General features: G+C 29.8%; 1 protein-coding gene, 1 long non-coding RNA gene and 1 pseudogene across 3 annotated transcripts; 2 read left to right on the top strand and 1 right to left on the bottom strand.

Annotated features, from left to right (window-relative positions):
* The first annotated feature begins 24,632 nt into the window (after positions 1-24,632).
* LOC111279569 (UPF0481 protein At3g47200-like) lies at positions 24,633-26,801 on the top strand (annotated as a pseudogene). Its single transcript, XR_016334713.1, has 2 exons — positions 24,633-24,710; positions 25,353-26,801. The product of XR_016334713.1 is annotated as a UPF0481 protein At3g47200-like (transcript).
* Positions 26,802-49,169: 22,368 nt separating this feature from the next.
* LOC111279570 (UPF0481 protein At3g47200-like) lies at positions 49,170-51,310 on the top strand. Its single transcript, XM_022866515.2, has 2 exons — positions 49,170-49,233; positions 49,849-51,310. Exons 1-2 carry the CDS (start codon positions 49,213-49,215, stop codon positions 51,274-51,276), a joined length of 1,449 nt encoding a protein of 482 aa, XP_022722250.2. The 5' UTR covers positions 49,170-49,212; the 3' UTR covers positions 51,277-51,310.
* Positions 51,311-58,705: 7,395 nt separating this feature from the next.
* On the bottom strand, positions 58,706-62,173 carry LOC149511086 (uncharacterized). Its single transcript, XR_016334811.1, has 2 exons — positions 61,548-62,173; positions 58,706-60,128 (listed from the first exon to the last, which is right to left on the bottom strand). It is a non-coding gene; the product is annotated as an uncharacterized LOC149511086 (long non-coding RNA).
* Positions 62,174-72,089: the final 9,916 nt, after the last annotated feature.

Below are 72,089 nucleotides of genomic sequence, written 5' to 3'. Positions count from 1 at the left end.
CAATCATTTGCATTCATTTCATGCTAGATTTCATTCAAAAAAATGTACATTTCATTTGTGTATCAAAGCATCATACATAAGGCACAGCATAACATTTCTAATCATGAGTATGGTACTCAAGGTCCGAGGATAGCTCCATCTAGCGAAAACCTTGCTCATCCATACAACACAAAATCCAGAGCAAGGCAAATGGAGGAGGAAAGTTCTCATAGATTTGAAAAGCTAGAAAAAGCTCAGGAGAAGATTGAAAATGAACTTAGCAAAATTCTGGAGGCCCTCAATAACATGAATAAGGGGAAAGGGGTTGAAGGAAATACAAGCCAACAAGTTCCCCATTTACAAGAAGTAGCTGACCCTTTGTACCCTCCAGGTTTTGGCCCATCTCAAGCCCAGTCTGCCCAAGAGGTCCCGCCACAACATTTCGCCTATCCTGGAATGCCATCAGCTTTCAACCCAGGGCAGTATAATAGCTATATAAATCCTGTCTTCACTGAAAAGGCAGCAGAACCAATTCCTGATCTAGATGATTTAAAAGAGAAGGAGAAGGAAAAGATGAGAGTAAAGGCTGAGGAAAGTTCCAAGATTAGCATGTTAGAGCAGAGGCTACGGGCTGTAGAAGGATTTAGCTTTTATGGGTCAGTTGATGCTGCTGGGCTCTGCCTAGTTCCTGATGTGGTTATCCCTTATAAATTCAAAGTACCGAAATTTGAAAAATATGACGGTACAAAGTGCCCTAAAATCCACATCACCATGTATTGTAGGAAGATGGCAGCTCATGCACATGATGAAAAACTCTTGATGCATGTCTTTCAGGATAGTCTTACTGGTTCTGCTGCCAGGTGGTATGTTCAGTTGGATAGAACCCACATTCGCTCCTGGAGCGATATGGCTCATGACTTCATCAGCCAATATCGACACATCATCGATTTGGCCCCTGATCGTTTATCTTTGCAAAACTTGGAGAAAAAGTCAAATGAGTCTTTTAAAGAATACGCCCAGAGATGGAGGGATATTGCTTCACAGGTACAACCTCCACTGACAGAGAAAGAGACCACAGTGCTGTTTGTTAGCACTTTAAAACCTCCCTATTATGAAAAGATGATAGGGAATGCAACAAAGAATTTTGCTGACATGGTAATCTCTGGAGAAATTATTGAAAGTGCCATAAAAAATGGCAAGTTGAGAGGAGGAGAAACCAAGAAGACATCAGAAAAGAAAGAAGCTGAAGCTCAAGCTGTGAGCTCTGATAGACAACAATTCGGCGGTTATCAACCCTATCCATCTCAAGGTTACTCTCCATACTATCCCGCTGTGAATAATGCCTCATCCTACCCATACCAGCTAGCTCCCCAACCATCTTATTCATCCACTTATCGCCTTAACATTCAAGCTCCTGTAAGAACCCAAATCTGCCCTACTAACCCAGCCAGTGGCTCGCGAGAACAACGGACTACTCGAGAAAAACCTGTATTTGATCCAATCCCTATGACTTATACAGAGTTATATCGAGAGCTTTATAATAGCCATTTGATTGCCCCCAGCCATGTGGAACCACTTAAACCACCCTATCCAAAGTGGTATGATCCTACAGCCCGTTGTGACTATCATTATGGAATTACTGGCCATTCTACTGAAAATTGCACTGCTTTAAAGTATAAGGTGCAACGGTTGATCAATGATGGAATGGTAAGTTTTGATCAAGGAAAAGCAACAGCACATAATGTTAGTGTACTGAGCGAAAGTCAAGAACAGAAAGGATCCGGAGATTCACAATGAATTGAGGGGCAAGATGTCAATAGAGATAAGGCTGGTTGAAGGTTTCTTCTGTCATTTTGGGATTTCTTTTCAAAAATGTTAGATTTTTTTTTAATATGACTTCACTTGTTATCATTTTAATAAAGGCAAGTCAATGCATTTCATTACATTTTTCTCTTTCACTTTACCATTATTCCATGCCTTGTTACCTTCCATAACTTCACACTCCCATTCTTAAATTTCAGATGATGAATATTTAGACAATGATAACAATAATTCTGGAATTTAATTTTGAGAACTCATTCACAGAGGAGATGATTTGAGCGAAAATAAAGAGGGTAAGCCATCACCAGAGATGAAAGAGATATATCTTGAAGGTGTGCAATATTTTATACAAGTTCATGAGCTCTGTTCAATAGATGATGTTCAAGAAAGGTATTCACAATTGAGATGAAAGATGGCCATCTTTCTTTTACCATTTGAAAAACCATTTATTGTTACCCCCTTGAGCTTATCATTTTTTTTTTTAGAACCCCAACCAAGGATCACCCTCTACACTGGAGGGTAATTTTTGAAAAAAAAAAAAAAAAAAACCACAAAAGGTCTCAAAGATGAAAAGAGAAAGAAAAGCAAAAGAAAAAAATAAATGCCACACATGACTTGGGGCAAAGTAATGAGAATCCTTTGTGTGAGGAAAGAAAAAATAGTGAAACGATGTGGGGCAAAATGCCAAGCTGCATCAAATGATCCTTCAGTCTTGAACCTTTTTAATACATGTTTTGAGCCTATTATATCCATTTTTTTATGACCCTTCACCTTAGCCTACATTACAACCTTGGAAAGTCCATTTGGATCAAGTGTGAATACCCAACTTGAATGATCATATGTTGAGCGAAGGCATGCTCATGATGAAGCAATGGAATCATGCTACATTACCTTAAAAGTTTGATGTATGAAGGATGTCAATAATAGGTGAAGAATGAAAAAAAAAGATGATGAAAAAAAAAAAAAGAAAGAAAGAAGAAAAAATGAGAAAATGAAAAAATGAAAAAATGAAAAAAGAGATCCGAATTGAAAACCTGAAAGGGTGATTTTGGTACCCAAAAAAAAAAAAAAAAGATTCAGGTCAAATGGCTCACATGAATGAAAGATCAAAGACATCTGAAGATCCCTTAAAGACTGGGGTAGAGTTCGCCAAGCCCAAGATGACTTCAACAGTAAATGAATGAGCTTTTGAAAAAGAATCCTAGATTAATGTTGAAAATTGTCTAAATATTCATCATTTGGACATACCATTTACCTCAATGACATCCAATTTATTTCCTTTCCCATTTATTTTCTACCAAAATAGATCTCCATTGATTATCTTTACCATAATTCACTTTCTGTCCTCTTATTGTTACACCCTTAGAATGAATTGAGAAAATGCTTGATTGCATTGTATTTGTCAAAATTTGAAATGATAATGAATGAATGAACATGTACTTAAAAGAATCTTACATTCATTTGAAAAGAAATCTAAGATGATGAAGAAATGGTAGAAACCTAAAAGAGATGATGGGGCAAATCTGGAAAAGTGATGAATTGATCGATATGACTTGCAAGTTATGATTGAATGATGAAGACAATCAGTGGACAGAGTTTGTTTTTGAATGGTTAATGCTGAGACAGAGTAATGACCCAATGATGGTGGATGAAACTTGTTTTGAAAATTTGTTATTGCTGAGAAATTCATTGAATGATGGTCAAGTGATGATCGATTGATGAAGCTTATTCCAAAGTATTGAAAAACAGAACAAGGAAGAATCTGAGTGGAAGAGACAATTAAGAGCTACACTGGTTCGATCTTAGAAGAGCAGTGCAATTGGATCCTTGAGGAATCAAAGGGCTTGACACCCAAGAAAAAAAAGAGCTTGAGAAACTTGAGTACCATACATTGAACAGGAATTAATTGGCCAACATTTGCATAGCATGCATTGAAAATCATGCACATTGCATAGCATACACTACTTTCAGGAAAGTATAGTGTATAAATTCAAGAAGCAGGGGTGTTCCAACATCCCACATGGAAAAGACAGATATGAAAAAACTTTGCAAGTTTGAGAAGAAACTTGTCAGGTAAGTTCCTAATCCTTGAAATAGGATGTCTCTTGGTATCAGGGTTGATTTATAAGACCTTTGGGCATAATCTCCTGAAATCCCTTCAAACACAACTTTCAACTCCTTCGGACATGATTGTCTAGGAGTATTTACTTTCCAAAGTTCGTTGCCTCTGTTTAGAGGAGCAATTTACTTTCCAAAGTCGTGGTGCCTCTGTTTAGAGGAGCAATTTACTTTTCAAAGTTCGTTGCCTCTGTTTAGAGGAGCAATTTACTTTCCAAAGTCGTGGTGCCTCTGTTTAGAGGAGCAATTTATTTTTTCAAAGTTCGTTGCCTCTATTTAGAGGAGCAATTTACTTTTCAAAGTTCGTTGCCTCTGTTTAGAGGAGCAATTTACTTTTCCAAGTTCGTTGCCTCTGTTTAGAGGAGCAATTTATTTTTCCAAAGTCGTGGTGCCTCTGTTGAGAGGAGCAATTTACTTTTCAAAGTCGTGGTGCCTCTGTTGAGAGGAGCAATTTATTTTTCCAAAGTCGTGGTGCCTCTGTTTAGAGGAGCAATTTACTTTTCAAAGTCGTGGTGCCTCTGTTGAGAGGAGCAATTTATTTTTCCAAAGTCGTGGTGCCTCTGTTGAGAGGAGCAATTTACTTTCCAAAGTCCGTTGCCTCTGTTTAGAGGAGCAATTTACTTTCAAAAGTCGTTGAGTCTCTGTTTAGAGGAGCTTCGGCCAAAAAAAAAAAACAAAAAAAAAAAACAAAAAAACAAAAACAAAAAAATCAAAAAAATCAAAAAAATAAAAACAAAAATAAAAAAAAAATCAAAAATAAAAATGTTGTGTTGAGTCTTGATTGGGTGTCTACATCTTTGCGCAATTTCTGTTTCACAGAAAATGTGCAAAGAGGGGCAGCTGTAGACACCCAATTGGGTCCGGGCCCAGATCAATTGGGCCTGACCCAAATGGGTAAGGCCCATTTCAATCCTGTATATTTTTTTTTTCTTCTTTTGTATTTTATGTATTCTATTATTATTATTATTATTATTATTATGTATATCTTTATTTATTTATTTATTTTTATTCAGGTTAGATTTATATGTATTTTATTTATACAGTTATATATTATTATTTTTTTTTTGTGTAATATATTTTTGGGTTTATCTTGTTTTATTTGTCATTATTTTTTTTTAATCATCTGTTAATTCTATCTTCTTTTTCCCGAATTATCTGATATTATTTTTAATTTTTAATTTTTGATTTTCTTTTCTAATTATCTAGTTTTTTTTTTTATTTTGATTTTGGAGGGCTGAGATTGAAGGCTGAAGAATCCCATTGGAAGTGGGAATTCAATCAGAAGAGTCCAGTGGGATTCAAAGATTGAATTCCCGTCCAAGGAGGAATTGGGATTGATCAGAAACTCCTGATCAATCCCTATATAAAGCACCTCCTGGAACAGTTCAGAAAACACAAAAAACAGTGAGCAAAGCTACTGATTTGAGAGTAAAGGAGGCGTATAGGAGGCTAAAAAGGGTTTAGGAGTGTTCTGGGAGCTAAAAGAAATTTTTTGAAGATTTTTCGATTTTTTTTTTCTGGGAATTTCTGGAAATTCCAGATTCCGGTTGAATTTTCCGGCGAAACTTGAATTTTCCGGCTACAATTCCGGCCAAATTTGAAGTTTCCGGCGACCTGCCCAGTTTCCGACGAGGAATCCCAGAAACCGGCGAATATTCCCAGAAACCGGCCGACTTCCGGCCAAATTCCGGCTAAATTTCCAGATTCCGGCGACTTTCCCAGAATCCGGCACCGGTGTTCTTCATTTTCTAGAGAGAAGGGAGAGAAAAAGGGAAGAAGAGAGAGAGAGGGAGAAGCGTTCTGCCGAAAAAACGAAGGGGATTGCCTTTTATACCCTCCCAAAACGACGTCGTTTTGGCTTTAAGTTAATCAGAGGATCCGCGCGTTTTGCCGTAACCCGACCCGACCCGGGCGTCGACCCGCTTTCTGACCCGCGCGTGCCAGCCCACTCCGAGCCGAGCCGAGCCGAGCCAAGCCGACGAGCCGTTCCCCCGAGCCGTTTTCTCTTCCTTGAGCCGAGCCGAGCCGAGCCGCGATCCGAGCCGCTCCAGGTTTTTTTTTTTTTTTTTTTTTTTTGAATTTTTTTTATTTCTTTGTTTATTTGTTTATTTTATTTGTTTATTTTTTATTTATTAGATTATGTTTATGTAATATTCTTTTTATTTATTTTTTATTATTTTATTTTCTTTAAATAAAAATAAAAAAATTCTAAAAAAATATTTTTAGGGAAAAGTTGAAAGTATCAATTTTCCTTAGAAATAAATTTCCAAAATAAAATATTTTTAGGGAAAAGTTGAAAGTATCAATTTTCCTTAGAAATAAATTTCCAAAAAAGTATTTTTGGGGAAAAGTTGAAAGTATCAATTTTCCTCAGAAAAAAATTTCAAAAAAAAATATTTTTAGGGAAAAGTTGAAAGTATCAATTTTCCTTAAAAGAAAAATAAATTTCCAAAAAAATATTTTTAGGGAAAAGTTGAAAGTATCAATTTTCCTTAAAAGAAAAATAAATTTCCAAAAAAAAAGTATTTTTGGGGAAAAGTTGAAAGTATCAATTTTCCTTAGAAATAAATTTTCAAAAAAGGGGTTTTTGAGGAAAAGTTGAAAGTATCAATTTTCCTTGAAAATCGAAATTTCCAAAAAATATTTTTGGGGAAAAGTTGAAAGTATCAATTTTCCCTAAAAAAAATCATTCTTTCCTTCTTTTCTATCTTAATTTTGATTTTGTTTTTTCTCTAAATAATCCGACGACGGAGCCTCTGTAAGTGAAACAGTAGTTTTTCTTGCATACTCTTGAGGTGAGGGAATTTTCTCAATTTTCTGCTAAAAGTATTAGAGTCAATTGAGAAAAGTTTCCAATAATTAATTACTTGGTAAAATTTTAAGGCTTTTGGATAACACAAATTCAAGCTGGTACCATCTTTTGATGGGCGTTGTGAGGGTGCTATAACCTTCCTCACACGTAACCGAACTCCCGAACTCTGTTCTGGTTTGTAGACCTGAACCTATTCTTCTAGGGACCCTTAAACTTAGGTGTTCCCTAAAAGGACAGATTCCATAGGTGGCCAATCGCACCTAGATAAAAAAAGATTGGTGGCGACTCCCTAAAAGTCAATGTCTAGCGATAGATCCCCGGATCTAGACGTTACGACAAATATTTTTTGGAAATTTATTCTTAAGGAAAATTGATACTTTCAACTTTTCCCTAAAAATATTTTTTTTTTGAAATTTATTTCTGACGAAAATTGATACTTTCAACTTTTCCCCAAAAATATTTTTTGGAAATTTATTTCTAAGGAAAATTGATACTTTCAACTTTTCCCTAAAAATATTTTTTTTTGGAAATTTATTTTTCTTTTAAGGAAAATTGATACTTTCAACTTTTCCCTAAAAATATTTTTTGAAAATTTATTTCTAAGAAAAATTGATACTTTCAACTTTTCCCCAAAAATATTTTTTGGAAATTTATTTCTAAGGAAAATTGATACTTTCAACTTTTCCCTAAAAATATTTTTTTTTGAAATTTATTTCTGAGAAAAATTGATACTTTCAACTTTTCCCCAAAAATATTTTTTGGAAATTTATTTCTAAGGAAAATTGATACTTTCAACTTTTCCCTAAAAATATTTTTTTTTGGAATTTTTTATTTTTATTTAAAGAAAATAAAATAATAAAAAATAAATAAAAAGAATATTACATAAACCTAATCTAATAAATAAACAAATAAAATAAACAAATAAACAAAAAAATAAAAAAAATTCAAAGAAAGAAAAAAAAAAAAAACCTAGAGCGGCTCGCATCGCGGCTTGGTAGCTTGGCTCGGCTCGGCTCGGAGGGGGGCTGACACGCGCGGGTCAGAAAGCGGGTCGACGCCCGGGTCAGGTCGGGTTCGACAAAACGTGCGGATCCTCTGGGTTACTTAAGGCCAAAACGACGTCGTTTTAAAAGGGTATAAAAGGCACTTCCCTCTATTTTTCGGCAGAACCCTTCTCCTCTCTCTCTCTCTTCTTCCTTTTTCCTCTCCTTTCTCTCTAAAAACTGAAGAACACCAGTGGAATTTTCGTCGGATTCTGGAAAAAGTCGTCGGAATCTGGAAATTTCACCGGAAGTTGGCCGGAATATCACCGGTTTTTGGGATTCTTCGCCGAAAACTTGGTTGGTCGTCGAAAACTTCAAGGTTGGCCGGAATTTTTGCCGAAAAATTCAAACTTCGCCTGAATTTTGGCCGAAATCTGGAAATTTCCCAGAAATTTCCAGAAAAAATTTTCGCCAAAAATTTCTAAAAAATTTTCTCACTCCCAGAACACTCATAAACTTTTCTTAGCTTCCTATACGCCTCCTTTTCTCTCAAATCAGTAGCTTTGCTTACTGTTTCCTCTCTGTGTTTCAGTCTACCACAGGGGTCCTTTATATAGGGATTGATCAGGAGTTTCTGATCAATCCCAATTCCCCTTTGGACGGGAATTCAATCTTTGAATCCAGTCTGGACTCTTCTGATTGAATTCTCACTCCCAGTGGGATTCTTCAACTTTCAATCCTAGCCCTCCAAAATAAAAATCAAAATAAAAAAAAAAACTAGATAATTAGAAAAGATAAATCAAAAGATATTATAGGATAAAAATAATAATAAAAAAAATCAGATATATAATTAGATAAGTAAAAATACAAAAATAAATAAAATAAAAAAGATAAAAAAATATATATATACCTATTAGTAATAATACATAAATAATAAAATACACATAAATATTAAAAAATAAATAAATAAATATATACATATATTAATACATAATAATAATAATAAATAATACAATACATAAAATACAAAAGAAGAAAAAAAATACAAGATAAAATTGACTCGGGCTTACCTATTTGGGCCAGGCCCAATTGATCTGGGCTTGGACCCAATTGGGTGTCTACACCATTTATAGAAAAATTGATGAACTAACTGTTAGGGAAGCTTGGAGTGAAGAAATACCCGTTGAAAGCACCAAAAAATAGCTGTTGGAGTTCCTGCGCCTAGAACCGATCGATTCCTTGCTTTAGGGGATCGATTGGTTCACGTTGGAGAAGGCACGAATTTGTGCCTAAAAAGTTTTACCTGATCGATCTCTTACTTGAAGGGATTGATCTGTTCTTTAGGTGATCGATCCCCTATGTGGGGGGATCGATCCCTTTCTGGATTTTCAGACTTTGGGGACATTCTGTTTAAGCAACCGATCAATCCCTTTAAGAGGGGATCTATCCTTTTTCATAGGTGATCGATCCCTTATGTGGGGGATCAATCCCTTTTTTGGAAAATTGAGGGAAGTGATGATTTTGTATGAAAAAGTGATCGATCCCTTCTAGAGGGGATCGATCTTGTCTAGCTGGGTTGTAGTCTCCTGTTCTGCACTCTACTTATTAATTTGATCATATCTTGAATTACACAAATCTAAATTACAAAACTGTTTAAAGATTTAGAAACTAGACTTAAAGGGCTTTCTATCCATATAAAGTTCATCACCTAATTCATTGTGTACGAATTATAGTGAATTTTCAAATACACCTCTTTATGCAGTTTTCTGGACAACTGCAGTTTTTCTAGTAAAAATTTAAAATCTTTTCTTAGAAAATTTGGATTTTCATTTTGTTTGATCATTAGAAAGCAGACTCAAAGAGCATTCCAACCATATAAAATTCAAATATTAAAGCCTTGTGAATTTATACAGAAAAAATACAATAAGTTCAATGTTGGAAAACTTTGTTCATGTAAAACAATTTTCCTAAGTTAATCTATTTCCCAAAACCAATATTATCAAAATTTGTATTAAGTCCAAAATGAATAAGTTCACTTTAAAAACAATAATTGGACTTTCATTTAAGCTCAAATAAATAATTTTTAAAGGTAGATTTGGTTTGAGAAATATGACACTAAGAAAGGTTTGTGTAAACTTTGAAAATCATATTATTTATTTAGCACCAAAATATAAAACTTAAGAACATGTACTAAATAAATCTTTTTCAAAATCTTGATCAAGTTTATTTAGCTTTAATGTTTTGTCATTTCAAAATAAGGATCAATTCAAGGTTAATAATCTCCCTCTTTTTGATATGACAAAACTTAAAGATAAATTTACTTGATGAAAAACTTTCTTTGAAACATTTAGGATTTTGAAAAAACATTTTGGAAAATTCCCCCTTAAACAATGCATGGCAAAACTCCCCCTTAATTTGTGCATCCTAATCCAATGGCAAAACTCGCCTTCAATTTATGCATCCTAATCCAACACAACTTAACAAACATATGCTAGTCAAATATATGAAATAAGCACAATCAAACATATGCATGTCAAGCATAAGCAAATTTGTCTATATGATATTTCTCTCCCTTTTTGTCATAGCGGCATAAGCATATTAATAAGCAAATAAACACAAAGAGGCATCATTAACAAATATATTCATAAAATATTTCTCCTCCCTTTTGTTTATGCTCTTTATACCAAATGTTTAAGCTCATATATCAATTGTAATAAGCATACAAAAAGAAATATCTCTAAACTCTCTCCTCTTTTTTGTCATTTCAAAAGAAAGAGAGATCAATTCAAGGCATAAAATAAAATGCTTGATACCAATAATATCAAGAGTATTTTGAATGAATGTAATCAAGTGTAATATGCACAATGAAGTTCACATATATGTATTCAAACACAAAAGTATAAGTGTATCCAAATTTGGTATTTTAGCACAAGTCATCAAATTTACTACATGAAATTTATAAGCAAAGGATAATGAATGATATGCAATCTACGATAAATAATGTTATCATAAGATGTGCTTAGAACCTAAAACATCAATAGCAATTAAGCATAAATTCAAACACATGCATACAAGCTCATACCAATTGTTATGGATACCAATTGTTAAAGATATGTTTCATAGAGCATATCAATTATTATCACAAAACAAATCAAGCAAAATTGTATTCTAGAATTTCTCTTTCTTTTCAAAATAAAGATTAATAAATTTAAGGTACAAATAATTTTGCATGAAGGTACAAGCTACATCAAGGATAGGCACATAAATAGGCATCTTTGAAAGTTCAAAAAATCTTTAGCAATTTTGATACCAATTATTAGTAATTTTATTCAACAACTTTCGTAGAGCATACTTCATGCATATGAGAGATTCATTCAATACATGCATAATAGTAATCTTTCATAAGCTATCCTATCCAAACAAGAATCCAAAAACTCATATGGATTTAAGAAAGCATGAATACTAATGAGCAATAAGGTTCGATTATCATCATGTTATTACAAAGATTATATAAGCATGATTTTTCAAACATAATGAGCACATATGCTATATCAAAGAAATAATGAAAGCGTAATTATTCAAATATATTTCAAATTATTTCAATGCATAGCCATTAAACATATACAAGTATTCAATCATATATTTCAATCAAAATCATACAAGCATATGCAAAATACATAAGCAATATACCTAATTAAAAAAAAAATGCAAGCATTTAGGCATAATTTGGTACTTGCCATCTCAAAGATCTCAATCAATGAACATGTATATAAATTTCAGAATTTATAATAAATTACTATTATAAATTTCATAGTTCATAGTCCATGAGTCAATGAATCAATATATTTAACTCATATTCATGTTCAAAGATTCAAAAAATATTCATGCAATAAAAACTAGTAATCAAAGCATTCAAGAACTAGGCATGAATATCAATAAAGGTGAGTTAATCAATCCAAGCTTTAAAAAAAAAAAAAAAACTAGAACAATATCTACCAAGTGCCTTGGTGATTAATTTATGCAATGTGTTCATATCTTCAACCACAAAATCATATATTTGCACATATTAAAGCAAGCATGTATATGTATTCAAACTCATACATTACATCATAAAGTTGATACATTTACCTTCATTCATGTCAAGCTTTGTTGTTGTGCTCATTTGGCTTTGAATTCTTCAGTCCACTTCATTTGAGCAAAACTAAGCTTGATTGATAATGATGACATGCTTTGCTTGCTATACTTGAAATTTAAAAAATGTAGGCTCATTCATGCTCATTTCAAGTTCTCCTAGTATAGACTTAAAAAAATTTCTTGACAAAGGATTTTCATTAGAAGCACCAAGAAAATCAATTGATAAAAATTATACCAATTGTTAGAAAACAATTCCATATTCTAAGTCATTATAGGCAAGAGAAATTTTATTCACCAAGCATAAGTTACCAATTGCAAGGGAGATGTATACTTAAGCTAGAGGCCATATATCAATTTAAACAAGAATGGCACTAAAGCAAAAGTTCTCATGTAATGTGAAACAATCAATCCTTTTAGATCATTCATGAACACAAAATAGACATATTCAATATTCATATATATATTCAATAAGTCACCAAAGAATATGCCAAAATAAGTTTTAGGCCATGTAAAAACAAAAAACTCAAGGAAGACATATTTTAAAAAAATTCAAAAAACTTTTAGCACAAAAGCATAAATATGTCTACACAAATTATAGGCCAAAATCAATAATGACTTAAGCTAAAAATAAGCATCATAAGAAATTTATTTATTTAAGTCATGTTGCAACCATGTTAAGTCAAGAAAAATCACATTTATCACTTGACAAGAATAATAGATGAACCAATAACACATCATTTACAAGCAAGTAGTTCATCCTATTCAAAATTACAAATCAAGAGATATATCAATAGAGCACAAGATCCAAAATATTTCACCAAATTAATAAAATATTTAAGCACAAAAATAAGCATATTTCACAAATGTGTTTCACAAATTAAAAAAAAATAGACAATTTAAGCACTTTCAAATTACAAGTATTGAGGTCAAATTGAATCAATCATCATATGAGCACATATCTTGACCAAAAATATATATGAACAAAGAATCAATTTATATATATCACTTAAGCACAATATGTTCATCAATTCTCAAATCAAGAGTTATAACATTTTAGAATATAACAATTAAGTTTAAAAAAATATTTAACAAGATCCAAGCACTATAAACAAATTGAGCAATTTTTAAACATCATGGTCATTCATGCTAAAATCGTTCAAACAAATATATTTATGCAAAATAAATGCATGTTCAATTCAAGCTTACATTTTTTCAAGTAAAATTGGTATATTCAAGATATATCAATAAAGCATATACCAATATCCATTAAACATCCAAATTTCATTAAAAATAGGTAATCAAATTCAAATCTTCTTCAAATAAAAGTTTAGAGGTCTAAAGTGTGTCTAGAGTATTCAATTTTCAATCTCACATTGTAGTTCCTTGCTCTAGCACACCTATAAGAGACAATCTCATTTGATTTTTGGTACCCAAATTGCTTTGGGTCCTTGAGAATTAGTTACCAAGTCTCTTGTTCCTTTAGGAATCCATACTTGCCTAATTCTAAATGAGACTTTTCTTCTAATAGGACAAGTATGTATAGTATGACCATGAAAATTACAAAAATTGCATTTAATCATTTTACTACTTAAACTCTCATTTTTCATTCATCAAAACTTCAAATTTCTTTGTCAATTCTAAATTCTATTTTTCCAGCATTTCATTTCTCTTTTGACAAGCTTCAAAATTTATTTTCAATTTATCATTTTTCTTTTCCAAATCATTCTTTGAATTCATTAACAATTCATTTTCAACTTTTAATTTTAAAATCATTTTCTTATGTTTCAAATGCATATTTTCAAACTCAATTGCTAAATCGTTGTAAGCATCTTCTAACTCATCAAAAGTATAAGAATTTGAATCACAAGAGTTAGAGGTTACCTTTGATTCCTCAATGACCATGAGACATGATGGATGTTGGTTGAAAATTTATCTTTCATGTAGCTCATCCAACTTTCTCCATATCTCATTTGAGGTTGAGCATTTTGAGACCAAGCTGAAGTTGTAATCATCTAAAGCTCCATAGAGAATACACTTGACCTTTGCATCATCCATCATTTGCCTTATGTATTTTGCATCATTTAAAGGAGTTTCAAGCCCTTTTTTAATCACATTCCAAGCTTTAAAATTTTGGGTCATAATGAACACCTTCATCCTCTTTCTCCATTCACAAAATTCAAATTTATCCACCATAAGAGCTTTGAGGACTTTCTCACCATCTTGGAACCAAAATTGAGCAATAGGATCTTTTCTCAAGGTGGTTAAGCCTACAAAAAGAGACCAAAGCTCTTATACCGATTGTTAGCTCAAAGATTTGAAATAAACCAAGAGAAGGGTGAATTGGTTTTAATGAAGTTTTCAAAAACAATATTCAATAAGCATAAATTTTGCTAAATAATTAAACACAATAATTGAAAGTAAATAAGAGATAGAGATAGAGAATATAACACCACGATTTATAGAGGTTTGGTCCTTCCTTAAGCACCTACGTCCTCTCTCTTAGTCTCTCTTGCCAATGAGTTTAATCCACTATGAGTGTTGAAGATTACAACTAAGCTTTTCTAAGCTTTACAAACTCAACACAATATACTTTTAAGGGTTATCCTCCCCTTTAAACTTACAAACTCATAAAATAGAAAAATGAAGTGTTTTTCAAACTCTAAGAACCTCTCAAAGGTTAGGTGTTTGTTAATTTGAAGTACACAATGGTATAGACAAGAGAATGATGAATGAACAATAAAAATAATTTGGATACAATAAATACAAAGATATAGACTTTAAAGCTCTAAAAACTCTTAATTATTTGAGGGAATGAAAATATTGTTTGTTAGCTCTTGTTCTCTTGATTCCTCAGTCTTCTTGGTGTGTTGGATGTCTCCTTTATAGAAAAATTGATGAACTAGCCATTGGGGAAGCTTGGAGTGAAGAAATGCTTGTTGAAAGCACCAAAAAGTAGCTGTTGGAGTTCCTGCGCCCAGAACCAATCAATCCATTTTTAAGGGGATCGATTGGTTCAAGTTGGAGAAGGCACAAATTTGTACCTAAAAAGCTTTACCCGATCGATCCCTTGCTTGAGAGGATCGATCTGTTCTTTAGGTGATCGATCCCTTATGTGGGGGGATTGATCCCTTTTTTGAATTTTCAGACTTGGGGAGCATTCTATTTGAACAACCAATCTATCACTTTAAGAGGGGATAGATCCCTTATGTGGGGGGATTGATCCCTTTTTTGAATTTTCAGACTTGGGGAGCATTCTATTTGAACAACCAATCGATCACTTTAAGAGGGGATTGATCCCTTATGTGGAGGATTGATCCCTTTTCTGAAAAATTAAGGGAAGCGATGATTCTATATGAAAAAGTGATTGATCCTTTCTAGAGGGGATCAATCTTGTCTAGTTGGGTGGTAGTCTCCTGTTCTGCACTCTACTTACTAATTTAATTATATCTTAAGTTACACAAATCCAAATTACAAAATGTTTAAAGATTTAGAAACTAGACTTAAAGGGCTTTCTATCCATATAAAGTTCATCACCTAATTCACTGTGTACGAATTATAGTGAATTTTCAAATCTACCATTTATGCAATTTTTTGGACAACTGTAGTGTGTCTAGTAAAAATTCAAAATCTTTCTTTAGAAAATTTGGATTTTCATTTTGTTTGATCAATTAGAAAGTGGACTCAAAGAGCTTTTCAACCATATAAAATTCAAATATTAAAGCCTTGTGAATTTATACAAAAAAATACAATAAATTCAATATTGGAAAACTTTGTTCTTATAAAACAACTTTCCTAAGTTAATCTATTTCCCAAAACAAATATTATCAAAATTTGTATTAAGTCCAAAATGAATAAGTTCACTTTAAAAACAATAATTGGACTTTCATTTAAGCTCAAATAAATAATCTTTAAAGGTATATTTGGTTTGAGAAATATGACACTAAGAAAGGTTTGTTTAAACTTTGAAAATCATATTATTTATTTAGTACCAAAATATAAAACTTAAGAACATGTACTAAATAAATCTTTTTCAAAATCTTGATCAAGTTTATTTAGCTTTAATGTTTTGTCATTTCAAAATAGGAATTAATTCAAGGTTAACAAGCTTGATTTTACAAACCAAACACAAAAGTTTTTAGAGGTGTATTGCGATTAAAAAGCACTTTGGAAGCTAAAATTAATTTTTAAAATTTATTATTATATATATATTGGATTTTTTTTATAGTAATACGCAAACAGAATTTTGATTATTACTATATTATTAGTGATTTATTATTAAGTTATTAATAAATTACTTTTAAATTATCAATGATTTATCAGTAAATTATTATATTTTTACTATTATACTATCATTAATTTACTACTTAACTTTTAAGTATTTGCTATAAAATTATTAACGATTTACTACTATATTATCAAATTTTTTTATACTAAGGCAAGTATCAAAACTAAATTAAATAAATATATACAATATATTTTAAGTCAATATTTTTTAGATATTCTTTACATTTTTTGGTTCATGATATAATAGTATATATTAATATAAGTTTTATTGATGATTTTATTGAGTTATTAGTGTATGTACGTATTTTCATTCCTCTTAATTAAATACAACTGCATATAAAATATTGAAATTTGAAGTGTTTTATCAATGAAAGTAATAAACTTTATTTTATGTTTTAATCTATATATATATATATATAAAAAAGTTTTGGTAAAAAGTTTGTTATATATATGATAAAAGTAAGGAGAAAACATTTAGCAAATAAAATTTATAAAAATAAATAGACAATAATTTTAAAAAATATTAAATTCATAATAATTATATTCATATTTTCTTTCAAAAATATTTTTTAGTAAATGAAAATATAATATATTCCCCATTGTTACTTCATTCTTATTATCATATTAAAAAATTACTTTCTTGATATTTTAATGTCTACCAACTTCTTTATTTGAAAAAAATAAAAAATATTTTAAGAGTGATAATAACCCAAATAATATTTAACTCTATCTTATTTTTTTAAAATAAGTATGAACTATAATATTTCTTTTAAATAAAATGTCTGAGTTATTTCTTTCAACTTATATAATTGTAATTTGATAAGTCAATAAATTATTATAAATTCAATTATCTAAATTAACATTTTTTTTGAATAGCAATTTCAAAATCCTTAAAAAGAATATATATCATTGAATCTCTGCAAAACTTGGGTAAAAAGATTTTCTTTTAAATTATCATTAGTGTTTCCATAACTTTTGCACATAAATTTTTGCTATGTTGTATTTTCATTTTATTTTAAAGTTTATTATCATGTCATAAAAGTATAGCTAAAAATAATATAAATTAATCAATTCAATTTAAAATAATTCAAAACTCATATTAAGTATAAATAAAATTGTTATTTATTTTAAATTTTAATTTAATTAAAAATTAATATAATATACTTGATTATAAAAATGAACTAATTTGACTTGATTTTGAATTGATTTTAAAAAATCAATAACTTAATAGTTATTGAATATAATCAAAATTTGACTTGAAATAATAATCAATTCAAAATTCAAATTTTCTTTTTCAACTTTTGTAACAATTAAAAAAAATTTTATTTAAACTTTTTTCCTTCATCTTAAATGTCTCATTTTTATTGCCTTTGTGATTTAATTAACTAATTAATTTTTAAGAATATTTCTAAAATGAAATTGCAATTATAAGTGATTCATAATATTATTAGTATCTTATTATTTTTATTTGAATTTATAATGATTTGAATTCAATTTTTAAATAAAAATAAATATGCATTAATTATTGAGTGGTACATAAATAAATAATTAAGTATACTACTAATAAAAGTAAATGATAAATTACTACTTAACTTAATTGATCGTTTACTTTAAATTTAAAACTCTATTGAAAATTTAAAATAGTTAAAATTCAAAATGATTAAAATATTTAATACATAATTAAATAAAGATTTATCAAATAAATTTTATCAATTAATTTTCTCAAATTACTTTTAAATTTGATTAAATTATAATTTATAATAATATTTTTTTATTAAAATTAATAGTGATAATTAATTTAATAAATTTCAATACTTTTAAATAAATATTACTTAATATGATAACTTTAAATTTTTTAATACAATATTTAATAATCTTTAATTGATATAATAAAGAAAACAAAATATACAATCTTAAAAAAAATTGAAATTAATACATTTATCTATTTTTTATTAAAATATTATTTGTCGGAGAAGATAGATCTTCCGCTATTTACATGACTTAAAGACAATTTATATAATTGAGAAAAATCAAATCAGAAATTAGTCAAAAGTTGCCGGCTATGTGGGATCCACAGACACCAACGTGCAAGACGCCTGTCTGATTGGACACATAACGGGAATCAACGGTGAATGGAGATGATCGTACACGTGTTACAAATATGTAGATAGCTGGGGATGACGGACGGGGGAGGGAGGTAGGGGCCTTTGTTTGTTGTCGTTTTGTGTGACGTGTAAATTCTACGTAGTTGTGTATAGAAAAAGAAAATATGGTGGGGACTTGGGAATGGAAATGTGAACGTGAGATAACAATGAAAATATAAAAAGAAGTGAAAGGTTCGTTTTACTTTTTGGGCTTTTGATTTTCTTTGTCTGTTTTGAATTGTTGAGGATAACAAAGTTAAAGAAATATGGCCAAGGGGATTTTTGAATATTTTGATAATTTTAAGCACAGTGAAAGGAAAGAACTGCGTCGTCTGTGGTTTTTGCACGATCTTTTTATAAAGAAAAAGTGTAAACTTTGATATTTGGGCACTCTTCATTGCTGCTGGAAGGGTTCCTCCGATAAGAGTAAAAGCTTGTGAATGGTGACAATGACATGTTTTGATGAATATATAAAAAGTCAGTCTCATTGAAAGAATGTCGATATCACAGGTGTTTCAGAATTAGTAGACCACATTATCCAGTTCAATAATAATAATAATAATAGAGGTCTCAGGTCAGAAGAATCAATCAGTTCATACACCATATCTACTCTATTTCATTATATATGGAAACACAAGCTGCATCTCATTTTTTTTTTTTTTTTCAATTGCAAAAAGCGTGCTTTTGTTAGGAGAATCAATTTTTTTCCTTTTGATTTTTAAAATATAAATTCAAATTCAGCTCTTCCAGCAAAGATGACAAAAATTTGTCTACTCATTACTGAATTAAATATTTCAAATGCCAACTTTTTAATCTAACTATGATGCCCATTCATCTAACTGAATAGTAAAATCGATTATATGATAGTAAATTGAAAGTTAGGGATAAGTTTTATATATTATTATTGATAATATATAACAGATTTGCTTATTATATTTAAGATTCTATCATGAGAAATTGGTATATGATTAAAGAAATTTTGCTTTTGTTTGATATGTACATGTGCACAATAATCTATATAAGTTTATGTGAAGGAATTATTTTGTATGATGAAATACATATGTAAAGGCCATGTTCAATTGTAATGCCATGAAAATCTTTGTAATGTTAAAAAGATATAAAGAATATATCAATTCTTGTGAGTTGTGACTATATATATATATATATATAAAAGTAACTATTAAAATTTTCATGTCGGTTATAACAAATATAATGAATGTACAAAATTAATCAACAGTGTTAAATTCATTTTATACTTCCATGGGTTATCTCATTTTATGGTTTAATTACACATGATGTGAATTATATGGCAATGAATTGAAACAACCATAAGCCTAGAATTGACTATTGAGAACTAGTTATTTACATATTTGTAAGACCATAATTATTTAAAGCAAAATAAAATTCTCAAGAATTGCGCATTAATTTTTTTTTCTTTTTTGAAATTGTAGATCTTCATTGAAAGAATTGAGTACATGTGCTATTGTCATAAGTTCATATTTTATTCCATAATTGTTCTTGATTGATCTAGAGAAGAATGCATGATTCATAGTAATTAATTTATATATTGTTTCAATGCTTATATCTTATTGATTAAATACTTTTATTTATGTTATGCAAGAAATAAAACATATCATTTACTTCAATTTCATTGAAGAAGTTATATGATTTTTGAATAAGTATGGAATTAAAAAATATATATTAACCATGAAAATGAATAAAAGATAATCACACATTTTTAAGAGTGGTTTGTAGTCAATGCTACCAAAAGATTAAAAGGAATCGTAATCTAACCCATTTCATTATTTGACATGTGAACTCATGATTGGACTATTTTACAAATTTTATTATCAATTAAGAAATAGTTTTCATTATTTGACATGTGAACTCATGATGGGACTATTTTACAAATTTTATGTGAACTCATGATGGGACTATTTTATAAATTTTATTATCAATTAAGAAATAGTTTTCATTATTTGACATGTGAACTCATGATTGGATTATTTTACAAATTTTATTATCAATTAAGAAATAGTTTTCATTATTTGACATGTGAACTCATGATTGGTCTATTTTACAAATTTTATTATCAATTAAGAAATAGTTTTCATAGAAATGAATTTATATCATATATTATTTGTCTGACAAAATTTTTTAGTCAAAGGCAGAATAGTGGAAATGGAAGAGTATAGGCTTTCATAACTAAGCACACTATTTTGATATGAAAATAAATTTTCTATAAAAACTGTCTCACTTGATTGTTAGTCATGAGTTTGGCCAAAAAAATTTTTTTGAAGATAACAATATAATTAATTATTGTATTTGAACATATTTATTTGATTATTGTGGGCCATAACGTATATGATTGAATTGGTAAATATAGTTTGAACGAGATAATATATGGGTAAAAGAGAATTATCTCTTATTGTGTGGTCAAAATGAAAAATTAAAGGAATAAAACTTGATATAATTAAGGGGTTCATGACAATGACATAAAACAATACAAATAAATTAGTAAGCAACTTTAATAAAGTACTTTAATAAAATAGATGTAATCTATTTTATCAAAGTAACTTTAATAAAGTTAACGTAAAGTTAATGCTAAAACAAAGTTGACTTAAGGCAATAAACTTGTCTTGATATTGGAGTTAATATTGATATAGAGGCTTGCGTTTTCAACTTGAGGAAAGAGCGAACTTACACGAACAAAACATACATAATTATATATATCTTAAATTGAAACATAAAAAATTTTTACTCTCCAAATGGAGCAAGTTGTGTCCAGAGTGACCAGGTCAAGTACATTATTGCTTGCTTTGTAATTATCATTCAAGTATTAACCATCCGGTAACAGCCAATCATTTTTGTTGAAAATTCATTACTTTGATACAGGAAATTTGAGCTAGAAGAATGCCTATATAGAGTCCATAATTTCCATTTCTCACACAATTTTTTTAGCTATTTTCTGTTGTGATTTAGAATGGTGCACATTAAATTTTTATTTTGATAAATAGATTTAATATTTATATTAGTTATTCATTTTTGAATAATTATATTTTGAACAAAAATGTTTGTTTATAATAGTTAATAATAAAAGAGTTATAACTATTTATAATAGTTAATAATGAAAGAGTTATAACTATTTGAATATGTTTAAATGTTTATCTATAAAAGTTAATAACAAAAGTTATAATTATTATGTTTAAACATTTTTGTTTTGTAATAACTATTTTGAGGATCGCTTGATGAATTTAAAAATATAAAGAGTCTTCATTAATTTTTTTTATTAAGTATGATTGACTACCTATTAAAACTTACCATTTTAATAAAATTTTAAAAATTAATTAAAATATATTTAAAAGATAATATTTGGATATGCAAAAATAATTTGGGCTTGAGAGTACAATTATGTATAAGAAAGGATTAACACCCCTACAATATCTATTTTAAAAATGGTACCAATTAATTATGTATTATCTTTTAATCTTGACAAAAAGATCTTAATTTTGATATTTACAAATAATTTCCTTAATTTCTCTTTTTCTCTTTTTATTATCACAAATTTGGTTTTTTGTTTTTATTTTCATTTTCCACTTTTTTAACAAATTTTTTTTTATTATTATTCTATTTTATTTTTAAAAAACAAACTAAATCTTATTATTGAAAAAACTTTTAAAATGTTCTAGTACATTGGTAATATTAAAAGAATTTTTCTCATCTAAAACTTTAGGAATTACTACTCGGATTTTTTTTAGAATCTCTTTAAATGTATCAATTTTACAAAATTTTTAAAAAATTTAACCCAAAATTCATATCCAAAAACTTCTTTTTTTAGAATTTTTATAGTAAAATTATTATTTTATAATATTAAAGAGCTGCCAATTATTTATATCTTTAGAGTTGCTTGGCCACTTCTAGACATTATTTCACTTTTTGGGTGTTGGATGATTTCTCGAATGGTATCTTATATTGTAGTTGGTTGTAGTAGTTGATTTACTCTTTTCTTAGCATTCATCGATTGGTAGAGAGAAAAAGGTGCATTCGATCATGGGCAAAGATATTATGATATTTATATAAAGTTTGTCCTTCATTTTAATCTTAGGACTAAGTCTCATGATTTCTTTTCCAATATTTATATATTCCCCCTCATCGACAATGTGATCCAAAGTTGAAATCCAATGTAAGAAATTAAAAAACCTCTAAACACCCCACTGTTATAAATTTAGTGGAGTTTGACATCCGACAAAAAAAGAAAAAAAAGAAGACTTTCATCTAAATGAATAGTGAAATTGATGATATGGCAGCAAATTGAAAGTTAGAGATAAATTTTATATATTGTTAATGATAATATATAATAGATTTGCTTATTATATTTAAGATTCTATCATAAGAAATTGGTATGACTAAAGATACTTCGCTTTTGTTTAATATGCATGTGCGTACAATAATCTATTTAAGTTTATGCTAGAGAACTACTTTGTGTGATGAAACACACATGTAAAGGGCATGTTCAATTGTACTGTCATGAAAATCTTTGTAATGTTAAAGATCTAAAGAATATATCCATTCTTGTGAGTTCTAACAATAAATAAATATATATATATATATAAGTAACTCCTAAGTTTTTCATGTCTTTTAAAACAAATATAATGAATGAACAAAATTACTCAGAAGTGTTAAATTCATTTTATACTTCCATGGGTTATCTCATTTTATGGTTTAAATACACATTATGTGAATTATATGGCAAATATAAAGAATATATCCATTCTTGTGAGTTCTAACAATATATATATATATATATATATATAAGTAACTATTAAGTTTTTCATGTCTTTTAAAACAAATATAATGAATGAACAAAATTACTTAGCAGTGTTAAATTCATTTTATACGTCCATGGGTTATCTCATTTTATGGTTTAAATACACATTATGTGAATTATATGGCAAATAAATGAAACAACCATAAGCCTAGAATTGAACATGGAGTACTTGCTAGTTATATATTTGTAAGACCATGATTATTTAAATCAAAATAAAATTCTCAAGAATTACTTCAAGGCATTAAATTTTTTTTTGAAATTGTAGATCTTCATTGAAAGAATTAAGTACATGTGCTATTGTCATAAGTTCATAATTTATTCCATACTTGTACTTGATTGATCTAGAGAAGAATGCATGATTCATATTAGTTAATTTATATACTGTTTCAATGCTTATATCTTATTGATTAAATACTTTATTTATGTTATGCAAGAAAAAAAACATATCACATTTACTTCAATTTCATTGAAGAAGTTATATGATTCTTGAATAAGCATGGCATTTAAAAAAAAAAAAAAAACTATTAATCATGTAAATGAATAAAAGATAACACATTTTAGGATAAGTTTGTAGTCTATGTTACTAAAAGGTTAAAAGGAACCGTGATCTAACCCATTTCATTATTTGACATGTGAACTCATGATTGGACTGTTTTACAAATTTTGTTATCAATTAAGAAATAGTTTTCACTAGAAATGAATTTATAGCATATATTATTTGTATGACAATTTTCTAGTCAAAGGCAGAATAGTGGAAACGAAAGAGTATAGGCTTTCATAACTACGCGCACTATTTTGATATGAAAATAAATTTTCTATAAAAAAATGTCATACTTGGTTGTTAGTCATGAGTTTGGCTAAAAAAAAAAAAATGTTTTGAAGATAACAATGTGATTAATTATTGTATTTTAACATGTTAGGTTTGATTATTGTGGGCCATAACGAATATGATTGAATTGGTAGATATAATTTGAACCAAATAATATATGAGTAAAAAGGAATTATCTCTCACTAAATGAAAAAATAAAAAAATAGTCTATGACAACAACATAAAGCAATACAAACAAATTAATAAAATAATTTTAATAAAGTAACTTTATTTAATAAAGTGAATGAAATCTAATTTATTAAGATAATTTTAATAAAATTGACATAAAATTGATATCGACACAAAATTGACTTGAGATGACGAGCTTGTCTTGATGGTAGCGTTAATATTGGTGTAGAGGCATATGTTATCATATTGAGAAGAAAATAAACTTACACACTGAACAAAGCATACATAATTATATATATATATATATATATATTAGATTGAAATATGAAAAATTTTTATTCTCCAACAGGACCAAGTTGCGTCCAGAGTGACCAGGTCATTACATTATTGCTTGTTTTGTAATTATCATTCAATTATTAACCATCCTGTAGCAACCAATCGTAATCGTTGAAAATTCATTGCTTTGATACAGGAAATTTGAGCTAGAAGAATGCCTATATAGAGTCCATAATTTCCATTTCTTATACACATTTGTTGTAGCTATTTGCAACTTCCAACAAAGAAACCAAGTGAAAACCCATTTGCAGGCATGGAACTGCACTCTGAACAAGTAAGTATTTCGTATCTTTAAATCTAAAAATTACAACTGATCATGCGTGTCTCATTAAAATAGGTCTTTTCTGTTAAACCGTAATTTAAAATTCAGGAAATCAAAGATGGTAAATGAGCTGAAATTCTCAGATGGGTTGAATTGATCTTCACTTCATCTTACCCAAAAAACCGAGATTGAATTGCTCTTCAATGATAAATGGACCATTTCATTTACAAATCGTTACAATTTTTAATAAAATATTTTGTTGGATAATTTTATTTAATTAGTTTGTTTTAAATATGAAAAATTAAGAATTTAAAATATAATTTAATTTAACTATTTTTATTATTTGGTTAATTCAAAAATTAATCGAAGTAAATTTGATCAATTAAAATTTTGAAATTAATAAATTAATTAGGTTAACAAAAATAAACTAACATAATTTGATTAATTCAATTTTAAATAATTCAGTTTGTAATTAACCAAATTAACTGAATGAATACTCCTAATTTAAGTATTAGTAGTCGTTAACAGCAATTTAATTTATAAGACTAGAGAGGGGAAAAAAAAAACAAAAGCGACAAATAACTAATATTTTAATTTAGGTATGCTATGAATACTTAGCATTTTATTTCTAACATAGTTTTATGCAATTTACAGGCGAAACTACTTGACTCTGTTTCCATCGACATAGATAAAATGTTTAAGAGTTTATCAGAAAAATCACCTAAGCCTTGCATTTCCAAAGTACCTAATTATCTCCGTCAGGTAAACGAGAAGGCGTGCGAACCACAGGTAATTTCAATCGGTCCATATCACCGGGGTAAGGATCACTTAGTAGCAATGGAAGAGCAAAAGATTCGCCTTTTTCAAAAGCTTCTGGAAGAAAGAAAAAAGAATGATGTTTTAGGATATGTGGCGAATATGAGTGAATTAAAAGATGAAGCTCGCAAATGGTATGCAGAACCAGTGTCGACTGTGAGTGATCGTGATTTCATTGAACTGTTGCTCCTTGATGGTGTGTTTATTGTCCAGCTAATTCGCTTGCATTTAAGGAAGTGTCCAAAATATTTGAAGGATATGCCATTTAGTTGCAACGCCGGTTTACGTACTGCTTTATATCAAGACATTTTATTAGTCGAAAATCAACTTCCCTTCTTCGTCCTTTGGGAGTTATTCGTATGATTGAGAGCAATCAATATATGACCTTCATGAAAGCAATTTTTAAGATATTGGCCCATAAGGTACCAGGTAAACGGCGCCCCAGAGACTATCTGAATTCCTTAAGATATCCAGATATCAAGCATTTACTCGACTTTACGTATCACTGCTGCTTTCATCCTTCAACTTCTAAAGTGGAGGCCCGTAACCCCAGAGACGATAATTCCACTTCAGAAATGAAGGACCGTAAAGAGAACCATAGAGTCCAGAACTGCTTTAGATCATATATCAAGCATTTACTCAACTTAAGGTATCGCTGTTGCAGCCATCCTTCAACTTCACAAGAAAAGAATGAATTGATACGTTGTGCCGCAGAGCTCAAAGAGTCTGGAATCAAATTCAAATTGTGCGATGGAAGTACCATGTTCGATATAAAGTTTGAAAATGGGACTCTACATATCCCTAAAATTAAATTAGGAGACAACACGGAACCTTTCCTCCGAAATCTGATTGCCTATGAGCAGATGTTCCTAGCAGGCATAGATCCCCAGCGTGCCACCGACTATATGATTTTTATGGACAACCTTATTGACTCTCCAAGAGATGTGGAAATACTTTGCCAAAATGGAATTATTGAGAACATGTTAGGTGATGACAAAGCAGTTGCCGACAGTATTAATGGTCTAGGTACCGGTGTCATCTACTCCCGCCGCAGCTTCTGTTACACTGAAGTATTCAACAACATAAACAAGCATCGTAGTAAACGTTGGAACAGCTGGAAGGCGAACTTGAAGCACAACTATTTTAACAGTCCATGGGCTTTTTTTTCCTTTCTGGCTGCTGCTCTGCTCCTTCTACTTACACTGCAGCAAACTGTTTTTTCAATTCTCTCTTATGTTCAATGATTTCCCACTCTGCAATGTGTTCTCTTATTATACTGTCTTTTCAGTTCTCTCTTATGCTCAATGAATTCCCACTCTGTAATGTGTTCTCTTATTATTAATATCTCAACAATGAAGTTCCTACTGCAAGTGGAAACTCGGAGCCTTGAAAAGCTTTGGTGACGGGACATAGGATTAATAAATTAATAATACTATCATGTTTAAATCAATTAGGTTTTTTTTGTTTGGGCTTTACACAATTAATTCTTATTTTTTATATAAATATTTAAATAGCATAATCTATCTATCTATCATCTATTTGTTTGGGCACTCTTCATTGCAGCTGGAAGGGTCCCTCCGATAAGGGTAAAAGGCTTGTGAATGGTGACAATGACATGTTTTGATCAGTACATAAAAAGTTAGTCTCATTGAAAGAATGTCGATATCACAGGTGTTTCAGAATTAGTCGATCACATTATCAAATTCAATAATATTAATAATAATAATAATAATAATAATAATAAAGGTTTCAAGGTCAGAAGAATCAATCAGTTCATACACCATATCTACTCTACTCCATTACATGTGGAAACACAGCTGCATCTCTCTTTTTTTTTATTTAATTTTTCAATTGCAAAAAGAGTGCTTTTGTTAAGAGAATCGATTTATTTCCTTCTGATGTTTAAAATATGAATTCAAATTCAGTTCTGCCAGCAAAATTAACAAAAATATATCTACTCATTACTGAATTAAATATTTCCAATGCCAATTTTTTAATCAAACTATGATGCCCATTCTTAGGAACTAATTTGTCACTTTTTCTTTTTTTTTTTTAATAAAAGAAACTGCAAAGATTAAAAAAAAAATGATTGCAGATCTACTTTGAAAAAGATCATGTAAAGCAATTGTGTTCTATAATATTTCTACAACGAGAAACTATTACTTATCCCCACGCTCTAACCATTATCTGTCTCTCAAACAAATTATTTTTAGGACAATTATATATAATTTACTCTAATCATGATATCATTAGTTGTAATCTGGACGCTTAAATTAGCCTCAAAAGCCCCTTCCTTCCTCCTCAATTGCAAAAAGCGTGTTTTTGTTAGGAGAATCAATTATTTTCCTTTTGATTTTTAAAATATAAATTCAAATTCAGTTCTTCCAGCACAGATAACAAAAATTTGTCTACTCATTACTGAATTAAATATTTCAAATGCCAATTTTTTAATCTAACTATGATGCCCATTCATCTAACTGAATACTAAAATCGATGATATGATAGTAAATTGAAAGTTAAGGATAACTTTTATATATTATTATTGATAATATATAATAGATTTGCTTATTGTATTTAAGATTCTATCATGAGAAATTAGTATATGACTAAAGAAATTTTGCTTTTGTTTGATATGTACGTGTGCATGTCATAACATCTAAATCTGAGGATCTATCACTTGGCATTAATTTAAGGAGTCGTCACCAATCTTTTTTGTTTAGGTGCGATTGCTTACTTAGGGAATCTATCATTTCAAGAAACACCTAAGCTTGACTAAGAGTCCCTAAAAGAATAGGTTAGGGTCTATTAACCAGAACATGGTTCGAGAGTTCGGTTACGAGTAAGGAATGTTATAGCACGCTTACAACGCCTACCGAAAGATGGTACCAGCTTAATTTCATGTTATCCAAAAAAATTTAAAAATTTTACCTAGTAATTAACTATTGGAAATTATTCTTAATTGACTCAAATACTTTTGGCATAAAATTAAGAAAAATCTCCTCACCTCAAAAGTATGCAAGAAAATTACTGTTTCACTTATAGAGACTATATCGTCGGATTATTTAACATTAAAATAATTACAAAAAAAGAAAGAAATAAAGAAAAAAAATAAAATAATAAAAAAGAATAATGATTCACCTTTTGATATAAATATGTTTCTTTTGATTCAAAAAAACTTATTACTTTTATACAAGGAAAATTGATACTTTTAACTTTTCCTTAAAGCAATTGAAAATTTTTATTTTAAAAATTTTATTTTTAAAAAAAATTGATACTTTCAACTTTTTCCTAAAAATATTTTTTAAACTTTTTATTTTTAAGGAAATTGATACTTTCAACTTTCCCCTCAAAATGTTTTTGGAAAATTTTATTTTAGAAACTTAATTTTTAAGAAAATTTGATATTTTCAACTTTTTCCTAAAAATATATATTTAAAATTTTTATTTTAGGAAAATCATAAAAAATAAGAAATAAAAATAAAATAAAAATACAAAATTAAGAAATACAAAATAATTCTAATTTAAAAATAATAATAATAAAAATAATAAATAAATAAATAGAAAAATAAAATAAAAACCTTAAGTCAGCTCAGCTTAGCAGTTGAGATTCGGCTCGGCTCTAGGAAGAAAAACGGCTCGAAAACGCGGCTCGACTGGAAGCGGCTTGGCTCGGCTCAGGTCTAGGGGTTGACTAGCACTTGGGTCAAAAACGGGTTGGTGTTTGGGTCGGGTCAGGTCAAACAGAAATGCGCAGATCCCCTAGGTTTACTAATGCTGAAACAACATCGTTTTAGCATAGTATATAAGGCTAAAAACTCAACTTTTCAGCAGATGTGTCTTTCTTCTTCTCTCTCTTCCCTTCTTTTTCTTTTCTTTCTCTCTAAAAAATCTCAGATTCTTGTTGAATGTTCTATCGAAATCTGGAAAAACACATCGAAAACTTCAAAGTGGGTCAAAAAATTCGTTGAAAAATTTAAATACCGTCAAAAAATTCACCGAAATTTGAAAAATTTCCAGAAATTTTCTAGAAAAAAAATGCTAAAATCTTTAAAAAATTTTCTAAAAATTCTAGAGCTACCTTCGAACTTTTTTTACTTCTGTTTTCTCTCCATTTTTTTCTTCCCCCTTTTTCTGTGTATTCCAGCATCTATTTATAGGGATTGATCAGAAGAGCTTATGATCAATCCCAATTTCATATGGGATTTGGATTCAATCTTTAAATCCAATCCAGATTTTTCTAGTCCCTAAATTCATGGCTGCATTCATTCCAATTTTTTTTTATCATAATCTCTTAATCCCAGTCGAAAATTGATCAAGAAAAAGATAAAGTAAAAAAAAAGATAAATAATAAAATATATTAATAGATAAATAATAAAAATATATATAGATAAAAAATAGATAAATAATAAAAAATATTAATAGATAAATAAAATAAAAATAAAATAGGCCTATTTTGCCCCATTGGATCAAGTCTAATTGATTTGGGCCTAGACCAAATTGGGTGTCTACAGCTGCCCCTCTCTGTACAATTTCTGTGAAACAGGAATTGTGCAAAGACATAGACACCTATTCAAGACTTAATTCAGCCTTTTTTTTTTGCTTTTCTTTTTTGCTTTTTTGTTTTTTTATCTTTTTTTTTTTTTGTTAAAATTTTGATCAAAGCTCCTCTAAGTAGAGGCTTAACGACTTTAAAAAATAAAAACAAAGCTTCTCTAAACAGAGGCTTGACGACTTTAGAAAACATAAACAAAGCTCCTCTAAACAAAGGCCTGAATACTTTGAAAAATAAAAATAAAGCTTCTCTAAACAGAGGCTCAACGACTTTGGAAAACAGAAACAAAGCTCCTCTAAGTAGAGGCAACGAAACTTTGGAAAGATAAATGGCTCCTCTAAATAAAGGCAATAGAACTTTAAGAAGATAAATGGCTCATCTAAATAAAGGCAATAGAACTTTGGAAAAATAAATTGCTCCTAGACAATCATGTCTAGAGGAGTTAAAGATCATGTTTGAAAGAATCTCAAGAGATTATGCTCAAAGGTCTTACAAATCAATCTTGATATCGAGAGATATCCTATTTCAAGGATTAGAAACTTACCTCACAAGCTTTTTCTCAAATTTGAAACTTTTACATCAAAAATATCTTCACATCTGCCTTCTTCATGTGGGATCTTATAATACCCTTGCTTTTTGAAGTTATGCACTGTATTTTTTTAGAAGAATGCAATATATGCAATGCATGTGAAATTCAATGCATGCTATGCAAATGTTGACTAATTAATTCCCATTCTGTTATGGTACTCAAGTTTCTCAAGCTCTTTTCTTGTGCTTTGAACCCTTTATTCTTCAAAGATCATGTTATACTATCCTTCAAAGATTGAGTTAGCGTAACTTTCAATTATCTCTTTTATTTAATTCTCACATTCTTTTTACAAGAAATTCTTTTCCCAAATTCAATGTCCTCATCATGAATTGAACATCTCGAATTTGCTTTTATCACTCTTGACTTCTCTAATGTAATGTAGTAATCTTTCATGCTTCTATTCATTTATCAATCATTATTTCAAACTAAAAAAGTAAGAATGCATTCGCACATTTCTTCCACTGTAAGGTATGGAGGAGAAAAGAATAAGGATGGTTAGGAAATAGTCAACAAAAGAGACACAAAAAAATGAAGTAGAGTGTCTTTTATTAGCAAAATGTTGGCAAACTTTGGCTATGAAATAATTACAAAGATAGGTATGTGGAAACAACGCCTAAAAATGAACAATCGAACAATCATGATAACACATCTCGAGGTCATTTTTGAAAAACTCAACCACCTGATGCACTTAACAGTTTAAAGCTCATCAGAATATGCTAGCCTCCATGCTAATGAATTTTCAGATTTGATGCTATATCTTTCTTACCTAAGCTACCTTTTCAGGTTTTCAGATTAGATAAACCCTTTATGACTCAAACCGCCTTCTTGGGGTTTTCGCATTGAGTCTTTCTTTTTATTTTTTTCATTTTTCTTTCATTTTTTATTTTTTTTATTTTTCAAGCATAGTACTTTTTTACATCATCATAATTTATAGGATGGGGCAAATCATTTCCATCCATTTCAACCAGTATCAGTGCTCCGTCTGAGAAAGCCTGTTTCACCACATATGGCCCTTTCCAATTCAGAGTCCATTTTTTTCTATTATCATGCTGATTTGGAAAAATTCTTTTCAACACCAACTTTCTTTCTCGAAAGCAATGAGGTCAAACTTTTTTGTCATGAGCCCTCATCATTTTTCTTTGATATAGTTGATGATGGCACAATGCCGTCAATCTTTTTTCTTCAATGAAATTCAACTGTTCATAGCGCTCTCGAATCTATTCAGTCTCTTCCAGATTCACTTTTTTTATAACCCTCAAGGATGGGATCTCTACTTCTGCTAGCAATATAGCTTTCATCCTAAAAACCAAAGAAAATAGAGTGACCTCAATAGAGGTGCGCACTAACGTTCGATATGCATGCAGTGCAAATGGTAACTTCTCATGCCAATCTTTATAGTTCTCAGTCATTTTCTCAAGAATTCTTTTTATATTTTTGTTAGCTACCTTAACTGCCCCATTCATTTTCAGATGGTATGGTGCCAAGTTATGATGCTTGATCTTATACTGGGCACATATTTCTTGCATCATCTTACTATTTAGATTCTTAGCATTATCTGAAATGATTCTTTTCGAAAGTTCATATCTGTAAATGTCTCTCTTTTTATGAACTTGTAAACCATAAATCATGTTACATTTGTAAATGATGCTGCCTCTACTCATTTCGTGAAGTAATCTATCATCACGAAAATGAACTTATGCCCATTAGAAGCCTTTGGGGTAATAGGACTAATGACATCTATGCCCCACATCGAGAATGGCCAAGGTGGTGCCAAAACATGTAGAGCAGATTAAGAAGCATGAGTCTTATTAGCATATATCTAGCATTTATGACATTTACAAGCATAGTCAATGCAATCATTCTTCATTGTCAAACAATAATACCCTACTCGCATGATCTGTCTTACCATCATATGTCCATTGACATGTGTCCCACATATTTCATCATGCACTTCTTCAAGGATCTTTTTAGCTTTGACCTTATTTATGCACCTTAACAATACTTGGTCATGGCTCCTTTTGTATAAAACATCTCCATCTAGAAAAAAGCTCACAACTAGTCTCCGAATGACCCTTTTATCATTCTTTGTTGCTTGGGCAGGATATTGCTAATTTTTAATGTACTATAAGATATCATAATACCAAGGCCTCCCATTATCCTCTTTTTCTACATTTTAGCAGTGAGCTGGCATATCCTTGACATCTAACTTGATGGGTTGAATGTCAGCACTATCATTAATTCAAACCATTGCTGCTAAAGTAGCTAAAGCATTAGTAATTAGTTCTCCTATCGAGGTAAATGATCAAACTAAATCTCTTCAAACTGCTTAATCAACTCTAAGATATACTTGTGGTATAGGAAAATTTTTGAATCTTTCGTCTCCCATTCTTCTTTCAATTGATATATAACTAGAGCTGAGTCCCCAAACACTTTTAATGCTTTCACTCTTCTATCTATAGCAGCTTGTAAACGCATGACACATGCCTCATATTTTACGATGTTATTTGTGCAATTAAAATTTAACCTTGCTGTTATATGATAATATTATTCTTCTGGAGAAATCAAAATTGTCCTAATTTCATGTCTCCAGGCATTGGCAGCTCCATCAAAATACATATTCCAACATTTTTCTTCATGCTTCCCTTTTTTTAATTGGGACATAGCCATTAAATCTTCATCGGGGAATTCCAATCTCATTGGTTCATATTCTTTCGTAGCACGATCTATAAGAAACTCGACTATAGCACTCCCTTTTATTACTTTTTAGCTTACATATATAATATCATATTTTGAGAGCATTACTTGCCACCTAGCAATTCTCGTAGACAAAGAAAGCTTCTCGAAGATGTATTTAATTGGATCCAATTTTGCTATAAGCCAAGTGGTGTGATAGAGCATGTATTGTCTGATTCATTTGGCAATCCAAGCTAATGCACAACACATTTTTCCAAAGAAGAATACTTGGACTCATATTCAGTGAATTTTTTACTCAAAAAATAAATAGCTCTCTCTTTTCAATCATATTCATCTTGCTATCCTAGCACACATCCCATTGAATTCTTGCATATTGTCAAGTATAAAATTAAGGGTTTCCCTGAAACAGGTGGCACTAACACTAGAAGATTTGATAAGTATTACTTAATTTTATCAAAAGCCACTTGGCATTTCTCGTTTCATTCTCCAAGGTTATTCTTGCATAGAAGCTTAAAAATGGGATCACATTTATAAGTAAGCTAAGATATGAATCATGAAATATAGTTTAACCTTCCCAGAAAACTTCAAACTTCTTTTGGTGTACTCGGAGGTGACAAACTTTGAATGGCTCGTATTTTGTCTGGATCAACTTCAATTTCTCTTCCACTGACCATAAAGCCTAGCAACTTCTCTGACTTTACCCTGAAGGTGCACTTGGCTGGGTTCAACTTGAGTTGAAATTTTTTCAACCTCTCAAATAAGTTTCTAAGGTTGGTGACGTGATATTTATTTTCATGAGATTTTGTAATCATATCATCTACGTATACCTAAATCTCTTTGTGCATCATATCATGGAAGAGTGTCACCATGGCTCTTTGATATGTTATCCCAGCATTCTTTAATCCAAAAGGCATGATTTTGTAACAAAAAGTTCCCCACATGGTCACAAAAGTGGTATTTTTCATATCATTTGTAGCCATTTTTATCTGATTATACCCTGAGAACCCATCCATGAAGGAGAACGTTGAATGTCTAGCCTTGTTATCTACTAGTGTGTCGATATGAGACAAAGAAAAGTTATCCTTTGGGCTAGCCTTATTCAAATTATGATAATCTACACACATTCGTACATTTTTATCTTTCTTAGGAACTGGTACTATATTGGCTACCCACTTTGGATATTTAGCCACTTGTAAGAAACCTACATCAAATTACTTCTTTACCTCTTCTTTGATCTTTAGTAGCATTTCAGGCTTCATTCACCTCAGTTTCTGCTAGACTGGCTTACATTCTGGCTTTAGGGCAGGCTGTGCTCTACTATCTTCATACTCAACCCTGGTTTATCCTGGTAAGACCAAGCAAACATATCTATGAATTCTTGAAGTAGATCCTTTAAATGTTACCTATCTTTTGATGAAAGTGAAGTGCCAATTTTGACATCTTTCTTATTCTTCTCATCTCTTAAATTTACCAAGTCAGTTATCTATAATTGGCTCGCTTTTTTACTTAATCAATCTCATTAGATTCGGAGGTATAACATACTCTTCAGAATCATCTTCATTGTTAAGTCCATGAAGGACCCCAGAGACGATAATTCAACTTCAGAAATGAAGGACCATGAAGAGAACCCTAGAGATCGAAATTGCTTTAGATCACATATCAAGCATTTATTCGACTTAAGGTATCACTGTTTCTGCCATCCTTCAACTTTACAAAAAAAGAATGAATTTAAATTCATACGTTGTGCCACAGAGCTCAAAGAGGCAGGAATCAAATTCAAATTCGTCGATGGAAATCCCATGTTCGACATATGGTTTGAAAATGGTACTCTACATATCCCTGAAATTAAAATAGAAGACTAAACGGAACCTTTCGTCCGAAATCTCATTGCGTATGAGCAGCTGTTCCTAGCAGACAGAGATCTCAAGCTTGCCACAGATTATATGTTTTTTATGGAGTACCTTATTGACTCTCCAAAGGTTGTGGAAATACTTTGCCAACATGGAATTATTAAGAACATGTTAGGTGATGACAAAGCAGTCGCCACCATGATTACTGGTCTAAGTTGCGGTGTCACCTTCTCCCCCAGCTTCCATTAGACTGAAGTATTCAACAAGATAAACGAGCATCGCAGTAAACGTTGGAACAGCTGGATGGCGAACTTGAAGCACAACTATTTTAACAGTCCATGGGCTTTTATTTCCTTTCTGGCCGCTGCTCTGCTCGTTCTACTTACGCTGCAGCAAACTGTATTTTCAGTTCTCTCTTATGCTCAATGAATTCCCACTCTTCAATGTGTTCTCTTATTATTAATATCTCAACAATGGAATTGCTACTCCAAGTAGAAACTGGGAGCATTTAAAGGAACTATTAGGCCTTGAGGCAGTCAGATACTTGCCTTCAAGCAGATCAGCAGGCTAGCATTTGGATCCATTCATCGGAAACATTAAAGATATAAACAAGGGGTTCCTTGGACTTGTTTGGTCAGGGTTTGGGTTTTGCTTGAGGTCCAACGCAAGCCGACTCATGTCAAAATAATTGATTTTAATATTTTTATTTACAGACAAAAATATAGTTTGAACAAAACTTCCATTGATTCATCCAACTGGGAAACTGAAATTCCAACATTAGATTTGATCCTTCTAAAGATATAACAATCACTTAATAAATGCCTGAATATTTTTTACTCAAAAATCCTATTTTAAAGAGGTAACAATCACTTAATAAAAGTGAGAGTGATTTAAATGCACGAGGGACGGTCTCACAGGAGGCTAGTATGGAAAAAGTGGCCGCACCTAAAGATTTGGGTGGGCCTAATGAAGTGGATGATTTTAGATTAGAAGGTACGGAAAGGCCCTATGAAAGCCCATACGGTATGGCATCTACTAAGGGTAGTGAAAATGAGATTGGACTAAACTTTGGTGGGGTTGAGGAAGCGATGAATTGTTCGAGCCGTCAGAAAATGCAGATGAGAGAGTGATCTACTAAGAGGACTGGTAAGGCTTATGGGAGATATATGAAGCTCTCTCTATCAAAAGTAAAACCAGAAGAAAGAAAGGTGTAAATGTCATGGGTCAAGACTCAATCTCCAGGTTCGTGCTATTTCAAGATTCGTGCATATACTCATTTCGTATCTTAAATTAATCTAACGGTCACGATTCACATCTTTGTAAAGTATTGTCCATTTTGATCTTTTAATCATCATTGTTGTCCCACAAAATATGTTATAAAAAAGAGGTGATGTTAATCTTTTTATATCCAATGACCCCCTTTCATTGACTCCATTGAATTGCTTCTTCCAAAATTAAAGGGAATTGAACTCATATATAAATTTGTTCCAACACAAACAAAAAGGACACAAAGAAAACAAAGAAAAATTCCTAGGCAGATTCTTGTAATTTTAGGTGTTAAAGGCTTTACTATGTTTTGTGTTATTATTTTGGGATTTAGGTTAGTGAGCAATTTTGGTTTTGGAATTTTATTGGAGTTTCTAGGTTGATTTTTGGCATCATTTTGAAATTTTTGGGTATTAGGGAATTTTTTGAGAATCTTTTGAAATTTTTGAATTTTAGGTTTCAAGGTTTTTTTAAAAAATTATTTGAATTTTTTGACGGGATTTGAAGTTTTTAATGGTCAGCGTTTGATATTTTATTATTTTTTTAGATTTTTATTGCCATTTTCTAGGTTCACTTTGATTTTGCTGGTTGAATATAGAGAGAAAGATGAAGGAAATAAGGTGGTCTAAAAAAAAAAGCAATGTTTTATAGCTTTTATATTTTTGTAAAACGGTGTCATGTTGAGTTGCTACAAATCCAGAATCTGTGTGTTTTGCTTTTACCCAAACCAATTTGCTGTGTAACCCCATTTGCAACCTGATTCTCGTCACTCCCCACAAGTCAAGTCGAGCTGAACCATCCTAGCTGAGCTGTTTCAGCCATCTGTTGTGCTTGAAGCCGAGTTAAGCTGCTTCCAAATCTTTGGTAAATTTGTTATTTTTATTTAATTTAAATTCTATCTATTTATTTTTTTTATTTTTATTTCTCTCATAATAAGTTTTTTTAAAAAAATAAACTCATGAGTCCTACCAAACTATTAGAAAATTTTTCATAAATTTAAATTTTAAAAAAATATAAATCAATCAAACTGTTAGAGAATTTTATAATTCAATTTTTGTAAAAAAATAAATATATATTTTGTTTTAATCCTACCAAACTATTAAAAGATTTAAATCTTAAATTAAATCTTACCAAACTATTAAAAAGTTTAATGAATATTTTTAACATAAATTTCATACATAATTTAATAATAAAATCTTACAAAATTATTGAGAGATTTGCATTAAAATGAATATTATCAAACTATGAAAGATTTTATTGATTTTTTCTTTAACAAAATATGTTAATGAATTTGATGATAAAATCTCTTTAAAGTCAAACACTAGTCTCTATAAATACTTGTAAAGTAAAAAAATTATTTTAAATTACTATCAAACTATTAAAAAAATTTTAGAATTAATTTTTAATAATTAAATTATTTAATAAATTATAAAAATGTTTAAAGGCTTAGATAAGTTGATATCAAATTGGTATCATTTTTTTGGATGTGTGCTATAACATTCTTTATGTATAATTGTACTTTCGAATCTAAATCTGATTTCGTAGATTAAAATTTATCTTTTAAAATAGTCTAATCAAATTTAAAATTTCTCTTTAAAAATTAGATTCAGTTAAATAACTAATCTCATTTAAACAAAAAAAAAATATTGACAATGATTTTATATTTTTAATGATAAATTCACGAATTTATATGTTATAACAAAATAGATCAAGAAAGGGAGAAAGACAAAGAAGGCAATCTTGGAAACACTGGGCGAAGGGATTATTGCAGATACTTCCTTGTCAGATGAGGATATTCGCAATAGGGGACGAGTGCTGGCATTAGAGGAGGCCAAATCGACTAGGGAAATTGGCAAATTGGAAAGAATGACAGCAAGTTGTGGGGTCGAGGTAGTTATTTAAAAGTTAAGAGAACTGGATTCTGTCGGTCGGTAAAAAATCTATATTTAAGGCACCAATTGGAGTTATTAAGAGGATTGATAAAACTAGGAAGGGTTTTATGGGGAGAGAGTGACCTACTAAAGAAGACGGCCTAGGTGAAATGGACCGAGGTGTGTCATCCAAGAAAGGCAGGTGGTCTAGGAACTCCAAAGGCAGGCAGGTTTTCAACGCATTTCCCCTTGGTCATTCGAGAAAGGCAAATGGCAATTTTCAGAACAAGAGAAGGGCTTTGTGTAAGGAAGAAGCTGAAGCAACGTGAAAAATTGTAAAAGTTGGGTAAGATTGCAGACTGTGAAGATATAGAGAAGATTAATTTGTTGATGGAAATGGAGGTCAGGGACGACGTAATCGGCACTGAGCATCTACAACAATGACTCTTGTGCTGGTTTTCCAGGTGAGTTTTGGCCTGTTGTTTTCCTTTTTTGTGAAGTCTGTTGGTGTTTTATCTCTACCTATGATGAGATTTGTATGGTGGAATATTAGAGGCTAGGGTAGTATGGTGAAAGAGGGGCTCAAAAAAGATGATAATATACATAAGGTGGATATGATATTCACATAAGAAACAAAGATAGAGATTATTACGGATTCTCTGCTAAAACAAATTTGGCCAGATGAGAGCTTTGAGTGGGCTTTTTGGTGACTTCTGGCAACTCAGGTGGATTGTTAATGATCTTGGATGGTGATCGATTCAGAACTGACCATATCATATGTAGAAGAAAGGTGATGTTTGTCAAAGGGTCTTGGACAGAGGAAACTGTGACTTAATGTGTACGCTCTTTGTGATGCTGAGGCAAGGAAAAAATATAGAAAAAGAAAAACAAAGAACTCTGGGATGATATTATGGAAAACATGAACGAGGTTAATGGTAACTGGTGCGCAGCAGGGGAGGGGACTTCAACTCTGTGAGATCTCCAGCAGAAAAAAGGGGATGTGTGAACAATGGTTTGGAACTTCAGAGTTCAAATCGTTTTATTACGACAGTGAACTTGTGGTTACCCCACTAAATGGGATAAGTTGTACTTGGCTTGGTGCTGGCAGTAAAAGAAGTAGATTGGACAGGTTTCTGGTATCAACAAAAGTGATTGTATCAGTTTCGGTAGACGCCAAGGGGTTTGGCCTTGTTTTCTGGTCTGGTGGATTATATAAGACTCTAATGAAGCTGAACTGTTGGCCATAAAATTAGCTTTAGAAGTTTTTATGAAAACAGTTATGGAGGCATAAGGTGGGTTGGTAATTGAGTCTGACTCAAAGTTGCTGTGAGATGGTGTTAAAGTGAGATCAACTGACCATGAAGGTTTAAGTATGTTTATTCAACAATTGTGGTATTAAGTAGAGAGTTGTTTCTGGTCAAGAAGGTTAACATTCATCGTGATGCGAATTGAATGGTAGATGATCTGGCGAAAGCAGGAGTGAACAGATCAGATATGTTTACGTGGTGGTGAATGAATCATGTGGCCTATGATGACATGTATTGGTTTTGTAGTTCTATTATGGAAGGACTAAGGTGATCTAGGCTGTATTGGTAGAGGGTTACCTCTTACCAAATCGTTTTTCTATTAATAAAATCAAACCTGATTTAGCCAAAAAAAAAAACAAAAACAAAAACAAACAAACAAACAAATGGTGAAATCGGACATCTACTGGACTTGATATAAAGAATACTGGTGTCCCTCACCTATAGAAATTGCGGCCTATCGAAATACGGAAGAAACTGATACCTGGCTCACACGTTGTGCCACGGAACTCAAAGAGGCTAGAATCAAGTTCAAAAAGGTGAAGCTTATTTGATATTAAGTGTGTTAAAGGGACTCTGAAAATCCCAAACTTGGAAATCTATAACCGGACAAACTATTTACTTCGAAATGTCATTGCCTTGGAGCAGCTTTCCCCGTGCGGAGATATAACTCATCTCACGGATTATGCCATGTTAATGGACTGTCTTATTAATTCTGGAAAAGATGTGGAAATACTTGCACACTATTAAATTGTTGACAACTTTTTAGGTGATGACGAGGAAGCTGCCACCCTGTCTAATAGGCTCACTGACTCAGTATTCTAGTCCTCAACCTACTACTACCATGAAGTATCTGACAAAGGGAACAAATATTGCAGAAGATACCGGAACAAATGGCTTTGCCAACTTGGATCACAACTATTTCAACAGTCCATGGGCACTTATTGCCGTTTTTGCTGCAGCATTCATCGCTCTACTTACCCTCATGCAAACCATTTTTACTGGAATTGCTCTTCAAAAGTAAGAAACTCTACTCTCTTTCATTATGTATTATATATTATATGTAAATTATTGAAAATACTTTTTAAAATACAATTATTTGCAGCGAGTGATGTGAACTTATTATTACAAGTTAGTACCACTTATCTTTTGTGTAATATTAGTCTAAGAGTGATTTGAACGTAATTGATTATTGCTTGCTGCTTTTTCCTAAGACTTGATCTCGCTATTTTGTTTTACTTTATTTTTTATTCTTTTCTTTGAAAAGTAATAAAAGAATTCAGGGTACCTTATAACCATTTTTTATCTAAATATTCTATTATTTGTAAATTATATTTCATGCAGAGATGCTTCAGAGTTTATCACCATTAACACAACGCATTTTCAAATTGTGAAATTAGGAAGTCTATTGTATTGTGTTTGATTTATGATATATCCATCAAATGTATTGTCTAGTAGATCCATTATATTGGTTGTCATATGTAATTTTCTCACTGCTATTTAAACATGTGTCCTATTTGAAATTTGAATTAATTTTTATTCAAAATTCTTTTCAATTTAATAATTAATTGATATACAATTTGAATTTCATTTTTTTCTATTCATTTTTAGAATTGAAAAATGCTATTCAATGTAACATTTTGAAATAAATTGTGACCTTAATAGAGATTATAAGAAATGATTTATTGTAAGATAAGTAATAATTCAAAAAGAAAGAAGAAACAGAACAATTAAAACAATATAAGAAAAGCTATTATGCAAGCTGGCAGAATGAACTATAATCTTTAGAAAATTTTGTGAAGATATGTATATACCATTCTGAAATCAGATGCCTTGCTTGCTCTGTCGTCTCGTCCTTTTGCAATCAAAGATCTTTAGTCTAATGCTTAATTTGAAATTTCCTGTTCTTGAGAAAAAGATTTTTACATCATCATTGATGTAAAGATCGAGTTGGCGGAATTCTAAAAGCAATTAGATGTGAGATGGTTTTCCCCTCAACAAAGCAAAAACTGAATACATGCAAGAGTTGGCAGTTACTTAACATAAGAGAGAACTGAAAATACAGTTTGCACCATACTAAGTAGACGGAGGACAACAGCAGCAAGAATGGAAACAAGTGCCCAAGGACTGTTAAAATAGTTATGCTTCAAGTTGGCAATCCATTTGTTCCAGCGTCTACTGCAATAAATGTTGACCTTGTTGAAAACTTCAGAGTAAAAGGAATAACGGGATATGCTTACAGAGTCACCAAGCATATTAAACATGGTGGCAATCACTTCATCATTGCCTAACCAATTATCAATAATCCTCGCTGACGAAGTAATTCCACATCTTTTGGAGAGTAGATCGGGCAGTCCATGAAGTTCATATAATCAGTGACACATGATTCAAACTTCTTCCAGGGAAAAACTGCTCTAAGGCAATCAGATTCTGGAGGAAACATTCTGTATGGTCATCAATATCCAAGGTTTAGTACATTTTGATTTGTCAAAGCTGGCTAGTTGGGCACTGGTGTTTTTTTTCCTAGAAAGTTTTCAATGCTCTCCTCTTTCCATGATCTGTCCACAACTCGTTTTAGTTGTTTTTTTTTATGGGGAAGACACAGAAAAATTAGTGGCTGATTAATATGTAAATTATAAATTAAGGCAATATTTAACAATAATTTCTGAATTTTCAGCCATGGCTGACATTAAAGTTGAGAATTAGTGGAGTTTTCCGTTATAGTTTACGAAGCAATACAGTTCTCCAACTACAGTTTTGTAACAAAATTAGATCAGTAAACTTGGTGTTATTAGTGCTGTGTTGATTCACTTCACATCGTTGGTTGTCAACCAACACCAGAACTTCAATTTCCTACATTTCTAATAAATCGAAACTACAACTAGTTCCATGCCAACACTTTGCTATACCATGTCCTACTAATCTAAAAGGGTTAATGTCATATTAAATAATTTTTAAATTATAATAAATATTTAATATGATATTTGAATTTTAATAATCTATAATGTGATATCTAAATTATAATATGTTAATTAAAATGATACTTAAAAAATATTTATCTATTATGTATCATTATTTGAAATTGATCACATTAAAATTAAATCTTATATTAATAAATAAATTTATAATTTAAATATCATATTAAAAATTTTTAAAAATTAAATACCACATTAAATTTTTTATTATATTTTAAGAATTATTTATCCAATCTAAAATCTAACATAAAATGAAAGCTGTCGACGACTATAGGTGGCATTGAGTCCTATGGTCAAGAGATATGGATAATTTTTTTGATTTTCGAGGTGTGGTATGGACATTTTCAATGTTAGATTGTGTAATTTTTTATATTTTTTTTTAGGAAATAGGGGTTGGTTGTCCTTGTCCATGAAAAATAGGGTGTGCTGAGTATACGGATGTAAATGATACATTAATACTCATAAGTTATTCGAATTCGATTCAATTAAAATTCGAATTTGATTTGATAATTATTGAATCTAACTCGAGATCGAACAGCTCAACTTACTGAACGAGCCAAGTTCGAGTATATTAGTACCTGGCTCAAATAGCTCACGCGTCTAATCAAGTTTTTTTATTATATATATTTTTTAGGAATTATTCAAAGTGTTTTTACCAAAAAACATATTAAATAATCTCCTTAAAATTTTTTTGACAAAAACACATTGAATAATCCTGTTTTTTTTTTTTTATTATTCAAAGTGTTTTTACCATAAAATGACTTAAATAATCCCCTTCATTATTTTTTTAGATTATTTAAGGCGTTTTTGGCCAAAAAAAACCTTGAATAATCCTGTTTAATTTTTATTATTATTCAAGGCATTTTTGCTAGGGATTATTCAAGGCATTTTTACCAAAAAATGTCTTGAATAATCTCTTTCAAATTTTTTTGACAATTATTCAAGGCTTTTTTGTCAGAAAACACCTTAAATAATTTCATTCAATTTTTTTGGGGATTATTCGAGGTGTTTTTATAGAAAATACCTTGAATAATCTTTTTCAATTTTTTTGGGATTACTCAAGATGTTTTTGTCAGAAAACACCTCGAATAATCCCTTTAAATTTTTTTTTATGATTATTCAAAGCATTTTTGCTAGAAAATGACTTAAATAATCCTCTTCAATTTTTTTTTTTGGATTATTCAACGCATTTTTGCTAGAAAATGCCTTAGATAATACCTTTCAATTTTTTGGGGGATTATTGAAAAATACCCTTCAATTTTTTTTTGGATTATTCAAAAAACACCTTAAATAATCTCCTTCAATTTTTGTTGGGATTATTCAAAACGTTTTTGTCAAATAATCCCCTTTTATTATGATTCGAGCCGAACGAACTCAAGCTTAGCTCAAGTTTTACCTCGAATCAAGTTTGAGCTTAGTTTCAAGCTTCGATTTTTGAATCGAGCTCAAGCTCGAGCATCCCAATGTCTTGAATCGAGATTGAGCTAAGTTTTAAGCTTCAATTTTTGAATCAAGCTCAAGCTCAAGCATCTCAATGTACTAACTCAGCTCGGCTCGATTATACCCCTAACTAAATGGAAAGTGAAGCCAAGTGGGAGTAGGGTATGAATTTTTTTAATTATTTTTTGAATTGAGCCAAGGCATATGCTATTCTATTAGTCCAAAGGTGCATGGTTTATAGGAATTTTTATTCAGTTAATTTGGTCAATTTTGAATAGAATTATTTAAAATTAAATTAATTAAATTATATCATTTAACTTTTGTTAATTAAATTAAATTTATTAATTTTAAAAATTAATCGATCGAATTTAATTTGATCATTTTAATTTTTTTTTATTAATCAAATAATAAATATATTTAAGTTAAATTATATTTTAAATTCTTAATTTTTCATATTTTAAATAAATTAAATAAACTTATCCAACAAAATATTCAAATATCAAAATATTACATTAAAAATTTTAACAATTTATGAAAAAAAAAATAATTTCATGTATTTTTTATTTTATATTTAAATTATATTATATTTTGATTAAAATTTTAATTAATTTAATTAATTTGATTTTCAAATTGAATTAATCGAATCTGGTCGCTTTGGCTTGCTTTGAACAACAGCTTCAATCTTCTCCATAACTGCAGGATTCAGCAATGGGATTACATCAAGTTCGGTCATGTTTTCTTGAATCTGAATGGGGAGAAAAAGAAGTTACTGTTTAGTTGCATGTAAACGTATTAGCTGTAGCGGTGGTGAATATAATCAAATAGTATTCCACCCTTTAAAAGCCAAGTAAAAGTTAAGAACCAAATGCACCTGAATCTCAATGATTAAAAAAAAAAAAAGAAAAGAAAAAAAAACTTAATGGTTTAGTTTGATTACAATTACTAACGGTAAATAAACGCTTATAATGTCCACGCAAACACCAACAACATGAAATTAATCAATCATACATACTAGGAAATTACTTACTCAAACTTGTAGACAGATGAACTATGAAAACAGAAAGAACATATTTGTTCAGACATTTGGTAGAAGTTTTTAACTTACAAGAATGCACTTGGTTGTAATATATGCATGTTTGTTTAGATAGTTCAATTGCCTAAACAAGATATCTTTTTTCCCATTTCAAGAAAACTTTAACAAGAAACTCAAAAGTAATGAAATAAGGATAAATCCATAACATGTATTTTGGGTTGCAAACCTATCATTACCTGCTACTCCAAAGCTTAATGAAAAAAATAATAAAAACAAGAAAGAAGAAGAAAAAGTTGAAACATTAGATAGAAACTTCTTGTAACCATATTTCCACCATTTTACAAGTTTAGACTTGAGTTTTACCCACAATGTCTTAGCCTGCTGGCAAAAAATGGCACCTAGGTGAGGCAGCTATCCATGTATTCAGGAAAGATGGCCATAAAGGAGATATGTCTATAAACCCTAAAGAATATATCACTCCATAGGATGTAAGTTGCAATCCTATCACCTGCTATTATATATACAAACAACTATCATCCCTGATTAATCTATGACATTCTCATTAAATTACCGCCTGTATGGGGCAAATTATTCAATGTCATTTTGTGTGTTCTTCTAATATCAATCATCAATATAGAAATATTCTAAGTGCATGAATGCGTACCAAACAGCAAAATTTTATATTGCATTAGGAAGAATACGTGTTTACCATTGCTTCCATGAAGAAATAAATTAATGAGATACATTACATGCTAACCTGAGATTCCTTTGTAGCACCAGCAATAACTGATGATACATTTGGATTTGCAGCACACCATGCAATTGCAACCTGAGCTAAAGGTACACCAAGTTCATCTACAATTCGCTTCAGTCCATTAACTTTCTTCAGCACATCATCAACTAGTGATCGGTTAGCATGATATATTCTCATTTATTTTTTGTACAAAACTATAAATATTCTTTAATCAGCGTTTCGTAAATATTAGTCATTGCTATTGAAAATGAGTTTTGATCCCGTGGACTTAATGATAGCCATTAAATTTTAATTCATAATAATTAAAAATTACCAAAAATACTTTAATTGGCCAAATTTAATTTTTCTTGATAAAAGTATAATTGATGTTAAATTAAATTCATAGGTAACTTCCTAATCTCCAAAGCAATAAACCATGCTTTCTTTTTTTCAAATACACTAAAAATTTTAGGTCTTAAACCCAAAACAAACTTCATAAACCTGAAAAACATCATACAGATAGTGAATAAAAATCACATTTACTATTTCTTTTGATATTAAATTGGTTGTATTTGGTACGTGTTCATATGAGTATTCATTAAAATGTCCCTTACAAACTTCATTATCAAAATGAGAAATTATTTTATTTACTATGAGCGAAATATTTAAATTTTATAAGTAGGATTACAAGAGTGATATATATCCATAAAGTATAATTAAAAATAAAATTAAAACATGTTTCAATATTTAACTCTGCTTGTAAAATTAAAAATTTACACTAACAATTGTGTCAAATACTAACTTAATCAAAATATCTATTATCATCACTTGAACAGCTTGTTTCCCCCCAAGAACATAGAACTTCTTGGTAAGTATGTTTAAAACTTATTAAACCCTTTTTTCCAATAACTTGAACGGCTTGTTTCCTCAGGAGCATGAACGCTCGGTAAGTATCAAGTTTTTGGTCTTCCAATTATTGAAAGCAAAAAGAAAAAGCGTCTTTCATTGTTTTAGGGCTTTCTGAAGTTATATATAGCATATTTAATTTAATATGATTAAATTCTAATTTATTTATCATGAATTAACATTGGTGTTGGTGGTTGTGGTTGATCCATATGGACCATATCAAATATACAATTATCACGAAACCAAGTTTGTAAAACAAGAACCTTTTTTTTTTTTTTTACAGAAATAGCTGTCTTAATGTTTAAATTTAAAAATTTATTAAGAAAAAAAATTAAGAGTTGCTATTAATTTTTTTTATCTAAAATATGATTGATCACTTAAATAAATTTATCCTTTTAAGATATCTAAAGTTTAATTAAGTATCTTTAAAAAGAATAAGTTATTTTTTACTTATTAGAATTAGGTTTAAGATTTCGATTATGTGTAAGAAAAATTATAATATCTTACAATGTTTATTTTAAAACGGTGCTAATTAACTCTAAATTATCCTAAAATCATCTTTTTTTAATTTATTATTATTTTTAATAAGAAATTATATACTAATAAAGAAAAAAAATTAAAATAACAAATTAAAAATAAAGGAATAAAAAAACGTGTATTTACATATAAATATAATGGAATAAAATAAATAAATAAATATACAAAAAAAAAGCAAAGAATTATACCTAACTTGTGCATTGGATTTTAGCACAAGGAAAAACCTTATAGCCCAAGGAAATGGCAATTGAAATCTTGCTGCCCATAAATTTATTAGCTTTGGATATGCCTTTACTGTTGATTAACTCCTTTTTTACTTTTAAAATTGCAAGAAGCTTTCCAAATTTCAGCTACAAACTTCTCCTACTTTCCTTCTATGTTTTCGGCTAATTACTTCTTAATTCTGAGTTTAGAATTGTGCCCTTTTTATAGAAATTGAATCCTTTTTTAATTTGAAAATTTTTAATACTAACTGAATCTATTAAAATCTCATCAAAATTTTTTTTCCTTCTTATAGAAACTTGATTCCCTAGAATTACCAAAATCAAACTTAACTTTTATATTTCAAATCTAAATAAAATCACAATCTTTAAAAAATCAAAATTTATGTTATTATTATTTTACCATAAATAAAAATAAAACACACTTTGGGACCTTTAAATTTGAACTTAAAAATTAATTTTTAAAATCCAATAAAAAAAAGCAATTCGAAATCCAATAATATTAAAAAAACCTCCAACAAAAGTAAATTTCTATAATTACAAGTGCCTTTGTATTCACCTTTGGAATCAACTGTTTGAACTCTGAATTAATTCCTCAAAATTTGGCTTGACTGAGCTGAAATCTGGTCCACAGTTTTTCATCATCTGATTGGTCGCTGCCTTTGGACCAAAACACAATAATAAAGAAGGTGTTTAAAGAAAAAGGCTGTATGAAGGAAACAAGATTCTTCTTAAAACTTCTGGGGAAAGAAGTCTTAAAGCTGATCAAAAGATCAAAGAATATAATATAAATCATACAATTTATAAAAGCCATAAGCATAACAAAACGTTTCTTGAGCGACTGCACGATAAGAATATCCAAACCAACCTTTGCAAGCAAAGCATACAACCAAACCTTGTTTGCTCGTCTTTAAATTTTCTATTCAAAGGTAGAATAGTGGAAACGGAAGAGTATAGGCTTTCACAACTAGGCGCACTATTTTGATATGAAAATAAATTTTTTGTAAAAAATGTGTTACTTCGTTGGTAGTCATGAGTTTGGCTTAAAAAAAAAGTTTTGAAGATAACAATGTAATTAATTTTGTATTTGAACATGTTTGCTTTGATTATTGTGAGCCATAACATATACGATTGGAGTAGTAGATATAATTTGAACAAGATAGTATATGAGTAAAAGGGAATTATCTCTCACTAAATGAAAAAATAAAAAAAATAGTCTATGACAAAGACATAAAGCAATACAAATAAATTAATAAATTAATTTTAATAAAGTAATTGAAATCTATTTTATTAAAATAATTTTAATAAAGTAAATAAAGTTGATGTTGACATAAAATTGACTTGAAACGACGAGTTTATCTTGGTAGAGTTAATATCAACATATATTATCATCTTGAAAAGAAAATAAACTCACACTTTGAACAAAGCATACATAATTTTATATATATATTGGATTGAAATATAAAAAAATTTTATCCTCCAAAAGGACCAATTTGCGTCCGGAGTGACCGGGTCATCATTACATTATTGCTTGTTTTTTAATTATCATTCAACTACTAACAATCCGGTACAGCCAATTGTACTTGTTGAAAATTCATTGCTTTGATACAGGAAATTTGAGCTAGAAGAATGCCTATATAAAGTCCATAATTTCCATTTCTTATACACACTTTTTGTAGCTATTTGCAGCTTCCAACAAAGAAACCAAGTGAAACACGTTTGCAAGGCATGGCACGGCTCTCTGAACAAGTAAGTATCTCGTATCTTTAAATCTAAAAATTACAACTCATCATACCTGTCTCATTAATATAGGTTTTTTCTGTTAAACCGTAATTTAAAATTCAGGAAATCAAAGATGGTAAATGAGCTGAAATTTTCAGATGGGTTGAATTGATCTTCACTGCATCTTAGCCAAAAGGCCGAGAAAAGTATTGAATTGCTCTTCGCTGATAAATGGATCATTTCATTTAAAATTGTTTAGAGTTTTTGACAAAATATTTTATTATTAAAATATTTTGTAAGATAATTTTATTTAATTAATTTGCTTCAAATATGAAAAACTAAGAGTTTAAAATATAATTTAATTTAAATATTTTTAATTATTTGGTTAATTCTAAAATTAACCAAATTAAATTTCATTAGTTAAATTTTCAAAATTAATAAATCAGTTCGGTTAATAAAAATAAAATAGCATAATTTAATTAATCTAATTTTGAGTAATTTAATTTATGAGATTAAAGAGGAGAAAAACTACAAGATTTAAAAAACAAAAAAATACAAAAGTGACAATAACCAATATTTTAATTTAGGTATGCTATGAATACTTTGCATTTTATCTGTAACATAGTTTTATGCAATTTACAGGCGGAACTACTGGAAGACCCCGTTTGCATTGACATAGACAAAATGCTTAAGAGTCTATCAGAAAAATCATCTGAGCCTTGCATTTCCAAAGTACCTAATTATCTTCGTCAGGTGAACCAGAAGGCGTACGAACCACAGGTAATTTCAATCGGTCCATATCACCGGGGTAAGGATCACTTAGAAGCAATGGAAGAGCAAAAGCTTCGCATGCTTCAAAAGCTTCTTGAAGAAAGAGAGGAGAATCGTCTTTCAGTATTTGTCATGAAAATGAGAGAATTAGAAGATCAAGCTCGCAAATGCTATGCAGAACATGTGAGTGATCATGACTCAGATGATTTAGTTAAAGTGTTGCTCCTTGATGGTGTCTTTATTGTCCAGCTAATTCGCTGGCGTTTAGTGGGGTGTCCAAATTATCTAAATGATATGGTAGATTGTTACAAAAATGGATTATGGAATGCTTTATGTCAAGACATGTTATTAGTCGAAAATCAACTTCCCTTCTTTGTCCTTAGGGAGTTATTTTGTTTAATTGTAAGTAGTTGGGCTGATAAGGATAGGATCTTCAAGGAAGCAATTTATCAGACGTTGGGCGGTCTAACACCAGGCAAAATGCGCACGAGAGACGATCTGAGGTCCTTGAATTTGTTAGATATCAAGCATTTGCTCGACTTCATGCATCACTGCTGCTTTCACCCTTCAACTTCAGAAGTGGAGGCCCGTAAAAAGAACCCCAGAGACGATAATTCAACTTCAGAAATGAAGGACCGTGAAGAGAACCCTAGAGATCGGAATTGCTTTATATCATATATCAAGCATTTACCCGATTTAAGGTGTCACTGTTTCTGCCATCCTTCATCTTCACAAAAAAAGAATGAACTGAATTTCATACGTTGTGCCACAGAGCTCAAAGAGGCAGGAATCAAATTCAAATTGGTCAATGGAAATCCCATGTTCGATATATGGTTTGAAAATGGGACTCTACACGTCCCTGAAATCAAAATAGAAGACCATACGGAACCTTTCCTCCGAAATCTCATTGCGTTTGAGCAGCTGTTCCTAGCAGACAGAGATCTCAAGTTTGCCACCGATTATATGTTTTTTATGGACTACCTTATTGACTCTCCAAAGGATGTGGAAATACTTTGCCAACAAGGAATTATTAAGAACATGTTAGGTGATGACAAAGCAGTTGCCGCCATGATTAATGCTCTAAGTTTCGGTGTCACCTTCTCCCCCAGCTTCCATTACACTGAAGTATTCAACAAGATAAACAAGTATCGCAGTAGACGTTGGAACAGCTGGATGGCGAACTTGAAGCACAACTATTTTAACAGTCCATGGGCACTCATTTCCTTTCTGGCTGCTGCTCTGCTCCTTCTACTTACACTGCTACAAACTGTATTTTCTGTTCTCTCTTATGCTCAATGAATTCCCGCTCTCTAATGTGTTCTCTTATTGTTAATATCTCAAGTGTGGAATTGCTACTTCAAGTAGAAACTGGGAGCATTTAGAGGAACTACTAGGTCTTGAGGCAGTATGGTACTTTCCTTCAAGGAGACCAGCAGGCTAGCATTTGGATCCATTTATCGGAAATATTAAATTTATAAACGACGGGTTCCGTGGACTTGTTTGGGCTGGGTTTGGGTTTTGCTTGAGGTCCAAGCCCAAGCCGAGTAAAGTCAAATAATTGATTTTAATATTTTATGTAGACAAAAATATAGTTTGAACAAAACTTCCATCGATTCATCCAACTGGGAAACTGAAATTCCAACATTAGATTTGATCCTTTTAAAGAGATAACAATCACTAAATAAGTCTGAACTTTTTACTCAAAAATTCCATTTTATGGTAACAATAATAACAACAAAAAACTCTAACTCTATATGCTACTGCCTTTCAACATTGATCCATCCATGTGTTTTCCACGGTGCGGCCTCTTTTTTGTCCCTTTCTGGTTGTAACAGGAGACAAAAAGGGAAAATTCTATGTACCTAGGATTAATTCTATGGATGTTATTAAATATATGTAGTTCTTGTTATCACACTTAATTTTTTTTATTTAAAATTAACATCAATATATAATGTAATCAAACTTTTTATGTCATGAACCTGATAATTAATTGTTCAAAACCTTTGTTGGAGTGGCAAGAATACTTGAAATAATCTGCTCTTTTGCTGAGAAAACTCACAAATAAACTATAACATTTAAAGTTTAAGCAATAAGCAATAGGAAAGGAGTCAGCTAGTTAGCCCTTTAAGCCAGTTACATATATAGGAAAGGAGTGAGAGGTGTTAATGACGGGATCGGGTCGGATAGGCTGCTGTTGCTTAGCATAACTATTTCAACAGTCTTTGGGCACTTGTTTCCATTCTTGCTGCTGTTGTTCTCCTTCTACTTACTATGGTGCAAACTGTATTTTCAGTTCTGTCTTATGTTAAGTACCTGCCAATTCTTACATGTATTCAGTTTTTGCTTTGTTAAGGGGAAAACGACTCACATCTAATAGCTTTTAGAATTCCGCTTTTGATAGCTAGGCTTATGAAACTTTATTCTATTAATGATGATGTAATATGCACAATGTCTATTCATCAAGCATTTTTCAATTGAATAGCATTTTTCAATTCTAAAAACGAATAGAAAAAAAATGAAATTCAAAATTTATATTAATAAATTATTAAATTGAAAAGAACTTTAAATAAAATATTAATTCAAATTTCAAACAGGATACGTTTTTAAATAACGATAAAAAAGTTACATATGATAAAAAAAAATATAATAACTCTATTAAACAATAAATTTAATGGATAAATCATAAATCATATACAATACAATAAATTTTCTAATTTTGCTTTCTGGAAATGCTAAACTCTTGTGCTAATGGTGATAAACTCTAAAGCATCTCTACATGAAATATAATTTACAGTTAATAACTTGGTTATAAGGTACCCTGCATTCCTTTATTACTTTTCAAAGAAAAAAAAATAAAAATAAAGTAAAACAAAATAGCAAGATCAAGTCTTGGGAAAAAGCAGCAGGCAAAAATCAATTACTTTCATATCACTCTTAAACTAATACGATACGAAAGATAAGTGGTACTAACTTGGAATAATAAGTTCACATTACTCGCAGCAAACAATTGTATTTTAAAAAGTATTTTCAATAATTTACATATTATATATATATATAATACATAATAAAAGAGAGTATATTTTCTTATTTTTAAAGAGCAATTCCAGAAAATATGGTTTGCATGAGTGTAAATAGAACGATGACTGCAGTAGCAAAAACGGAAATAAGTGCCCAAGGACTGTTGAAATAGTTATGATTCAAGTTGGCAGGCCATTTGATCCGGCGTCGTCTGCAATATGCATTCACTTTCTTAGATACTTCATGGTAGTAGATTGAGGAGTAGAATAGTAGTCAGTAAGCCCATCACCTAAACAGTTGTCAACAATTTCACAATGTGCGAGTATTTCCACATCTTTTGCAGAGTTAATAAGACAGCTCATGAATATGGCATAATCCGAGATATGATTAATATCTCCGCACGGGGAAAGCTGCTCCAAGGCAACGAGATTTCGAAGCAAATAGTTTGTGAAGTCATTGACTACCAAGGATGGGATTTTCAAAGCCCCTTTTTCATACTTAATATATAACAAGCTCTCTCCCTCCAACTTTTTGGACCTGATTCCAGCCTCTTTGAATTGCGTAACAGAATGTGTTTAACCGAACTGAATTAAATTCAGTCAATTATTTTTAAAATTAATAAATTCAGTTCGTTTAATTAAAATAAAATAAAATAATTTAATTAATTAGATTTTAAATAATTTATTTTGAAATTAAACAAAAGGACTAATAGAATAGCATAAGCCTCGACCCTCTATTCAAAAAAGAATAAAAAAAAAATCATACCCTACGGGCACTTGGCTTCACCCTCCACTCAACACACCTTGTTTTCACAGACAACTAACCCCTATTTACACAAAAAAAAAAATAAAAATCCAAAAGGTTACACAAACTAACTTTGAAAATGTCCCTACCACACAGTAAAAAATTCATCCATATCTGTTGACCGTAGGACTCAATACCGCCTGTATTCGTCGACAGCTTTCATTTTATGTTAGATTTTAGATTGGGTAAATAATTTTTAAATTATAATAAATATTTAACATGATATTTAATTTTTATAAGTTTTTAATATAATATTTCAATTATAAATTTATTCATTAATATAGTACTTAATTTTAATATGATTAATTTTAAATAATAATATATAACAAATAAAAAAATTTTTAAATATCATATTAATTATCAGATTTATAATTTAAATATCGTATTATAAATTATTAAAATTCAAGTATCATATTAAATATTTTATTATAATTTAAACATTAACCCTTTTAGATTAGTAGGACAGGGTATGGTAAAGTGTTGGCGTGGAACTAATTGTAGCTTCGACTTCTTAGAAAAAAAGGAAATTGAAGTGCAGGTGTTGGTTGACAACCAAAAATGAGGTGAGTCAACTCACCACTAATAACATCAATTTTACTGATCTAATTTTGATACAAAATTGTAGTTGGAGAACTGTATTGCTTCGTAAACTATAATGGAAAACTCCACTAATTCAAAACTCTAATGTCAACCATGGCTGAAAATTCAGAAATTATTGTTAAATATTGCCTTAATTTATAATTTACACATTAATCAACCACTAATTTTTCTCTGTCTTGCCCATAAAACAAACAACTAAAACGAGTTGTGCAAAGATCATGAAAAGAGAAGAGAGCATCGAAAAGTTTGTAGGAAAAAAACACCGGCGCCCAACTAGCCAGCTTCGACAAATCAAAATGTACTAAACCGTCAACAAAATCAACTACCATTATGTCTTCTTCCTCTTCCTACTAGTTATCTTCTGCAAATTCATCACCTGTTTCCTATCACATTCTCTTTTCCACCAGAAAATTTTCTAGGAAATTTTACCTGGATGTTTGGTACCACCTTTTCTTTTAAATCCTCCACCAGGGAATCCAAGTAACCCCATTTTTTACGCCCTGGAAGACTGTAACTGGTAACTTATATACAATTTTTTATATCCGTTTTTATGGTCAATGAAATTGCCTGTCAATGAGGATACTGAATATATAATATATGCTTGTATTACACAATATATGCTTCAACCTTATCAAATTATGCTTAATTGCAAGTGATTTAATTTTGTTCTTATTATGTCGTATCTATGAGAGCTAATGCTTGTAGATTGTACTATTAATAGTTATATTTATATAAATTTGTACTACCTTTGAATTGCCGGTTGTAGTATAGTTAATAATGGAATGACTCAACTGATTTGGTGATGGTCCAATAGAAACTATACACAGTGAATTTAATCCTAATTAAACTGCTGCAATGGAGGATTTGAAATTTGTTTCCTTATTCCAGCATTGAGCATCTGAGGTGCGGGAAGAAGGGCAACAGGTGAACTTTTCTTATATTGTTTTAATCGTTTTGTTTCTTCTTTCTTTTTGAATTATTACTTATCTTACAATAAATCATTTATTATATAATCTCTATTAAGGCCACAATTTATTTCACAATGTTAAATTGAATACAATTTTTCAATTCTAAAAAAGAATAGAAAAAAATGAAATTCAAAATGTATATCAATAAATTATTAAATTGAAAAGAATTTTAGTAAAATCTTAATTCAAATTTCAAACAAAATGCGTGTTTAAATAGTAGTGAGAAAATTACATATGATAAAAAAAATAATTGATGTACCAAACGATAAATTTGATGAATAAATCATAAATCAAACACAATACAATAAATTTTCTAATTTCGCATTTGAAAATATTAAACTCTTGTGCTAATGGTGATAAACTCAGAAACATCTCTGCATGAAATATAATTTACAACCAATAGAATATTTAGATAAAAAAATAAAGTAAAAAAAAAAATGAAATACCAGCGATGGTCATATTCACACCCGCTTTTCAACACTCAAGCTCCTAAAGAGCCACGTCTCTTTGTATTTGAAACTTTAAACCTGCTACCCATTATTTCGGTTATCTTCACCTTTCCTTCGGTAAATTTTGGTCATCTTACCTTGACCTTTTGGGCTTTTCCTTTGGTAAAAGTCTAAAATTGACTTTTATTTTCTTGCGACTTGGGAGTTGTTTTTCTCAAATGAATTTTTAATAAAATTTAAAGTTCCAAAGACAAACCCTCCACCATTGACTCCTAGGGCCAATCTGAAAGGATTTTTTTCTTATAAATGCATTTTATTCATCCTAAAAGCAAACCAAGTTTGCTACAAACGTGTTCAACTGAAACATTACAAACTTACAAAACACTTAACTAATAAGTCCCCAAGAAAAAGAGAAACTATAGTTCCTAGAGGATATGACTTGCTGAGAGGAGTTATAAATCCTTAGTTGAATTACCTCCTTGATACAAGCAACAACAGAATCAACAGTGCAGGAGGATCGGCCCCTGGAAGGATCATATCTTCAATCTCATGCATAATTAAGAACAAAAGGCCTCATGTTCCCTTGTAGTTTACAAAAAAATAAGTTAAAAGTTTGAGTGATCGTGGGGTTACAAGAAAACCTTTTCGGATGAAGGAATTTTTGTTGGGAATAATGACTCAAATCCCATAAGAGATTTATTTGAGATTTGTTAGAGATTTGTTTGAGATTTGTTAGATATTGCTTGATGGACAAGAAGACTTACAAAAGAAGAATTCCAAGAGAAAGAGGATTCTTAATAGGTAAGTTTGACTTGCAAGAGAAGAATTCTAAAAGGAAAGAGATTCTTAATAGGCAAGTTTGACTTACAGGAGAAGAATTCTAAGAGGAGAGGGATTCTTAATGGGCAAGTTTGTATGGTTATAAATAGATGAAGTCTCTACAGGGTTAAGTATGAGAAAAAGATGTAAGAGAGTTGTAGGGTTTTGTGGGATAGACACCCCATAGGAGTATTGGGGCTCTACGTCTTATGGGTGTGTATGTTTGTTTGTGAGTGGACTAGAGGAGACTGAGAGGGTCCACATAGGTATGATGTATGGAAGCATATGGGTATGTATTTAGTTATGTTGAAAGAGTGCACAAGGGTTTGGGTTTGTATTTGTTCGAGTTGAGAATACTCTATAGGACTAGAGGAGATTGAGAATGTCTTATGAGTATTGATTGTTGAGTGAGATTGATGATTTGATGTATGTTTGTAATTCTCTACAACTAGTGGATCTTGTTTCTCATCCGTGGATGTAGGTCAATTGGACTGAACCACGTTAAATTGTTGTCTCTTATGTGTTTGCTTTATTGTTTGATTTCGCTTCCGCTGGTATGATTGGATTGGAGGCTTTTAGCCCAACAAATGGTATCAGAGCTGTGGTGTTCTCCAACAAGTGGTATCAGAGCTGAAAGTTCGAAACGTGAAAAGAGTTGAAGATTCAAGATGTGGGAAGAGCCGATGGTTCGAGACATGGAAAGAGTTGACAGTTCGAGATATGGGAAGAGCTTAGTTTGAGACATGAGAAGAAGTAAGCTTAGAGGAGCTCGATTCAAGAGAAGAGTTCGAGTTCAAGTTTTGAAGATTGATGATTGGTTTGTATGAAGCGTGAAGACACAAGAGAAGAGAAGATGATTGTGAGACTTTCATTGTAGGTGGAGCCAAGCATGTCTAGTATGAAGATAGATGATTGATGAAATTTGAGTCAATGTGGAGATTGTTGGGAATAATGACTCAAATCCCATAAGAGATTTGTTTGAGATTTGTTAGAGATTTGTTTGGGATTTGTTAGATATTGCTTGATGGACAAGAAGACTTGCAAAAGAAGAATTCCAAGAGAAAGAGGATTCTTAATAGGTAAGTTTGACTTGCAAGAGAAGAATTCTAAAAGGAAAGGGATTCTTAATAGGCAAGTTTGACTTACAGGAGAAGAATTCTAAGAGGAGAGGGATTCTTAATGGGCAAGTTTGTATGGTTATAAATAAGTGAAGTCTCTACAAGGTTAAGTATGAGAAAAAAATGTAAGAGAGTTGTAGGATTTTGTGGGATAGACACCCCATAGGAGTATTGGGGCTCTACGTCTTATGGGTGTGTATGTTTATTTGTGAGTGGACTAGAGGAGACTGAGAGGGTCCACATAGGTATGATGTATGGAAGCATATGGGTATGTATTTGGTTATGTTGAAAGAGTGCACAAGGGTTTGGGTTTGTATTTGTTCGAGTTGAGAATACTCTATAGGACTAGAGGAGATTGAGAGTGTCTTATGAGTATTGATTGTTGAGTGAGGTTGATGATTTGATGTATGTTTGTAATTCTCTACAACTAGTGGATCTTGTTTCTCATCCGTGGATGTAGGTCAATTGGACTGAACCACGTTAAATTGTTGTCTCTTATGTGTTTGCTTTATTGTTTGATTTCGCTTCCGCTGGTATGATTGGATTGAAGGTTTTTAACCCAACAAATGGTATCAGAGCTGTGGTGTTCCCCAACAATTTTGGGGGAAATGGGGGAGAGTTGCTTTACTATCTAATCCAACTTTTGAACTTCTCTCTAAGTAGTTTTTCATAGTTTATACTTTATATCTAAGTAAGAGAAAGAAATAAAAAAAATTAAAAAATCAACAACCAGTTACTAAAAGTTGCCCGTCTCAAATTTTAAGTGGGAGTTGACGTGGCTTTTTAAGAGCCCGAGTGTTGAAAATCGGGTGCAAGTATGACTGTAGCTAGCAACAAAATAGCAATCTTAGGAAAAAGCAGGAAGCAATAATCATTTACTTTCAAATCACACTGAAACTAATATTACACAAAAGATAAGTAGTACTAACTTGTAATAATAAGTTCACATCACTCACAGCAAATTATAATTGTATTTTAAAAAGTATTTCAATAATTTACATAAAATATATATAATACTTAATAAAAGAGAGTATATTTTCTTACTTTTGAAGAGCAAATCCAGAAAATATGGTTTGCAAGAGGGTAAGTAGAACGATGACTGTAGCAGAAAGAACGGAAATAAGTGCCCAAGGATTGTTGAAATAGTTGTGATTCAAGTTGGCAAGCCATTTGTTCCGGCGTCGTCTGCAATATGCGTTCACTTCATAAGAGACTTCAAGGTATTGGATTGAGGAGTAGAATACTGAGTAAGTAAGCCTATTAAACATGGTGGCAACTGCTTCATCATCACCTAAACAGTTGTCAACAATTTCACAATGTGCAAGTATTTCCACATCTTTTGCAGAGTTAATAAGACAGTTCATGAATATGACATAATCCGTGATAAGATTCGTATCTCCGCACAGGAAAAGCTGCTCCAAGGCAATGAGATTTCGAAACAAAAAGTTTGTGAAGTCATTGATTACCAAGGTTGGCATTTCCAGAGTCCCTTTTTCATACTTGATCCATAACAAGCTCCCTTCATTTTTTTGAACTTGATTCCAGCCTCTTGGAGTTCCGTGGCGCAACGTGTGCGCCTGGAATCCATATTTCCTTTCCTATCTTCCTTCATTCTTTTGAACTTGAGTTTCGTGGCACATGTGCACCTGGAATCCATATTTCCTTCCATATTTAGATGTTCCTTAATTTCTGTAAGTGAAGGACTCCAGTATTCATGTATCAAGTCCAGTAGATGTCTGATTTCACCGATCGGCTTTACATTATCTTTAAAATACCTTAAATCAGGTAATACGTGTTTGAAGAATTCCAAAATCTTCCTAGTGAAATCTACCTTATGGACAATCTCAATCATCTCAAGTAACTCCAATACAACAAAGAAGGGAATTTGATTTTCAAGTAATAACAAATCACGGGGTAAGGAGCAGCATAAACCTCTCACCTTAAAAATGGGGTCATTGTCCACCTTTGTCGTTAATCCAAAGTACATCCGAATTAGCTAAACAATAAAGCAACCATCGAGAAGCATCATTTGGACGAAATCATCTGATTCAAGACGTACAGGGTCTTTATAGCAATTGCGAGCTTTTCTCTCTAAATTTCTCATTGCCATAATATATATTGAGACATTGATGTACTCTTTTTCTTCAAGTAGCTTTTGAAGATACCAATACTTAAGCTCTTCCATTGCCTTTAAGTGAACCTTACCGCTGTGGTAAGGACCGATTGCACATTGGTGTGGTTCATAGGCCTCATTATCTACATTGCGAAGATAATAAGGCACTTTGCAAATGCAATGTTCTGGTTGTATTGGGAATAAGCTTGCAATCTTTCGATTTACGTTAATCAAAACAGGATCGGCCGCCATCACTTTTCTTCTGCTAATTGCACCAAACCAGATTAATTATTATTACAAATAAAAATGCGCAACTTTCAAAAGTAAACCTACCACAGATGAATTAATATGACCCAAACAAAAAAAAAAAAAGAAAAAACTACCACTAAAGGATTTTATTGAATTTCCATTACTCCATGTTTGCATATACCATTTTCATGCTATCATTTTCTTAATTAATTTGCAAAAAATGCAAGACATGAGACCTACTTGTTCTTCTGAAGAGGGGATGAATCACTTGATTTCTCTGAAATTAATAAAAAATTTTGGTGACAATAATAATTTACTGGAGCGATGACTTGGTACAAATTTTGTTTCTCTTTGTTTAGTTGCTAGTAGCGGTCCAAGGTAGCAATAATAATTGATTTGAGCAACGACTTGTTAAAACTTTTTTTTCTTTTATTTAGTTGCTACTAACGGGCCAAGGTAGCAATAATAATTGACTTGAACAACGACTCGTTACAATTTTGTTTTTTCTCTTTATTTAATTAAATTTAATAATTTATAGTCATATAATAAAAAATATTAAAAATTTATATATTTATATCATATTTTATATAAAAATTACATATTATAATGCGTATCAATATGATAATATAAAATATATTTTTTTATTTTATTAAATTTATATATATAATTTTAATTAAATTTTAAATAATTTTATTTTTTTTATCATTTTCATATGTATAAATGCAAATCAACCTTTTTATTATTATAGCATTTGATGTGAATATGTAAGATTATAAAAACAAAATAATCTTATCATCAAAAGGAGATATTTTTAGTAGTTGTGAATACTCCAATAATTTTTTCACACCCAATTTTTTATTATAAAATTAACCTTAGATAAAATTATTTAAATATGTTATTAAATTACTTTTTAACCCTCCATACATCATTTTCTCCTTTTCTTTTTTTTTTTTGTTTTCTACCTTTCTTACCAACCTTTTTTTTATCTCAAACCAGAAACCTTTAAAATTACTTTTGTTATCTTGTACATCGTCGGTGGAGATAAGAGTGCCAAACAAATGATGGAAGTAAGTCAATTAAAAATCAATTTCAACTGAAATTTTGCACATTCCGAAAATCTCGATAAAATATTCGTTGGTGACTTTTTATTTGTTCTATTGTTTTACTTATTATTTTTTATATTTTTTCTTTATTTTTATTCTTTTATTTTCATTATTTTATTTTTATTTTTATTTTATTATTATTTAAAAGTATTTAGAAGAAAATTATAGTTTTAATTTTTCCAAAGTTTGTTTGATTTATATTTTTTTTACCAATTTCAACAAAAAATATTTTATTTTTTTAAATATTTTTTACCGTTTATTTTATTTTCTTATAAAAAAATTCACACAAAATAATAAAATAATAAAAATATATAAAATACCGAAAATACCCCTTATCAATTGTGACCAATAATTCAACAGCTGTCCGGTCGGTTCATCTCTTTTCAACTGGTTAGGAGCGGTTCAGTGCGGTTCGTTGCAGTTCAACCCGGTCCAAGCTGGTTCAGCTCAATGGGGCGGATAATCGGGTCGGTTGCGCGGATCTCAAGTTGGTTCTTGGGTCGGAGCGCAGATCCCCTTGGTCTCGGGTTTCGGCTGTTTAAGAGAAATTTCTTTTAAATACTTGGCAGCGTTTCCCCCCCCCCCTCCTTTTTTTTTTTTTAGGGGGGCGGTGGGGGTTCTGTCTAGTGTTAGTAGAGATCAAGAGAGATTGGGTTGCAAGGGTAGTTCGGGTATGGGAGGCCAAAGGTGGTGCCGTTGGATGTTGAGGAAGGTTAGGCCGAATTGGAAGGTCAGGGTTGAGTTGTGAACGTTACTGGTGTTCACAGGGGGGAGCTAGCTTTCGGCTCGGGTCGTGCCTGTCGGTAGGTGGTTTTGGCCGAGTCGGTGGAGGAGAGTTTGGATTCGGGGTAGTGTGTGTATGGATCTCGTTTAGGCAGTGTTCTTGGTTGATATCTGTTATTTTTGGCAACTCAATTTATAGAGCTGATTAAGTCTTCAAATCCCATGTTCTAAGGGATTGCAAAATACTTTTGGCCACCGCATGTAGCTTTGAAGCCGAAAGGTGGATGGGGAGGGCCTGGCGCCGAAAGTGGGTAGGGTAGTGAAGCAGACCAAATGATGGAAATAATAATAATAATAATAATAAAACAAAATAAAAGTTAATAATAATAATAAATTTTAGAATGTTGATAAAATTTAAAATGACTCAATCAGCTTGAAATACCTAATTAAAGTGTTCGAACGATTTAAATGAAGCCAGAAATCGTTTTTGATTTATTTGGATGCAACATTTGGTTTTCGCGATAAAACAAGTGTTTATAGACACAACTATAAATACTCAATTTTTCATTCTCTCATTTTTCTCTTCGCTTTTGCGATTACACTCCTTTCTTCCTCCTTATCCTCTAGAGTGATTTGAGGGTCGGAACAAAAATACGTGAGCTACTTTCGGCCTTGACTTTTGACTTCATTCTCAATTTTCAGATGCTTAATCTCATTCAGAAATTTGCATAAATAATATTGATGTATATTTGTTTTGAAATTGATTATTTTCAAGTAATATATTTTATTTTTTATTGTTTATACTTTTGTTTATTTTATTAATTTTTTTCTTATACAAATCGAGATCAATTGAGCTTTAAAGTAAATAAAGAACGATTACTTCTTCCGTCTCATAAATTTTACCATTTACATCCTAAATTAAATTGGAGAAAAGAACGAAGTCGACAGTGGCAGAGCCACATTGATGCCCCCCAAATTTTCAGAAACTTTTATCTAGATATGTTGTAAATCTATTAGTGTCCCTCTAAAACATGCAAATGGCCCCTCTAGAAAATAAAATATATTTTTTGTGATTATAAAAATTTAAATTTAAAAATAAAAAATTCAATTTTTAAATCCAATTAATTTGCAAAATATTAAAATCTAATAGTTTAGTTATCATTAAAAAAACTAAAAAATGGTTTTATTAAATATAACCCACATTAAAAAGTCAAAACTCTAAAAAAAGTAGCAAAAAATTAAAAATGTAAAATTGATAGAACAGAAAGACACACAAATCTTAATCCTTGAAGGCCTAAACCAAACACCAAACCACTATACTTATTGCAAAATAAATGTATTATTGTTTCTCAAAAAGCCTATTACAATGACAATACAGAGGCTGGTTAACTATACTTATTGCAAAATAAATGTATTATTGTTTCTCAAAGAGCCTATTACAATGACAATACAAAGGCGGTTAAAACTTTTTTTATGATAAGACTATTGCACCTTCGTCTTATGATTTTGAAGCCATTAATTGTAAATTAAAAGTTTTTTTAAAATTTAAATTTGAGAAAATTATTAATATTTATGATAAAATGTGCAAATTTTGATGTATGCATATAAACATTGTGTGAAAACTACTTAGTTTTTTTAACTCTTGTAGCAATAAAGCTAAAGGGTAAAAAATGCCCATGAACTATAATAAAAAAAATCATTTAATCCGTCAATATTTTATTGCAATCAATCGAGCCTTTAATCTTCTATTTTGACTCAATTGAACCCTTAATTGGATGAAATTTAGTCACATGGCAAAATTGAATCAATCAGTCTCCAAATTATAGTCAATTGAACCCTTAGAGGGATCTTAAAGAGAAATAAGAAAGAAAATAGAGAAGAAAAAATTTATTTTATTTAATTTTCACATATATTAATTGCATCATGTGGTAAAGTTTCATATATTCTATGAATGTCACATGAAATTTTATCTTAGTTGGTAAAAAAAATAAAAAAGTTGTTAACTTTTTCATCCAAATAAGGGCTTATTTGGATGCAAATAAATATTGGAAGGTTTGATTGGTTGCAATTTAAAAAAAAAAGAGCTTAGATAATTTTTTTAATTATAGCTCAAGGGGTTTTTTTATCTTTTAACGTAAAAATAAAAATCCATATTGTTTTATATAATGAAATAAATTACTTAAATTATTTTATATATGTTTTCATTTAAACTTTATGCATTAGATATATGTTAAAAAAATTAGTTAAACTCTTATTTGATTGTTATAATTGTAGAGATTTCATTTTGTTTAGAAAAATTTTCAGCATTAAAATGGGCTTAGAATTCTTAAAGATGGAATACAAAATTGTAATTGGGCTTAGTTAGGAAATTGAATTTTAGATCCAGAGATCAAAAAGCCTAAAATTATGTTGTTGTTGTTGTTGTTATTGTTATTGTTGTTGTTGCTATTGTTATTATTATTATTTTCTATTTTATTTTATTTTTTAGTTTTTATTTTAATTTTAGTTTTTTATATTATTTTTGGGTTTCCTTTAAAGAAAAAGAAAAAAAGAGGAAAAAAATTATTGGTTTTGCAAAAGGAAAATTGAAAATTTTGATTTCTTTGATTATTTTAAAATAAGAGATTTAAGAATGCGTTTGGAAATATTTGGGCATCAAGACATTGGCAAAGGAAATGATCCCAGAAAAATCTTGAAAATTTTTTATAGATTTAGTTGAAATCAGAATCTTTCCAAATTGAAAGGAATTTGATCCTTGTATAAAGAACCCAAATTTGCAATCACTAATGCAAAGAAGCAACACAATCAACAATCATCAAGTAATATAAAGTTTTGAGTTTTGAAGAAGAAATTCTCTATCAAAGAGAGAAGAAAAATCAATAAGTAATTGGAGGAGGAGATCACAAGAACAACAGGTAATTTAACAAGGCAACAAGCAATTAAGAAATCAACAATAATAAAAAAGAATCACCAAACAAAGAGAGAGAGAGAGAGAGAGAGAGAGAGAGAGAGAGAGAGAGAGAGAGAGAGAGAGCCATATACATAATATTAAAACAAACAAAGTCAAGTAAAATTTTTCTTAGTAGTAAGCTCAATTTCGGATTGGTCTAAAAGTATTGGTTAGGTAATTTTTCTTTTATGCTGTTATATTTATTTGTTGTTTAATTTGGTTTGGATAATCTTTGTGATAATACTTTTTTCTATGAAATTATTTTGTTTTGCTAGTTATTTGTTTATTTATTTTTTTATTTCTATATTTATTTATTCATTCATTATTTTTTATTTGGGGTTTTTTTTTTTTGCTTATTAATTTATTTAATTGGTGTAAATAAAAATTGAATTATATTTTTTAGAAAAGTGTAAATATATTATTTTATGATTAAAAAATTGAAACTATATTTGTATCATTAATTGTAATTAATATTTTGTAAATAAATAAAAAGAATGTAATTAAATTAATTTCTTTATTGTAAGATATTTAATAAATTTGACAACAGAGCCTCTTCAGGTAAATAATGAATTTATTTTGAATATTCTTAAGATAAGAAAAAAAATTTTGGTGAAAGTTTAAAGACTTTTTTCCAAAATTTAAATATTCAAATTAATAAAAATATGAATAAAAAGCATTTGAATTAAAGCTTAGACAAGATAATATAAAACTAATTTGATACCAATTTTGAGCGTTGTGAGGTACTAAAATTTTTTTTGCATGTAATCGACTCCCAAATTTAATTTTGTTATTATAGACTAAAATCTATTATTTTTAGGGATCTTTAGTTTAAACTTAAGACAATCTTAAAAAGAATAAATTCACATAAGTGATCAATCACATCTAGACAAAAAAAAAAATACTGGTAGTTATTTTATAGTTTTTATGTCTAATGGATAGATTCTTGAGCTTGAATATTATGATAATAATCGTAGAGAAATACTTTAACTTCACTTCATTATTATTTTATACTCTAAATAAATACTATTATACAAAATATTACTTAAAATTTAAAATAATTAATTAATATAGTTGAAGTTTTGTTTATCTTAACTTAAATTTTTTATGTATATTGTTTAAGATTACATGTATGAAATCTTATATTTTAGATTTTTTTTATAACTTTTGATAAAATAATAACTTATTACACACTAAATAACAAATTTTAAGTTATGGATTTGATTTTAATTTGACTCTCTTTAATTTAAAATCCTGTCTCCGCCATTGGAAATCGATGAAGAATCAAGTTAATTTACTTATAACCTAGAAAAAAAATTATGAGATTGCAAAATATTTACCATAATTATAAGATCTTAACTTCTATCTTGTTTAAGAGTAAGAATGAAGCACTATAAACTTAATATAGTCATTATGCCTTTTAATTCTTGAAAGTGCGTGAAACGCTTAAGTGAAGTTCACCTGTTTAGAAACATTTAGCCCCCTTGTGTTTCGACTTTCCACTGTAACCTCAATAACAAACAGGATGAAAAATTTAAGCTTTGTAGTCAAAAAGCTTGGTTTTACAAACCATACGGAAAAGTTTTTATAGGCGTGTTGCGGTTAAAAAGCACTTTGGAAGGTAAAATTATTTTTTATTCCTATAATTTTAAAATTTTATTATTTTATATATATTTTTTGGATATTTTAATACACAAACAGTATTTTTTTTACAGTAATTAATACACAAACAGAATTTTGATTTTTACTATATTATTAGTAATTTATTACTAAATTATCAATAATTTACTCTTAAACTATCAATGATTTATCAGTAAATTATTATGTTTTGACTACTATATTATCATTAATTTACTACTTAATTTTTAATTATTCACTATAAAATTATTAACGATTTGCTACTATATTATCATTTTTCTTATACTAATGTAAGTACCAACACTACTATATTTTAAGTCAATATTTCTAAGATATTTTTTAAATTTTTTAGTTCATGATAAATAGTATATATTAAGATAAGTTTTATTGATGATTTTATTGAGTTATTAGTGTATGTACGTATTTTCATTCCTCTTAGTTAAATACAATTACATATAAAATATTGAAATTTGAAGTATTTTACCAACAATGAAAATAATAAACTTTACTTTGTGTTTTTATCTTTAAATAAATATATAATTTTTGGTAAAAATTTTGTTATATTTGTGATAAAAGTAATAAAAAAAATTTATTAAACAAAATTTTTAAAAATAAATAGGCAACAATTTTAAAAAATATTAAGGTCATAATAATAACCATCATATTTTCCTTCAAAAATTTCTTCTAGCAAATGAAAAGATAATATATTTTCCGTTGTTACTTCATTCTTATTACCATATTCAAAATTACTTTCTTGATATTTTAACCCCCACCAACTTCTTCATTTGGAAAGAGTAAAAAATATTTCAAGAGTCATAACAATCCAAATAATGTTTAACTTTATATTGTTTTCTTGAATAAATAGGAATCATAATGTCTCTTTCAAATGAAATATCTGAGTTGTTTCTTTTAACCCATATGACAACAATTTGATAAGCAAATGAACGATTATAAATTTATTGATCTAAATTAACATTTTTGCAATACCAATTTTAAAATCCTTAAAAGAATATATATCATTTAATTTTTGCAAAACTTGAGTATAAAGATTTTCTTCTAATATTATTATCTCTATAACTTTTGCACTTAAATTTTTATTGTGTTGTATTCTCATTTTATTTTAAAGTTTATTATTGTGTCATAAAAGTATAGCTAAAAATAATATCAATTAGTCAATTCAAATTTAAAATAATTCAAAACTCAAATTAAGTACACATAAAATTTTTACTCATTTTCAATTTTAATTTAATTAAAAATTAATATAATACATTTAATTATAAAAATGAACTAATTTGATTCAATTTTGAATTAATTTTAAGAAGTCAACAACTTAATAGTTATTGAATATAATCAAAATTTGAATTGAAATAGTAATCGAATTAGAATTCAAAATTTCTTTTTCATCTTCTATAACAATTTAAAATTTTTTTAAAACTTTTTTCCTTCATCTTAAATGTCTCATTTTTATTGCCTTTGTGATTTAATTAGTTAATTAATTTTTAAGAATATTTCTATAGTGAAATTGCAATTATAAGTGATTGAGTATATTATTAACATATTATTATTTTTTATTTGGATTTAGGATGATTTGAATTCAATTTTTTAAATAAAAATAAGTATGCACCAATTATTGAGTCAAATTTATCTAGGTGCATAAGTAAATAATTAAGTATACTATAAATAGAAGTAGATGATAAATCATGACTCAACATAATTGATCGTTTACCCTAAATTTGAAACTCTACTCGAAATTATAAAAAGTTAAAATTCAAAATTATTAAAATGTTAAATACATAACTAAATAAAGATTTATTAAGTGAATTTTGCTAATGAATTCCCCAATGTCACTTTTAAATTTAGTTAAATTATAATTTATGATAATAGTTTTGTATTAAATATACTAGTGATAATTAATTTAATGAATTTCAATACTTTTGAATAAATATTACCAAATATGGTAATCTTAAAAATTTTAATATAGTAACGAATAATCTTCAATTAATATAATGGAGAAAATGGAGTATACAATTCTAAAAAAATTTAAAATCAATATATTTGTATACTTTTTATTGAAATATTTTATAATACTAACATTGTTTATCATATGAAGAAAATAGATCTTCCACTACTTATAGATGACCTAAAAATCATTTTGAATTAAAAGGCATAATGAATAATAAAATCGATGATTTGGCAGCAAATTGAAGGTTACGGATAACTTTTATATATTGTTATTGATAATATATAATAGGTTTCCTTTTTATATTTAAGATTCTATCGTGAGAAATTGGTATTTGACTAAAGAAATTTTGCTTTTGTTTGATATGTATGTTTGCACAATAATCTATATAAGTTTATGCTAAGGAAAATATGTTTAAAATCTTGGCTCTGTCGTTGGAAGTTGATGAAGAATCAAGATAAATTACCTATAACCTAGGAAAAAAATTATGAGATTGTAAAAAATTTATTATAATTATAAGATCTCAACTTCTATCCAATTTAAGTGTAAGAATGAAGTACTATAAACTAAATAGTCAATATGCCTTTTAATTCTTGAAAGTGCATGAAACTCTAAAGTGCAGTTCACCTGTTTATTAACATTTAGCCCCCTTCTAAAAGTGTTTTCGGCATTCCACCGTAACCTCAATATTAAACAGGATGAAAAAATTTAAGCTTTGGTGTAAAAAAAAGCTTGGTTTTACAAACCAAGCGCAAAAGCTTTTCGATGTGTGTTGCGGTTAAAAAGCCCTTTAAAAGGTAAAATTATATTTTATTCTAATAATTTTGAATTTTTATTATTTTATTCATATATTTTGGATATTTACATAAACAACATTTTTTTACAGTAATATTAAATATTTAAAAATTTTAAATTACATTTTTCTAATCACATTTTTAAACACACTTTTCAAATCGAGCTTTTCTAAACTGCAAAAACAACACTAAACTAGGCCAAACTACTGTGATTGAACCATAGAGATTTCAAATGGACAAGATGACAGAGCAAGCAAGGCAATTGTTTTGGAAATGGTATATACATATCTTCACAATTTCTTTTATAAAGATTATAGGTCATTCTGCCAGCTTGCAAAATGGAAATACCTTGCCCCTAATAGAAGGATTAATCCTTCAACGCATTCTTTTTTATTTTGTCTTTCCGCTTGATATCACTCCTTATTTCATTATTGAGCAGACCAGCCTGTAGAAAAAATTGTAGAGGGTTGTCAAAAAGAGACTCTGACTTGGGCAGTATTTTGGGATTTAAAGATGGACATCGGATAACAAGTAATGCATATTTGACTGGAGCTTGAGATTCTGGAATAGAAGATTGCAAGGTTCATGCAATCATTTAAAGAAAAACATCTGGTAAGATTAAGATTTGAATTTTAATACACGTAATTTTTTTATTTTATGTTAGAATTTTTTTATAAAAAAAATTTAAAATTCATGTGAGAAAATTAATGGAATTTATGGGATGAAATTGTGTGGTCTAAAATCTTTTGTACCCAAAAAAGGACCAAGTTGTGGTGTTAGTGACCAGGTGAATTGCATTATTGCTTGTTTTGTAATAATTATTCAACTACTTGCCATCCGGAAGCAGCCAATTGTATTTGCTGAAAATTCATTTCTTTGATTCCTCATATAGGACAACACCGGTATAGAGTCCATAATTTCCATTTCTTTTATGTGATTTTTTGTGTACACACTCAATGTAATTTGACTTTCAAATCGCAACAAAAATTATAAATTGGCTTTAAAACCACTGGCAAGAAAAAAAAAAAAAAAAAAGAAAACTAATCACTTAGTCGGGGTAAAGAAGTTAGTAGGTTATAAGTTAAAAAGTGCGTGGCGTAAAAGTTAGCTATTATTGAACCAAGTTATTATTAGACTTATCGACGGTATATAAATATTATATATTATCAATTGATCATGTGATAAGATTTCATTAATAAATAAAATTAAAAATAATTTTTTAAAATATAAATATTAATAAATTTATTTAAATTTAATTAATTACTAAAATAATTTATTTTAAAAATATAATTATTTTTAAAATTTTATTTATTAATCATATATCACAGCATAATTCATTAACTGTGTATATACAGTATCGTTCCATCAAACATTAACCCTATTGAGCCAAGACAATACGGAAAAGGTAGAGAGCTTTGGGAGGATAAATTTGGTTGACGAAGACGAAGGGAGTAAGGAGCGGCAACTGTATAAAACAGGCGCTGTTCCCTGGCTCCATAAATCATTCACTGCCACTCACTCAGAGGTAAGAGAAATTCAGATACTATTACTACTTTTCGCCTTCTGTTTCCTTTCCATCTCAGTGGTCGGTTCTCACTCAGTGCTACAATTTCTACACCATTTATCACATGCCCTTAATGCACAAAACAACCGAGTACGTCTCATGGGACCCTTCAATAACTCATATTTCTACCAACCCAACCTTACAAATATTTTTACTTTACTTACTACCCAATAAAAATATAAACCCCCCCTAGTTCATTTTTTTTCTTTTGAGTTATTCTGTCTCTATGGGTTTTTGTATTGGGGATAATTTTGTAATCATTTCAGTTAATTATTAGTATAAATAGAAATGTCAAACTTTCAAAAGTAAACCTACACAGATGAATTAATATGACCAAACAGAAAAAAAAACTACCACTAAAGGAAGGATTTTTTTATTTAATATGACCTAACCTGATTTTTTTATTTAATTTTTTATATAATCAATCTCAGAGTATAAGATATAAGATTTGATGTATTGTTATTGTTGTTGTATTTTGGATATTTACACAAACAACCTTTTTTTTACAATAATATTAAATATTCAAAAATTTTAAATTATATTTTTCTAATCACATTTTTAAACACACTTTTCAAATCAAGCTTTTCTAAACTGCAAAAACAACACTAAACTAGGCCAACTACTTTGATTGAACCATCGAGATTTCAAATGGACAAGATGACAGAGCAAGCAAGGCAAATGTTTTCGAAATGGTATCTACATATCTTCACAATTTCTTTTATAAAGATTATAGGTCATTCTGCCAGCTTGCAAAATGGAAATGCCTTGCACCTAATAGAAGGATTACTCCTGCAACTCAAATTTTTTTATTTTGTCTTTCCCCTTGATATCACTCCTTATTTCATTATTGAGCAGACCAGCGTGGAGAAAAAATTGTGTAGGGTTGTCAAAAAGAGACTCTGAATGGGGCAGTCTTTTGGGATTTAAAGATGGATATCGGATAGCAAGTAATGCGTATTTGTTTGGAGATTGAGATTTTGGAATAGAAGATTGCAACGTTCATGCAATCATTTAAAAGATACCATCTAATAATATTAAGGTTTAAATTTTAACACATGTAATTTTTTATTTCATGTTAAAATTTTTTATAAAAAAACATTTAAAATTCACGTGAGAAAATGAATAGAATTTATGGGATGAAATTGTGTGGTCTAAAATCTTTTGTACCCCAAAAAAGGACCAAGTTGTGGTCTGAGTGACCAGGTGAATTTAATTATTGCTTGTTTTGTAATTATTATTCAACTA

Source organism: Durio zibethinus, chromosome 27 (assembly GCF_047325235.1).
Source record: "Durio zibethinus cultivar Kanyao isolate XHJ-2024 chromosome 27, ASM4732523v1, whole genome shotgun sequence".
Lineage (NCBI taxonomy): Eukaryota > Viridiplantae > Streptophyta > Magnoliopsida > Malvales > Malvaceae > Durio > Durio zibethinus.
The sequence above is the reverse complement of the archived record's forward strand: the minus strand, read 5'-3'. Positions and strand labels throughout refer to the sequence as shown.

Coding starts and splice junctions, on each gene's coding strand:
- LOC111279570 (XM_022866515.2), top strand. CDS start 49,213: ATGGCACGGCTCTCTGAACAA. Junction 49,234..49,848: donor TGGCACGGCTCTCTGAACAA/GTAAGTATCTCG, acceptor TGCAATTTACAG/GCGGAACTACTGGAAGACCC.